Source organism: Pelodiscus sinensis, chromosome 1 (genome assembly GCF_049634645.1).
Source record: "Pelodiscus sinensis isolate JC-2024 chromosome 1, ASM4963464v1, whole genome shotgun sequence".
Lineage (NCBI taxonomy): Eukaryota > Metazoa > Chordata > Testudines > Trionychidae > Pelodiscus > Pelodiscus sinensis.
In genome coordinates, this window is record NC_134711.1 from 101,784,477 (window position 1) to 101,841,714 (window position 57,238).

At 45.4% G+C, this 57,238-nt stretch overlaps 2 protein-coding genes across 7 annotated transcripts; one reads left to right on the forward strand and one right to left on the reverse strand.

Annotated features, from left to right (window-relative positions):
* Positions 1–8,390: 8,390 nt before the first annotated feature.
* On the reverse strand, positions 8,391–50,693 carry SLC37A3 (solute carrier family 37 member 3). 2 transcript variants are annotated; one of them, XM_006133393.3, is made up of 16 exons: positions 50,601–50,693; positions 44,557–44,618; positions 40,211–40,385; positions 38,401–38,515; positions 33,334–33,426; positions 30,291–30,374; positions 27,445–27,590; positions 26,355–26,451; positions 23,845–23,929; positions 22,565–22,746; positions 17,045–17,186; positions 15,715–15,816; positions 14,864–14,911; positions 14,105–14,256; positions 12,264–12,329; positions 8,391–10,927 (listed from the first exon to the last, which is right to left on the reverse strand). In XM_006133393.3, the coding sequence occupies exons 3-16, from the start codon at positions 40,309–40,311 to the stop codon at positions 10,835–10,837; spliced, it is 1,506 nt and encodes a 501-aa protein (XP_006133455.1). In that variant the 5' UTR covers positions 40,312–40,385; positions 44,557–44,618; positions 50,601–50,693; the 3' UTR covers positions 8,391–10,834. The 2 variants fall into 2 exon arrangements, with proteins under 2 accessions (XP_006133455.1, XP_006133454.1); XM_006133392.3 differs by having other exon boundaries at positions 50,541–50,652.
* Positions 50,010–56,897, forward strand: RAB19 (RAB19, member RAS oncogene family). Of its 5 annotated transcripts, none has more exons than XM_025189800.2 (4): positions 50,010–50,146; positions 52,752–52,974; positions 54,659–54,842; positions 56,232–56,897. In XM_025189800.2, the coding sequence occupies exons 2-4, from the start codon at positions 52,777–52,779 to the stop codon at positions 56,495–56,497; spliced, it is 648 nt and encodes a 215-aa protein (XP_025045585.1). In that variant the 5' UTR covers positions 50,010–50,146; positions 52,752–52,776; the 3' UTR covers positions 56,498–56,897. The 5 variants fall into 5 exon arrangements, with proteins under 5 accessions (XP_025045585.1, XP_075795849.1, XP_006133451.1 ...); XM_075939734.1 differs by lacking the exon at positions 50,010–50,146 and adding an exon at positions 51,881–52,139 and having other exon boundaries at positions 52,752–52,968; XM_006133389.4 differs by lacking the exon at positions 50,010–50,146 and adding an exon at positions 51,884–52,139.
* Positions 56,898–57,238: the final 341 nt, after the last annotated feature.

Consider the following 57,238-nt stretch of genomic DNA (forward strand, 5'->3'; position numbering starts at 1 on the left):
TTTGGCAATATCTATCTTTTATGGCCCCCAACGAATCCATATGTATTGAGATGAATACATTGTAAAATCTCAGTTAATGTCAGTTGGTCTAAATCAGTTATAAATATATTTGGACACAACATATATACTTGGTGTTATGTTCCTGTTCGTATTTTTTGAACTTAAAAGTTGACAGACAACCTTTATTACCAATAATATGTAACGTACTTTACAATGTTCCTGACATATATTTCAGCTTCCTGGATTTTTTTTTCATCTGGCCTTCAGATATGAAAGGCAGAGTGATTTAACACCTGTTTAGATTTGTCATCCATGTGACGAAATGAAAAGTATGCCGTTTGCAATAAACTTTGCATAAAATAGTTAATTTGCATTTAATTTTAAGAATGTCAGGCAAAATGGTCGGCCCTCACGCATGTTTACTTCATCAAATCTGGCCCTCTTTGAAAAAAGTTTGGACACCCCTGATCTAGACTGTGACCACTTCATTGGTTACTGAAAAGCAGCCACCAAATCCATCACCACTGCTATGAACTGTGGCAGCAGAACACCACAATACTTTATCCCACCTGCTTCAAACTTCAGAGGGGATGTGAGCAGGCAGGGTGTAATTATCACAGTTGGAACTTGGTCTGGGCACCTAACCTACAGAGCAGCCAATAAACTAAAGGCAGAGCCAATGTGGGGAGAAGGGGGGGGAGGGGAAGACAAGTCACCGTGCGTTTGGCTAATCAGTGAAGAACTGGGAAATGAACACATCACCACAACTCAGGGTTGGATAATGTTCAGCATTTCAAGAACATCCCACAACTAAGGATCACAATGTGCTTTACAAATGTTAAAAGCTCACAACCTTCAGGAACAGATGGGTATTTTATTTAACTAATTAATTAAGCCACCATTCCTGAAAAGGCACCTGGGCGCTGTACAGCAATTTAGTTAAGTACCACAAATCAGCCCCAGTGTCCCATCTTATTGAAACATAACATCTAGACCTTCATTTATCTCCCCCTGCTCCCACACACACACAACAGAGTAATCCCGAGGAATAAGGGACGTTAGATGCCCATGGAAAACCTGAACAGATGGCTCCTGATGGAAGTCCGCAGAGGTAGCAGTGCTGCACAGAATACTCTGTCACCGAACTACCTAATCCAGAATGAATCACAGGTGATAAACAAGGACAATCCAACTGGCAGAGGTGCTAGGATTGCTACTGCATTCCTTGGCTTGAAGTAGTAATAACAACCCCAAAGATACGGGCTCTGCATTCAGCTCCCCTACTATAAAAATTGTTCCCGCAACAATGGCAACTGCCCTTACATGACAGAACATCACAGTTGTGTAAATCTCTCCCATCCTATGTTTTTCCAAGTGATACATTCAGAGAATGTTACCAACATTTCATGACCATGGACTAAGGCCCTGATGCTGCCAACAAATGTGTGACTAGCTTTACACATGAGCAATTCAATTAAAATTACTCCTGTGGATGTATTGGGAGGGTCAGGGCCTTGGATAACAAAATGAATAAGAAGGTAGTGAAACTTATGAAAGTAGCACTGAAAAAGAGAGACAGAAGGAGAAGAAACGGCTCCAAGAAGAATGGAACAAGAGTTGACGATAAGGCTAGAAAAATAAAACAAAAGCCACACTGGAATGTGGTCGACGCTCTCCAGCCTGGAAGGGAAAACTTGCACATTTCACACAGCATACACAGAGCACCAAACACCACACCTGAAAAGACATTTTCATTAAGTTCCTTAAAAAAAAAAAAAACATGAACACAATTACCCAGCCCTGCATGATGTCCTGTCCCCATGCCCATATAAACCCCTCTGGTGCTTCTCGCATGGCCCACTGGCTGCTGGAAGCCAAATTCATAATAGCCACAGCTTGGTAACAAAAATAAAAACAAACTCTTTTATCAGTTCAGACTGACTGGAGTTAGTTCTCAGCTTTGCCTCTAAATCCTCAAACAAAAGACCTCCTGTCACTGTATCTTCTATGTAAATCCTAAAAATAAACAAACCCAGAACTACAGACAACACGTATCACCGATTTTACAGCATGGCTGCTACGTCCCTTGACAGGCCCGTCTTTCAGCAGTCTCAGGTTTTTAAGTGAGCAATTGAACTAATATTGGAATCTAGAGGCAACTTTTCATACCTACGCATTTCCTTAAAGTTGACCTTCAAAATGGAAAGAAATCTTTCATGTAGTTTTTCATGATTCCTGAAAAGCTAGTGTCCCCGCTCCAACCCCTGTCCCTTGAATAGACATTTAAGTCTTATTTTTACACATAGATGGCCCTGCAAAGTACCTGGAGCACAGCAATTTTCTACAATTGTACAGGTTGGACCTCGCTGGTCCAGCACTCTCGGGACCTGACTGGTCCCGGATGAGGGGATTTGCCAGACCAGGGAAGGTCCCTCCACTTGTGGCTAAGCTACTTCTAGGCTACAGCTCCAACCTGCTGCCCCTGCTGCTGCCTTAGCCCCCTGGGGCTTTCTCCAGACCCGCTGCTGCTGGGGTCTGAGCGTCACAGCCAAAGTTGTACAGGGCAGAGCTCTGTACATGGCTGGCGTTGGAGCTCTGTGGCCCAGGCCAGAGTTTCCTAGCTGCCACTGGGGTCGGAGCTCCATGGCCGGGGCCAGAGGTCCATGACCTCGGCCAGGCTAGAGCTTCCAGGTCACTGAGCCCCACTGGGACCAGAACTCCCCACCATGCAATCCGTCTCTCCCCCCCCCCCCACACACACGCACTCCTGGTTAAGTCGCTGGTGCCCCTCACAGTGCTCCTGCCCCCCGATTCCAGACCTCCCTTTTCCTGGACTCTGCAATCCAGGAACATCCATGGTCCATGCCGGACCACAGATGTTGCTGGACCAGGCAGTCCTGGTTAAGGGAGGTACAACCTGTAATGTATTTGTGCACATATGACAAACCGTTTGCTCCTTTGATGAGTCCTCTTCGGTCTCACTGGCCCTGTCACTGAGCACCCCAGAGGTTCTAAAACAAAAACTGCAGAGGAGCCTTCTAAATTTAGCCATCTGAGTACAGGGCAAGAAACCCAGAACTCCTGACTTCTAATCCCAGTTTTAATTCCCTGCCTTTGAGCAAGTCACTTAGCTTGTCGTCTTCTTCAGGTTTTCCACCTGTAAAAGGGGTATAACATTTCCCTCCCTCACAAGGGTGTTGAGAGGGTTAGTTAATGTTTGTGCAATGCTTTAAAAGCTTGAAGTGCTAGGTATTAATCATTAGTCCTTGAAAAGGCTGAGCTGCACACACAACTCCAATTAGCTGCAATGGAAGCTTCCTGTGTGCATTGACCCCTGGCTCCAGACATATTCCCTTTGAAATTTAGAAACAAAATGACCGAGTATTAACATTTTAAATGTCATCAGCCGTGCATGCTCAAGCAATACTTACCGTTTGATTGGACTGAGAGTTCAGCTCCATTGCTTTCCTTGCAAAGGCACCTGTTAACACACCAAAGCAGCCAAAAATCAAAATGGATCCTTAGTCCTTTACTAGCAGCTGTGGGTCACATGAGCCAAGAGGGGGCTTCCCATGCCCAAATCAGTACGGACTCTAGTAGACTTGCCTCACCTGTAAGATGCTCTTTGCTTGATTTAAAGCAGCCTACCCAATCAGAATTGCCAATATTGTGCTCAGACTGAAGAGTAAATACTTAAAAGATCTCATCCAAACCCCCTGAAATCAATGAAGAGACTCATTATTTGACATCAGTGAGCTTTGGATCAGGCCAGTAGCACTCCCCCTCACCCCCCATAGATTGATAACATCAACATTGGTAAAGACAGGGAGAAAAGGGCATCATTAATATTCCTTTCCACTAAGCCCACAGCCTTGTGTTATACATTTCTGTCTGAAGTTGGGACCTATACTGTACTTTCCATGTCCCAAGGGACCTGAGGGAAGTAATCTATAATAATAATAAATACGACTACTATATTTTTAGCACCCTTACATTAGCAGAGAACTTATCTTAATGTACTTTGCAAGCAAAGCCCGTCTCCCAGAAACATAAGGGAAAGATTGATTGATCTACATTGTGTGTCTTCTAAACTCATCTGGAAAAAAAAAAGCAACTTTGACAGGGTCCTTCTAAATGCAGCGTATGAACTCAGTACTGTAGGTGTGTCACTTTCTCTCGCAGTATTATACATATTGTTTTCTAGCGTGAGAAGAATTATGCGTCACCCGTGCCACACTGTTACTCAGTCTCATTTCCCTAAACTACTTCCTCCTCTGCCCCAGGATTGTCATCTAAACTTGCTCCACCAGCTCTCCCCCACTTCAACAGAAGTTCACACCCACATATGCACGCACGGCTTCATTTCCTGGTTTTCTTGAAAGTCAGCAAAGGAAAATCAAAACACTGTCAAACAGAAGCCCTGATTGATTCTTCAGTACAGAATTAAAGTAATGGAAGAAACTTTCTTATTTATGTCAGCATTAAACGCAGTGTATCAGTTTAATTGGGGAAATATATCTGTGCTAATAATGGACATACATAAAGTAGTTGCTGACCTTTTAATACTAGGGAAATGCAGACTCAGCAGAAAGCCTTTGAATGTTTGTCTCCATCCACAGGAAGGAAAGTGATATTACACTTATATGCTTTCAGAACACCAAACATTCTTGGTGTATGGAAGTGGTTCATTCACATCTTGACTTGATTAGTGCCATTAACACAAGTAACATCTTCCTTATATATCACCCTGCTTCTACTCCAATTCATCTGATGAAGTGGGTTTTACTCATGAAAGCTTATGCGCTAATACTGTAAATCTGTTAGTCTTGAAGGTGCCAAAGGACTCGTTGCTTTTTATAATAAAAAAAAGAATGACCATTTACAGAATATAGGAAACCAGCCACCGTACTGAGAATAGAGCAGAAAGGTCCTCTTCTGTATTTAATGTAAAGACCAAAGATGATAAGGTGAAAAAAACTGACAAATATAGAAGGTTTCTTTATGTTAGTTTCCCTTTCAGGAGAAAATAGGGTTAATAAGGTACTTCTTATATGCATTGATTTCCAAATTGTTCAGGAGAGACACTTCCTAATCTTCATTAGTCTGTCGAAGATGCATGTGGATTTCAACATTAAGCAGTAGTTTACTTTGCAAGTCCTTAAAGAACAAAATTATATGATGAACATTTCTGTTTAGTATTGTTAGGTTGGGAGCAACCTTTCTAACTTCAGACTCAGCCCCATACATTCATTGATGATAAATTCCCATTATTCAATGTCCAGTATCCATAATTTCTGGATTTGTAGGCAGCCTCCCCAAGCAAGGTGGAGACAATCTCAAGAGCCAGCTCTTCTCCTGGAGGTTTCCTTATCTGCTCTTCCCATCCTACACAACTTCCTTGAGGGCAAGATACAGAGTAATCGGATACTGAGTGATAAGGTCAGAAGTACAGATTGCCGTTTTTGACTAATCTCTAAGATTAGTCATTGTTTGTGAACATGAATCCACCTCTGCCACAGTTTCATAGGTATTTTTCAAGGATAAGTACATGGTGTACATGTATGTACATACAAAAGCCTATGACTATTTTATTATTCACGTAGTACTGAAGCCTAGTAAGTGAATGTTGAAGCTCTAAATTTCATTGTGCTCAAATTATTGCATCTTTGGTGTGTAGTAAGGTAATTCTAAGCATTCAGCATTGATAGGCAAGTATGGTAATCAGAATTAGTCCTTAATTTCTTCCATTGACAAGATTTCATTCTTCTTTACTAATTGCCCAGAGTCAGTTGTACCCAATCCTTAACCAACCATTATATTTTGACTTGTCAGTTCGAACTAGGGTTGTTCATAGACTGTTAGAGTCTAAATTAAGATTTTAATTTTAAGATTAAATGTTGTTGGGGTTTTGTGGTTTTCCAAATTAGAAGTATCCAAGTTTAGGTGGATTTTAAATGAAAATACAGAATATCACATTGCAGAGGAAATAAAATTACTTTGGGTTAGATAAATGGATAAATGCACAAAAATTGTTCATGCTCAAGCTAGCATTATGGAGACAGCAAGTACTAGTCAAAGGCAAATTGGCAGGTTTTGACTAAGATGAGAGAAGTGAAGGAGCATGACATTTTTTATTTTATAGTCACCAAAATGCTAGGAATTATTTTAAAAGGGAAAAAGAATAAGACAGAGAATATCTTATTGCCTCTATATAAATCCATGGTATGCCCACATCATCAATACTGCAAACAGATGCAGTCGCCTCCTCTCAAAAGCTAGCTTGGCAGTGGAAAAGGTTCAGAAAAGGGCAACAAAAATTATTAGAGTTTTGGAATGGCTGTTATATGAAGAGAGATTAAAAAGACTCGGACTTTTTTGCTTAGAAAAGAGAGTAAGGGGGGATATGATAGAAGTCTATAAAATCATGACAGGTGTGGAAATTGTGACTAAGGAAATTTTATTTACTTGCTCCCATAAGAAACGAGGGGTCACCAAATTAAATTAATAGGTAGCAGGTTTAAAAAAATCAAAAGAAAGTTTTTCGTCACAGTACACCTGTGGAACTCCTTGCCAGAGGAGGTTGTGGAGACCAGGACTTTAACAAGGTTAAAAAAAGAACTAGATAAATTCATGGAGGTTAGATTCAATCAATACTTTAGCCAGGATGGGTAGGAATAGTGTCCCTAGCCTCTGTTTGTCAGAGACTGGAAATGGGTGGCAGGGTTAAGGAACAGGAACAGAATAGATCATCATCACTTGAACCCATTCGTTTCATTCCCTCTAGTGCACCTGGCATGGCCACTGTCGGAAGACAGGATACTGGGCTAGAGGGACCTTTGGGCTGATTCACTTTGGCTGTTCTTTTGATCATAATGGTGGGATGGTTTTTTGGTGGTGGGAGGGATAGGGGATGAAGTTTGTTTTCTTGTTCATATAGTTCATATAGTTATTAAAGTAAAAGGAAGTTTTCTTAAAGCAGAGGTCTCAAACTTCCAAGGAGGGGGGGAGAGGTGGGCATCTGCAGCCCAGGCACTTCCCCAATCCAGCCCCTGAAATGTTTTGAAAAAGTTATCAGGCCTACATGGTCACAGAATGACAACAACTGATAGCAATGCATGAGGAATCAGGTAGGAAGTTCCCAGATCTGAATTAATTATAATAAAATGGCTGGGGGGGGGGGGGGGAAGGGAGAGAGAGAGAAAGGGGTCCAGAAAAAAAAAGCCCAAATTATCTGGTGGCTTGTGATCAAATCAGTAAAGTTGGCATCACTGATATCTAGTCAATTTCACAACATGAGTTAATAGATTCAAAGCTTGCACCAATGGATGGGATGGTTCTACACACACCTCCCCCAGGACACAGGGAGGTGCCACAGAAGCGGCACGGAGCTAGCAGCCAGAAGCTGCTCTAGCCCTACTGAGCTGCTGCTGGTGGCAGTAGGGGCCCCAGATATTGTTAATTGCCTGGGAGCAGCTGTTGGGGAAGGAGAGGTGCAGGTGGAGAACACATGGAAACTTCCCCAGGTCCCTACAGAGCCCTGCCAGAAGGGGGTGCTTACTGGCTCGCTAGGAGGATTTGAGGACTGGCACAGGCCCTAAGGTAAATTGAATTTGAGACCTCTGTCTTAAAGTATCTACAAGCTAAGATATTTTGAGCCTGCCTATTCACAGAAACATGGAAGCAAGGCGAGAAATGAGATAATCACTACTTCTCAGAAAAATGACCCCTAAATAGCTGTCTTGAGTGTTGCGAGGGGGCAGGCATACAACCCTGACCTCTGGGTGTCTCAAGAAAGCCAGTGTCTCAACCAAGTATGCATTTACAATACGCGATGAAACAAGAACACAATTAAAAATCGCCACGCTGCGTTCATCGAAAGGCAAGAGAAAGGACAAGTTCGGGTTTGTGAGAAGAGAAATAAGCAAAGAGGGAGCCTAGCATGTTGTTTCATATGGAATGAGTAGCATATAACTTCTAAATTCAAAGGGAGGAAAAAAATCAGGTATGTTTGGCTTCTTTGTCAGAGGCCATTCATCACACTGTTCTCAGTGCCTCTGGCAGGGAGTCTCAAAGCTTCTTATGAAATTGACCAGGAAGTATGCCAAACTAACAAGCAGCAACATGCAGCCTCCTTCTGATGGGGAGAGAAGTGTGGTTTAAAGTATTAGCAAGAGTTAAGGAATGAGAGCACCAATGAGAAACAGGTATACACAGCAGGCAAGGACTGCCTAGGCCAGGCTCCTCAGAAGTCCTGACTAGGTAAACAACTGCAACCCCTCCATTACACCTGGAACTAGGACCTACATGTAAAAGAAGGAAGAATTCTATCAGGCAAATTGTGTAAGAGTGGAAGTGGAATGAAGCACACAAAACAATTCCACATTAGATGCCCAAAAATAATAATTTATTCACATTGATTTGACATGATCAGAATCAAAACATCTCTCAGCGCCACTGCTTGAGGACATACACCAGCCAAAGGGTCTAGTGTAAATAAATATTAAGACTTGGGGTAGGGAAAAGAATGGGCAGCCAATCAAGTATTAACAACAATAAATTTGCCATGCTCCAAAATGCCTTGTAAGCAGCTGCACATGCTCTGCAGCTCAGCGTGTAGACGGAGTTTACAGTCTTCAGTGCAAATCACTTCACACCCACCTGGCTGCAATCTTCATTTCTGTCAAAACTTACTTGGCATCTCAACAATCAACCAAAGGCTGGAATTGAAAACCTTCACTCTCAGACACATGGACATCAGATTGGGCAAACAGCACCATTAACAATTTCATACCTGAACTTCAAGGGCTTTGCTTCCATTTGGAAATGGACTAAAGATTGGATTGGGATCTGAGCACGAAGCTAAATCAGGCCCATATGCGGGGAGTGGGGATGGAAGGGTGCAAGGGGTGCAAATACACCCACCCCCCAACGGTCCTTCAAAGTCTGATTCCGGCTGGTCTGGGAAAGGCAGAGTATCTGCTCAGGATCATCCTGAATTAAAATGGCAAAAACTGTAGTAAGGGTGGGTGGGAAGAGACAAGAACACAGGTCCCTTGTATGATTATTGTGCTTTCTCCCCACCTCTGAACTGTCTGAAGGTTAACCAAAAGCAGAGAGGAAGAGATCTAAAAGCAGAAAACAAAAAAGTACTTTCAGGAACAATTGTAAAAAATGGAGCAACCATGTTTTCCCACTAAGCAAAGCTGTAAAAACAGCTGGCACTACAGGGTCAGCAAACAATCTTTGAGCAACAATTCAATACAATAAGGCACTAACGACTTTCCACATTAATCACATGATTTCAACATTCACATTCAGACATTTAAAAAAAATCGCCATACACTAAGTTTAAAAAAAAGGCCATTTTTCTATTTGTAGAAGTTCCCTTTTTTCAAATTCTCAACTACCTAAGATTTTTTTCCATCCAGGCAGCAATTAATTGGATTGAATATCTGATCAGAAATCTTGTTGGTTAAAAAGCAATTATGAATACAAGAAAAGTGATCCAAGGCAGTAGACAGGGAAAAAAAAAAATACAAAAAGCAGCTGAGAGGCACTAAAATAATTCAAACCTTCATTAGCAAACCTGTGGCAGATGTTGGTCACATTGCTTAATGCATAAGGGGAAGGTGCACAGCTGCAACCACGTTGGGCATAAAATAGAATTACGGGCTTTTTGTAGCTGGCTTACATCTATTTTTCTTACAAGTTATCAGACTAACAGCACTGGGGCTTGGAGTCTTCTGTACCCCCATCACATCAGTGAAGCGTGGGCAATGGCAGTGTCAGTTTTGTCACACTGCCCCACTGACGTGCTTCAACTTAACCTAGAGGCATCACATGTAAGGGTGGTGGAATAGTTCGGACTCGCTTCATTCAATGCTAATCTGCTCTGCCGAGGAAGGAGAAATGGACACCTGTCCAAAGAGAACAGCATCAATGACACCAGCTTCTTCTGGAAGTGTCACCCAACCAGCCATCAAATGCAGAGAGCAACTACTTTGGGTCGCAACTGCTCTGACAGTCAACTAGTGAGAGACTCTGTATCCCAGTCCCAATCCTCAAAGCCAGCTAAGCTGCCACTGTTAAATCTATAAAGTTTATTGCACTCCTTGAAAATTAGTGTTAAAAAACAGGACTATCCCCCTATTCTACAATATTCAGAAATTGCAGGGTTTCCCAAGAATAGTAGTAAATAGATCAAGCATAGTGTTAGCTTGCAATGGAGAAATTATCTGTTTGTGGGAGGGTTGTTAACCAAGGATAAACTGTGTCTAGATTTAGCAAAGGTATTTTCAGGACATCTGGACAGCATAAATGCATCCAATTCCAAAGAAACTTTTTGCCCATTCTTCTAAAACAAAGCTACAAAGAACTTCAGAATATTCATGAAGTGGGCTGTACTGTTTCCCCGGCATAACAACATCTCCCAATTCACTGTGTAATCAACTCATCTTCAGTTGAAAACATCTGACACTTCCCAGGACATCCAGAAATACTCAGTAAAGGTTAAAGCAATGGAACCACAAACCAGAAGGGAAGAGAGCACTTGAATTGAAAGGTCCTAGTCGGACGACAGCCAAGCTGATTAATTCCTCTCTTGGAACAGTAGCTCCATGTTGCAGAAGGCCTCAATCCATTTGGGTATTTGGTATTCCAACAGCAAGTTCTCAAAGGCTGTTCAGCAAAACTTTGTGAGCCATTCTGAATTAGCCCAAAGTTGAAGGAGGGCGAAAGGGGTAGGAAAAAATGGAAATGTAAACCTCCCAGAATTTTGATTTCTCTCCTACTTGTTGATTTTGCTTGTACAGTCCCTGGTGAAAGGAAGCAGCAGTCACCCAGTCCGCACATGCAAGCGTCTCTCCTGCAGGAGCAATCTCATTTCCTTCACTAGTAAGGGTGAGATGAACAGGATTGTTGAACTTGTCTGTGGAAAGAAACAACATGAAGGACAATTAGCACATGTACATGCCACTGCTCTTTCTGGAGCCTATCAAAATAGCTCTTTCAGTTATTTAGAAAGGAATCAAAAAGCAAAGCAAGGCATCACCCCAGCCATAGGCCTAAGGGATAAGCAGATGGACTAGGGAACACCCATAGCTACTAACAAGCTGAGCAGCTCAGGGTGTGAATTCTGATCTCGTAGACAGAAGCACTAGGGATATTAAATTTAGATGAATTAACTAATCGAATAGTTGATGGGATTTCCATCAGCTATTCGATTAGTCGATAAGGGCGCTTCTGCCTTTGAACTCTAGCAAGAGCCCTGCCTGGATCTTGCTACAGTTCAAAAGCGGAAGCCCAGCAGGGAATTTCCCAGCTGACCCCATGCTCCCTGCCGTGCCTGAGCCTTTGAAATGTACAAGAGCCCCAAAGGGAGCACGGTGCTTCTGCTTTTGAAAAGCATTTCAAAAGCAGAAATCGCAGCAGAAGCGGCGTGAGCGGAGACTACTTCAGTCCCCGCTCACACTGTTTCCATTGTGCCTCTACCTCCCCTGGCCCCCGCGGTGACAGTGCTGGGGGGAACCAGCTTTTAAGCCGGCTCCCCACCGCACCAACTCCTGCTCCCTCCCTTGCTGTCTCTCTCTGATAGAGGCAGCAAGGGAGGGAGGGGAACGACTAGTCGCATCACTAGTTGACTAGTCTCTTACAACCCTAAGAAGCACTGTGAGCCCATCCTATGGAGCATTTTCATTTTGGCTCCTCAGCATCTGATAAACCCAAAAGAAAAGGCTGCACAAATTCATAGCTCAACACTAGCTTCTTGGAAATTCTGGAAGCCATGTGACAACACACTTGTGCACAGTAGAGTTGGAGAGGACAGAACCTTAGTTCACAAGTTAGATGAAATTCAACCAAAATGAATGTTGCATGCCAGGATCAAGAAATTTTTAAAGGGGACAATATCAGGTGCTTCATTTTATCACTTATGAAACCCGCTTTAAAAAATAGCTGTCTACCAATCTACCTGTGTTCATTTGGCAATAATAATTCAACATCCATTTTTTGGTTGGTGGAAGAAATATGTCCATGGGTGATTTAGATCATTTCCTGATGTGCCCCAGCCTTACCCCAGCTCTGGGAACAGCATTATCATGGATGGTTGCTGCAGAAGCATTTTGAAGTGCAAAAGTTTTTCCTTTAAGCTCTCTCAAAAACTTCCCTATTATTATTATTATTATTATTATTAATTCTAGGGTTCAGGAATACTTTTCAGCTGCACAATCAACACAGGTGAAAAAGCTAAAGAAAAGGCTTCTTACCATTAGAATGAAGAAATAGAAAACCCACATCCATCCTAGATTGTCCTGGATCAAAGAAACTAGATACTGTAAAGAAACAAAATAGGATATTTAGATCAACACTTGCACAACTGTAGAGCTAGGTTTCTGGTGTCACTCTCATTTGCCTCACTCCGAGTTTGTGGACATTTATTGAAGGGGAAAAAATTACAAATCCCCTCTCTCGGTATCTAGCTGCTCTTTGTCTGGCATAATAGAAGACATGTTGCCTTAATCCTTCTATGTAAACCCCATACAAAATAGGTGAAACAGAGTTGCCAGCCTGAAGCTTTATAGGTAATGATGTGCAGTGAGGAGTAAAACTAATTACAGCTTCAAGGGGTGACAACAATTGGACTAGACTGAACAAAGGATTTATTGCACAGAACATACAGTTACGTAAGTGACTGCAAATATCCTCCAAAAGCTGAGCACTCTGGGAAGATACACAACTTGAGGACATGCATTTTCAGCAGCTACACAAGCATTAGTTAGTTAACCCTTTCAACACCCTGTTATGTAGGTAAGAGCCTCAAGCTTCCCCATCAATTTACCTCCAGAGCTCAATAGGCCCATACAATCACCAAGTAAAGGCAGAATTTATCCCTTCTGTGCACTGAATACAACTGTGTTTAAGGAGCTTCTGTTCTCTCTATTACTGAGCACATTGGTACATAAACAGCTCAGAGGTGCTCATAGTGCTTATCCCACAGCCAGGTATAGAAGCAAATCCAGGTATAGAAGCCATGACTGACAGAACTTTTCAGAAAGAGACCCACTTGATAATTCTCTCTTTAAGAAGTGGGCAAATGTGTGGAAAGGAGAAGATGCAGGAAGCATGGCACACTAGGAAACTGGCTTCCAAATGAGATTTGAAAGGTGGCCCTGAGGTGTTAGCAGCCTGTAAAATGTGGAAAACTAAACCAGCATTCTCTCAGAGAAAGAATGAATGTTTCATTTACCTGGGAGAACCACCTCAGTCAGTACATACCGACTTCTTTTCTGCCTACTATCAGCACTGTTGATAGTGACAGGAATATTGCCACAAGTGCAGATTAGGAACCCTAATTCCTTGGGGCAATGGGGATGTACACTCCACTCCAACATACTCCTTAGTATTCATGAAGTTACACTCTCTTGCTACGGAGCCTTTACATCACAGGAACGCTAATGGCATTGCCCGACCCAAAAAAAATCACCACTCTGTACTTTCACGTGCATGAATTTTGCAAATGCAAAACAAGCATGTTCCCATTGCCAATGCTTGCAATTTCTGCTTCATTAACAATCCATGGTCAATCCCTATCATGGCACACTATGTGGAAGATGAAAGCAAGTGATACCAATTTTACAGGGTGTAAAGTCTGTCCTAGATAAAGAGAAACAAACTAATCTAACATGAGAATGTGTTACAAATGTTCTATGCAAAAGCGGCACCCATTTGGAAAACGAGATTCTGTAATACATCTCTCCCCTGAGTTGCTACCACACCACCTCCTTAGGTTATTTAAAAATTCAGAATAATATTACTTTTCTCATTATTTCATTCTCAAAGTTCAGTGCCACAATATTTGCATTAAACACTCTGCAGAGAAGGTTTGTTTGTTAAAAACAGTTTCCTCTGGGAATTAAAGATGAATGGAAACATTTTGGTTGGTATTGGCGGATTTAAAAAAAAAAAACCCTAAAAAAATTAGATATGAAGTCAAACGTGAACTATCACTGACCCTTTAAATCTCAGCCCCTCTTGGTCCCCAAATCACTCTCTCACTGAATTTTAAAGGCACATCCCTAATTGCTCAGTTTCTCTTTGGCAATCTCACCTGGCCCACTGCTGCTCCAATGCTTCCAGTTCCATCCACAATTCCTGTGACCGTTGCCAGAGCCTCACTGTTCCCTCTCACTAATTCTTGACGTCCCAGGTCAGCAGAAATCGCAGAGCTGATCATGTTAGATGGGCCCCCAATGAAAAATCCTGAAAGCACCAAAACACCATCTTCCAACCAGAGCACAGCAAGGAGATTGTCAAGGACTGGGGATGTTCTGGAGTCTCAGTCAAGGAAACAGTTTGCAGCTGGGTGTTGAATGCTTTGCTCAGAGAAGTTAAAATTACCCCTTTTACTGATAGGTATTGTGACATGCTTTTCTGTCTCTCTGTGGGAGGAACTTGGGGGAAATACACAGAAGCCCCTACCTAAAATATGGGTGTTTGAAACCAAGGACCCTCGCTCATGCTGGTGAATACAAATTCCTCATCCTGGGGGGCTGCAAGAGAAGCTCCCAGGTATGCACCTTTGGTGTCAGAGGAAGCTTATAGCTTCTTGTAGTATAAAAAAATGCAAGCGACACCTGCCATCTGAGCTATTCTAGCCCATAGCAAAATTCCTTGTTCTACACCTCCGTTTGTGAAAACTTAAAAGAATCTGCAAACACAGTAAGGCCTCCGTTGTCACTTCTCTTGCAGCCATGGCATTTAGCTGAGAAGGCAGCACACTCGAATACATTAACAAGGTTTTACAGCAACACTGTTTCTTTTCTGTCAACACCAATATAGGTGTGAAAGTGGTGATTATAGGACATACCTGTAATGGCCATGATGAATGCATTGATGGGTTTGCTGTTTGGAGAACCTGCCCGGGGACAGACAGAAAACAGGAGCGTGATACTGAGCTCTTCTAAAGAGCTTTTCAGGCCTCAATCTCAAAGCACTTTATAAAGGAGATTAGCTTCATTGCCCTTCTCTCCTACCCAGCCCTCCTCCCACAATTTTCCAGGTGGGGAGACAGACTAAGAGTGAAGTAACTTGCCCAAGATCACCCCGTTAAAAGATTCCCTTGGTGAAGCCAGAGCACATACATGGAGATGTGAGATCTTCAACCTTATGATGTCTCACAAGTCCACTCTTTTGCTGAGTCTAGATTAATCCTAATAGTTGTCCTAAGAGACAGTTTCCAAAGCTCATTGGTTGCCAGATGCTAAAGTACTTCTGTTAATGGTGAAGTCCAAGAGCGTCTGACTTTCATTCTTTCCTGGATCTTCTCTCACTCTGAGACACCTTTCCCTACCCTCGCACCCCGACTTTTCCAAGATGTTTGCACCTTTGCATTATTGCTGTGTGGGTTGTAACTCTCACATCTTGGTAATGCTAGAAAATGCAGCCAGGGAGCATATCCAAGGTCAGCTTCCTTGCTGGTACAAAGAAACCCAAGCACTCAACCCACACCTTTCCCCATTGTGAACCAGAATCCAGACTTCTTCCCAGGTGTTACGATCTCTTGGTGCAATACAACCTTGCAGAGTGCAACTGGTTCAGAAATATACTCTGAAGGGCACTATCCTGAGCCAGAAAACGATTCAAGACAAAGAGGCTGGCAAATGAACATCTAGCCTTAAAAGGTCCCCCGATGCCCACTGTCAAGCCAAATCTACTCACGACTGTAGCCAAAGAGAGACCCAACAGCGAAAAGCAAGCTGACTGCTAGCACAGGAGCTCGCTTCTGTAGCATATCGGAAATCAAGCCTTGGACTGTCCCACCTGCAAAAAATAAAATGAAAGTTCATCATGCCCTTCCAATTAAAATATGCAACACTGAGTGCTGCGCATACTGAATTTTGTTATCTTGTTTTCTTGCTACCTCTGGTACCTCGGTAAATGAGGACAAAGCTCTCACTGTCTCAGACAGTGAAGGCAATATGAAGTCAGGATACCCAGGACACACAAGTGAGGAATGTAGCTTTCCCACCAATTACTACCTCTTGCTCCCTCTGCACGTAGCCAGTCAGTGCTTCTGTTTGCTCCTTTCCCTATGCACCCTTCCCACAGTCTCATTCAGATCTGCGCAGTGTAACACATGGTGGCGGTCTCCTATAGTTGCCTACTGTTCCTATTAATGGCTCTGCTCCACTGGTGGGTGCACTAGCAGAGATCTGACACTAGGCACCTGACTGACACTTAACATTCTGTTGTCTAACCCTGCTCCAAGTAGATACAGACAACACAGCCGTTACAATGCTGGCACGTTGTCTACACTAGCGTGTCCATCACCGCAATCACCAGTGGAACTGCACTACTGGTAATGAATCAGGAAATAATCCTAGCATAAACAAGGCCACTGAGGCAGCAAAGCAGCCCCAGAACAGGAGTGACTAGCAGGAAAGCACAGTGGACTACTTACCCAGCCAAGAAACAGCGAACATGGGACAGCAGAGCTCTAGCCATAAAGAGAGACTTGCTTTGTTCTGGCTAGGAGACGCCAGTTCCGATTTTACCACCGGCATAAACAAGCACAACTACACTTGGACAATGGAGTTGTGCCTGCTCGCCCCATTGCTCAACTGAGCCCTTTGTTTTCTGTGGGAATGGTTGCTAGGGCACAGTGTACCCTTCACCCAGGACTGCCCTCTCGCTCAGAGATTCTGGTGGGAAGTAGGACAGGTAACCTGGGAGATAGCTGTGTGAGTGGGGTACTGAAGCGTTTATAGCAAATGAAGAAACACTCTTATTGCTGATAGTGTACAGAAATAAGGCAGTGTCCCTTTAAACAGCTGGCTCTCTAGTGGTTCACACCGAGTCATACATTTTATTAGGCAGCCAGCGTAGCAGTGTGTGTAACCAGGCCATGAAGGCAGGACACATGCAGTAAACTGTTATTTAGACCCCACTGGCCTCAGGGAGTTCCTTCACACTACCCATGGTGCGTAACGAGCAAAAGACCCAAGAGCTGGGCAACCAAAGAAAGAAGTTGTTTGCCTTCTGCACCCACCTATGATTCCTCCCACATCATACCAAATCGAAAGCTGGTCAGCTTCAGCCTCCTTCCATCCAAAGTTGTTGCTGAGGTAGAACGGCAGCCAGAAGAAGAAGGAGTAATTCACTAGTTTCAAGCAGGCATAGGCCAAGGAATACTAAGACAAAAATAGCAAACCAGCAAGCAGTTAGAAGAAACACAAGCAGCAATTCTTCCTCCTTCCAACAAGCCCTCAGCTGAAGCTCCCATGGTAAGTGTGTCTGTCATGAGCATGCAACACCAGGAAAGCCCAACGCTAAACAAAAGGACAAATAGGGAGGGAGTTGGGGGGGGGGGGGGGAGAGAGAAGAGGAATCAACCAGGCATGTCTATTTTTAGTCTTCTTTTCATTGGCCACAATGGGTTGAATTCTTCCAGCAGCTTCACGTGAAGCATAAGCTTCTGAAGAGGAAAACAAATCAGTGCATCTCCTAGATCGGAGGAAGTTAACCATGTGATACTAAGCAAGCCAGGGGCTCTTAACGGTTTGTGCATTACATCGAGAAAAGTTCTAATGCTTACATAGTCTATCAGCATCACTGTGGCCTATGTACACAAAGCACCTCCAAAAAACTCCTCATAATACCCAAACATTTGTATCCCAGAGCTCAAGACACAAGCTTTGGACATGCTTGAAAGAGCACCACTTTTCCCCGTAACTGTGACAGCCTGTGGAAGGATCTTGCTATTCTTCTGGGGTGTAAACCTGCCTTCGCCTGTAGAAGACGGCTCTCTCAATGGAAACGACTCCCCTGTGGCAGCTCAGAGCCCAGGTTCAGGAGCTTTCAGGGCAAGTGAAGGATTGGCTTCTTTTGTCAGGACTTGGCTGACCATCACTGTCGCAGTAGAAGGAAGCTATGTTGGCAGAGTTACAAAGCAGTGGCAAGTGCTGTAGCTTTTTAAGGTACCCAAGAGGATAGAGTGCACATGTGCAATTTTCTGTTTGTTTTAATATGGTAAGAGACGTAGGTGATACAGTGATTAGTGCCAAAGACATTTCGATATAAAATAAATGCCTCCGAACACACGGATTTCTTCAGCAGGCATCTGATTTGCAAGCTGAACAGTGGAGGCTTGCCTTCTGGCTCATAGGGCCCAACCCTAGCTGCCTCACATGCAGGATTCCCTCTGAAGTCACCAAGAGTCTTGCAGGTAGAACAGGAGAAGGCCTTACTGAGCCTGTTGCTTATAACAAAGCACTTCAGAATGGTCAACCAGATGGTCTGAGAGATTAGCAATTTTAACCCTCAGGGTATGTCTACATTGCATTCCTCTTTGGAAAGAGGAATGCAAATGCAGCCAAGTGAAATTGCAAATGAAGCGCGGATTTGAATTTCCCTTGCTTCAGTTGCATAATGACATCCAGGTGCTTTTTCGAAATACCCTATTTCGAAAAACCCCCCGCTGTTTAGGCAGGGTTATTTCAAGAAAAAACCCTTGTTTTGAAATAACCTTTACTCCTTAAAAAAATGAGGTTTAAGGGTTATTTCAAAAGAAGGGATTTTTCCTCAAAATACCCTCTTTTAAAAGAAAAAAAATGCAGTCTAGATGAGGTTATTTCGAAAAAGCGCCCAGATGCCATTATGCAAATGAAGAGCGGGAAATTCAAATCCACGCTTCATTTGCAATTTTGCTCGGCTGCATTTGCATTCCTCTCTCGAAAGAGGAATGCAGCGTAGACATACCCTTAGAAGACCTGAGAAGACTGTCAATATAAAGCCAGTTCCACTGCACTTGTTCAGCTGGAGAACAGGAAAAACTGAGAAAAAGCAGAATGGGAATATAATTGTTTTGTTCTACGTTTTATGCATCTCTTGGAAGTTATCCTTGGGGATTCAGCGATAGAAATTCACTTTCCAGCCTCACATCCAAGGTGCTCACAAGGCCCCAGTAGTAGAATACAGGATAAAGAAATCGATTTGATCTTCCAGTTCTTTGCCCTGCCTGCACAGAATTGTTCCTCCAGTGTGTCTGTTAGCTCTCTGATCAACCTACTTTTCCAGGGCTCCCATTAATTCTTTGGGGAGTTATTCCACTTTCAGGACATTTTTCTCTAATATTTAGCTTCCATTTCCTTCACCATTTTATCCCATTTCTCCTCTCCCCTCTGCCCAAATTAGTCCTCTCTCTGCACGGCCTTTACACAGCTCAAGGTGGTTATATTCCTCTTACATGTATACAGCTTGGTGAAGTGATGAGTAATTCCTCGGTGACAGGGGTGTCCGACGGTCCACCACCCAGCTTCATGGCAGCCTTGCTCTCACTCTTGCCTTTAGGTGCTACCATACAGGCAGTGTTAGCAACCCCACTTTTTATAAAAGTCACCAAACAGGCCTCAGTAGAAAACTTGTCTTCAGTTGTTTATAATTGTGCCAAAACTTTAACACAGGGAGGGCAGCTTTCCATGCCAGGTGTGCCCTTCAGGTAAGTCGAGCTTTGTCTTCAAGTTTAAGCCAAAATTGTTCAGCCATTTCTGAGAACAAGGCTGTTTTGCCCATTGTCACATGAGGAGGTTCCTTCACCCTAGATTCCTGTTTGCAAACAGTCCGCACACAGAGCTCGTGGCAAGTCCAACAGAAAGAGCTGTAAATAGAACAAGTCCCCATAGCTCAGGTCCATACATTCTCTCTAGGCACAGGAAGAGATCCTGGGCTTCTCTGGCCCTTTCATCTTACCCCTCCCCTCTTTCTGTCTGGCTTTTAGCTGTCCCCAGCTGGAGTGCTGAGCCACCTGGTTAATCATTCAGTCCTTAACCAATTATCTCCCTAATTTGCCCCATGTGGGGATGCTTACCAAATGCCCGAATAGCAAGTCAGCCTAAGGCTACTCACACTCTATCCTTCCCATGTTAAAAACAATTTCTGGCAACAATTCCTATGCCAAGCTCCAATGGGGGAGGGGGGTTACTAGAAAAGGAAGTTGATGTTTCACAGGGGGTGACATTTGTGTCAGCGATGGGCCTCTTGCTATTCCTGTGAATATCTGCCAAGTTATAAGCCTCTGGGGGGAAGTCCGTATTTGTACATGCCTTTCAATGATAGCAGCTAATAAGCATGCTCCAGCGCCCCCAGCAGGTCCAAGCTTTAATCAGACTACTCATGTGCCATGGGAACATGCTGCATCTCCTCACAACTCCTATGTGTGAGTGGATTGTGCACACTGCATCCCAGAATCAGAGACAAAAAGCCAGGCTTTCCTGACAGTTTTAGCTGGTTTGGGTTAGGGCTGGGCACCAGGACAGGGCAGGAAGCCGGTCTCTTTTGTGCTCTCAATAATCACACTGCCGGCACCAACGCAGCATGGAGGAGCAAGCTGCCCAACTCAAGTGCACAGGGGACAAGAACTGGACCTGTAAAAGGAAAGCAGCAGAATGAGACAAGGAGGGGGAAGAGAGAAAAACTAATGAGGACCTGTGGGACAGGAGTACTGGCTGGACATGGAGCCAGGTAGCTAGAGGGCATGGGATGGAAGATAAGCTGGGACTGCTTGAGGAAAGAGACTGGGAGACATTTGGGTGGGGTTGGGGGTGGTATATTAAGGCCAAATCGACACTAGAATTTTATATCTGTACAGCTACATTGCTCAGGATGTGAAAAATCCACCGCCCCTCCTCCCGACAGATATCTCCACAGTGATTTCATCCCTGGCACAGACAGCACTAGGTAGAGAAGAATTTTTCAGTAGACCTAGCTATGGCCTCTTGGCGAGATGGATTATCTCCTGTTAGTGTAGGTAATGTCTACATGGAAGCACTGAAGTTGTGCTATTGTAGTTTTAAGTGTAGACAAACCCAGAGACTGGATGAGGCACTAAGAGGAGGGATGCAGACTGGGCCTGGCTGGACAAAGATAGGGAACTGTGGTGTAAGGTAGGGGAGAAACAGCAAGATGGATTTGACAAGCAGACAGGGTCCAGGGCAGAAATTGAGCTAGAGACTAGCACAGCAAGAAGGGCAAGGAATGGTGGAATTGCTGGAAGCCAGGGGGAGGGGGGCAGGGAGGGAGAGAGACTGGACAAGGATACCAAGCTATAGACGAGAGAGTGGGTCTAGCTGGGCAAGGAGACTGGGTTGGTGGCAGCGGGGGAAAAGAGAAATGAGACCCCAGACAAGGAGTCCAGCTCTGGCTGGGTATGAGTGGATGGGAAAGCAAATAGGGACTGGGACAAGGAGCAAGGACTAGATAAGAGAAACAACTAGGACAGATTGAGGTGGAAGGAGCAGAAGGGTACGTGACCACTAGAACACTCCCTTCCAGAACCTGGAAAGGAACCCAGGACAGACCACACCATTCCTCTGCTGAAATGTAAATATTTGTGAAATCCCCCAGCAAAGTGTGTGTCAGGCTGTTGGTCCACACAGAGGAAGACAAAACCTACTCTTGTTACCAGTTACTCAGCTCAAGTGGCTAAGATCTGGGCAGTGCATCTAACAGTTCCACTCCTGCTCCTTAGCTATGTGCATGTCAACATGCTGCCACCTGATAGATTTGTTTTTTGAATTTGCTTTTATTAAAAGCCTAGGAAATTACTGTCTTAAAAGAACACTAAGGATGCAAGATGAAGGGTCAGATTGGCAGACACGAAGAGCACTCTCCACTACACCTGGAGCCTGTGGTTTGAATTTAAACGCTAAGCATTCTGAAATAAAAAACAACCCCCCTTTGGAATCTGAAATTGGGTATCCAGAATTCGTGAGCACTTTTGACCTCAATCTCTGTGCTGCAGTTCCGTGATGGTAAGATGAGGATAATACCACCACTCATCGCATACAGTTGTTCTGAACATAAAATTACTATTTGTGAAGTGCTCAGGTACCGTAGTGATGAGCGCCACAGGGAAGCCCTTGAGGAAATTAATAATTTTGTATTCACAGCAGAGTTTGATTAGTGTGAAGTAAATAAGGCCTGGGGCCAAACTCTGAACAACAAGAATAAAACAAAATATCAAATAGCTGCTCATAAACTGAGCACCATCCATCCTGTGCACTGAATGACTCAAGTGTCTCATGAGGAAAAAAGTACAATCATGTAAGTAAAGACTACCATAATGAATACACTCACGGACAATATTGACAACTCCAGAACTTCGACATGTATGACTCAGAGCCCTCAAAAATCATGACCAAGATAGATTAGCATGGTTTTTGATTGGTCTTGATTTTTGTACTCCTCCCACCATGTGTGTTCATTCATGTGTGTTATGGAGAAAGGTAATTTTGGCTCCCACTACAGGACCTCTCGTTGGTTGCCTGATGGTGAGGCAGTCCCATTTTTTCTTCAAGCCCAAAATTCTAATTAATCCTGTGTCCTCCTCACTTCCATTTCTGCCCACCCGGCCATCTGCGATTGCAGTCAATTCTAGCTGCATAGATAATCTTAATCCTGGCATTTCCTAACTGTTAAGTGCTTGATTTTGCAACCTTAACAATGTTCTTAACACAGTTTGGGTGTGTGGTAATATAAATCATTGTCACAAACAACAGTGTCAAGACCTTACCAGTAGAACTCCTGGTAGACAACAAGCTTGGAAAAAGCCAATGGCCTTGGGCTGGTTGCTAGTATCAGCTGCCTGAATAGTGTAATTTTGATCATCCTCATCCTCCTCATTGCTGCTGATTAAGGGTTTGTTTGCATCTTCTTCAGCACTGCCAGTCTGGTCTTCTCCAAGCTCAGGGAGGCCTACAACACATGAGAGCATACAATAGTAACAAAGGTCATCACCCTCCTCTCCCCTCACAACCCACGCTCACTTCTTTTAAGTACTTCTCCCTTCTGGCACCCCACTTGCTCTCCCATACCTCCATCCTCCTGTGGCTTAGAAACTCTTCTAGATGGTGTTCTGCAGAGTCGCCCGTTTCTACCCCTTGTCTTCTAGCGCTCTTGAAAGTATTCTGTCTGATCCTGGCGTCGGCTTTGTCTGTTCTGAGTGTCTGGCCATTAGTTGGAAGACACAACAAATTAGTGCATTTCCCCCTATTTGATAGCTAGGCTCCCTGTGCGTGGGTCTTGCCCACATCACCTTGGCCAGTATTTGAACATGGATGTTCTCACTGTACCAATAGTAGTTTGGATAGATGAACTAACAAGAAGACTCTGTATGATGCATTTGCTAGAAGCTATTCTAAGCTGTCTGACCTGGAGGATATCCTTATACACATTCCAGCACTTCAACAGTAACCTCCTCTGTAACCTCCCCAAAACACTTGGGAGACACCATCATGTCCCTGACAATGCCCTAAAGATCTCTTTTCTACTCACACTAGAGATTCTGCCTTGCCCTCTTCTCAGATACAGACTTTGCTCCCTTCAGAGCCCATACGCTACTCCTGAATCAGCTCCCAGTTTTGTAAACCCAAGGCATTCTTTCCCTTCATGGGATGGAGCAGATTCTGAACCTACTGCTCAACATAATTTACTTCCATGGTAGCCACTTTCAGATTCATCTAGTAACTCTTGGAAAAAACATCTTGTTTCCACAGAAGGGACACTTGGCAACTGAGTGCATTCTAAGGAATATGGTTTGCACACTAGCTGGATCCCTCTTCGACACTCTGTCCAAGTGAATAATGTTGTCTGCATCTAGTGTGTTGCAAGCCAGGAAAATGTTCACTCACACGGCCATTATTAGGCTATGAGGCAAGTTTAAAACTATATCAGTGAGGTGAACTTATAGCAGCAGAAGCTATGGTTTTGATGTGGTGTGGCAATGTTAACCACATGGAGAAGCTAAAACCTGCTTGCCTATTAGCATTCAAGTGACATGGACCTCTTACTTACCCACTTCCTTTGGGGAAATCAGAAGTCCAAAGAAGACAATGACCCCTCCAGCAAACTGCACTGATGCTGTCACCAGGAAGGCATACTGGAGAGGAGAGAGAATAAAAGCAATGTTTTCACATTGCTCTGGGACATCTCATTCTAAATTAAACATTTGTCCCTATTTTTCCAACCGCTTTTCAGTCACACAGGCGATGCAATGAGACACGCAATTTCTCTGTACCTCAACATTGTGTGAAAATAAGCCATACCAACACAACTACCTCCATAAGCCTAGAAACATGCCCCTACCTCTGGAATAGCCTCCGCTGGAGGGGGAGCACTGGAATGGAGTACATGGTGGCGAGGAAGGAGATTAACCACTTCACACCAGATTATATTCACTTTCCTTTTAAGCAGGCAGAAAAAGAACATTGTGTCTTACAGAAATGGCCACAGCTGGCACTTCCCTGCTCTTTGTGGTTAGAAGGCAGAATACATACAGGCATCTACCATTCAGAAGGTTGAACCCTAATGAAAGTTCCTGGAGATTAGCTCTCTGTGGGCAGACAGGAATAAATTAAAATATTAAGCTATGGTACCTGTACAATACTTTTCAAGTTTGTGCAATAAAGACCTTCAGGCACCTAAGAAGAGCTCATGAACATTTTTCCGTTCACAATCTGCTGCTTTTAGGTTTTCCATCAGAGTAAATATTGGAGATGTGTGCATTTAATCCCTGAATATTGCCTCATTCTCAGGTCATTAACTATATAATATTGCTCTGCAAATAGGGATGTGAATGACTAGTCACTCCCCTGCCTTGATGCCTCTATCAGAAAGAGGCAGCAAGTGGGAGAGGGAGGGAAGAGAAGGGGGTGCTTCAAAGTGGAAGCGCCGCGTACAGCCTGGGGCCAGCTGGGAGTCCCCCACTGGTCCTGCAGCACTTTTGCCTTTGAAGTGTAGCAATAGCCCTGGGGCTGTTGCTACACTTCAAAGGTGGAGGCGCTCTTATTGGCTAATTGAATTGTCAATGCAAATTTTACATCCATATCTACAAGGGACAGGAATGGGGTTAGGGCAGGAGAGCAAGGAGAGTCTGTCCTAAAATTCAGGTTGTATTGTCCAAAAGATGAAGACTGGAATAGCAGTCAGTGCACCTGGCCAAGCTGGAGAAGCCCCGCTGGTAGGAGGAGAGAGAGAAGACTGCCTACAGGGGGGTCTTTGTGAAAGGTCCTTGACTTTGGAGCTTTTCTCCCCAAACTTGGTCCAGCTCAGCTCATTTATGACCTTTAAATCATGACACAAAGTCCTCTGGCTTTTGGTGATAAGATGGGTTTAACGTCTTCTCTTTGTTGCTTGGCCATTGCTGGGCATAGACGTATGGTAGATCAAGTCATAACTTATAATACTTGTATATTTTGGTACTGTCGAGAGCACTTCAAGCCAGGGATAGAAACTCTTTCAACCTGTATAATTCAAAAATCAATACATACATCTACCCAAAGGAACTATTTTTACCCAAGTGATGGTTTGCAGTCAGGGAAGGACTTTTGTTTTTAATTGCAATACTACTGTTCTGAAGTACCAAATTGCACCTGCTCGAGCCAGGCAGGCATAGCTCACAGGGATGTCATAAAGGAGGCCCTCTTTCTTAAACTCTGCTAAAAATCTTACCAGATGCTCACTGAACACAGTCAGATTGATCTTCTCACTGATTATTTTCATATCCCATCCCCCCAAAGAGAAGGAACGCACAAACTCCACTGTGAGAACGACATTTCAAATTTTAGCCTATTTTGACCTAGCTTCTTTTTAAAAGATATCTTAATGCTAGTAAGGTGCACATTTCTATCTAACATGGCTACACTTCTATCACTATTCTTAATGTTAGTAGGAAGGGAATTTTTCACTCATCCATAACACAGACACAGCTGAAGGTATTTTACTTGACCTTCCAGAAAGTATTTCCCTTCAGGAGGAAGCCCAGAACGGACAATTTCAGCCCAAAAGATGGCTGTTTTGAGAAGTTGAAAATAGCTGAAAGTAGGTAGTTATAATGAAAACAGTTTTGCTGACATAATCAGATCATAATTTGGGTATTTTTCCATAAGAATCCATAGTAATTGCTAATCTTTGTTAAATGCTCCCCAAAGCAGTGGCATGCCCATATCCATAAGCTAACAGACGTCCAGGCCGGATGTTGCTGTTAAGCAGTGGTGCATCAGCCAACTGATGTGCAGCATTCAATCTCTCCAAAATGGGTAAGTTTTAAAGGAACACAGCCCTTCCAAGCTCATGCAATATCCCATACTTTCTAGGGTTAAGAAGGAAAGGAGAGGTTCACTATGCTCTGTCTTCCACATATCACTACAGAGATAGAGGGAGCAGCCTTTCCCCCATAGACCAGGAAAAGAAAAACACAGATAATTTATCTGCTCTTCTGGTCTCAGTGGACTAGAGTCAGGGAAAGAGTCCCTAGGATAAGCCAGCCCTTATGCATAACTCCAAGTTCAATAGCAAATACTCACCTCATAACCATACTGCAGAACACAGGAGGCGAGGAATGCTCCCAAAATGTTCCCCACGGACGCACAGGCACTCCAGAGTCCAAACACAAAACCCCTCCTGAGAGAATAGAGCAAAATGGAAGGGGAAAAGGGGTAAGAGAAGAGACAGAACTGGCTTTAATTGACCTGCAATAATACTAAATTCTCCACTCCCTCCCCACGCAGAAGCAGCTTCGTTTAAAATAAAATATGCTGTAAAATAATCAGCTCATGGTTGTCAAGTCTATCTATCATGTCTCATTCTGTTACACTTAAGTCAAACTAAGGTATAAGTCACAACACCAGCCCAGATCCAGTCCACAGGACACCAGGTGCATTTATCCATGTAAATCTGAGAAATTCTGATTCTACAGCAGGTCACACCCTTATGAACGTGACCTGCTGTTGCCTTGCTTTAGGTGATCTGAAACAACCTTCAGAGATGTCTGAAACCTTTAAAATCTAACGACAACACTTTATGGGGACAGATTTTCCAATAACCTAGCTCTGCGGTTGTCAGGTATGCTCACAGTTACTACAATTGTGTGTTCAAACCAAGTTTTATATACGTCAATAGCTAAATCAACAAAGAGCCAAAAACATACTCTGACTCAAAATGAAAAACAAGTGTTCCTGTAGCACCTTAGAGACTAACAAATACATATATACAATCAGATGAGCAGAATGAGGAAGTGGGTTTTACCCACTGAAGCTCATGATACTATTTATATATGTTTGGTAGTCTCTAAAGTGCTACAGGACCACTACTTGTTTTTAAAGTTGCCGACTAACACAGCTACCCACTCTGATACACCAAAACGAAAACTATTTTATTAGTGTTAAATCTGTTATATAGTGAATAAATTACTGTATTTCATATATGACAAGAGGAGTTAATTATTTATGTCATTTGCTGCTTGTCAATGCTCAGGTTACAATAGGTAAGTACACAGTTATCAGTTGGCAAGCATAACAGGATTTGCCAGAGAATTGTTTTGATGTGGCAATTTCAGCTGAGACCACCATTCTGCATCACAGATAAGGTACCAAACCAAGGAGAAATATAAAGTACCCGGCTTTTCCAAACCAGTTGCCCATGATGGCAACAACACAGGGCCAGCCAGTGGACTGCAACAAGCCATTCACAACCCATAGGCAGGAGTAGAACCATTTGTTGTAGAAATGTAGCCATTCTGTGAGAGTGCCAAAGACAAACTCCTGTGGGAAAAGAGAGGAAAACTGAGGCTGCTACAAATCTTTCAGGCTGAACAGGCATGTCAATGGAACACTGAAAAGGGGAGGAGGGAGAAGGAAGTGGCTGAATGCTATGTTTTACATTTTATTCAAATGACAGCATCTCCAACAACTCAGTGTTCCTAACACTGTGCTCAGGCAACTTATCCAAAATAACTATCCCACACCTTAACAGCAAGCCCGTTATTTCAAAATATAAATGGGCTCGCTACTCTGACATCCCTGTAAACCTCATTCCACAAGAAGTAAAGGATGTTTCGGAATAGTGGGTTATTTCAAAATTATGAAATTAGCTATTTTGAAATTGACTCGAAATAAGCTACATAATGTGTATAGCTCAAATTGCATAGCTTAGTTCGAGCTATACATACAGTGTAGATACATCCTTATAGTCAGAAAGCTTTTCCTAATATCTAACCTAAATCCTATACAGTAAGCCGATTACTTCTTGTCCTGCCATCAGTGAATATGAAGGGAAAAAATACCAATCACTGTCCTCTTTATAATTATTTTTTAACATATCTGAAGATTTAACAGCCCCTCCCAGACCTCATAGTCGTCTCTTCTCTAGATTAAGGTGAGGTCTGGACCTAAATCTTAGGTCCATCTAACAATGCTGCTCATGGATGTGAAAAATTCAGATCTGAGACACTCAGGGTACGTCTAGACTACATGCCTCTGGCGCCAGAGGCATGTAGATTAGGCTACCCGACAGAGTAAAATGAAGCGGCGATTTAAATAATCGCCGCTTCATTTAAATTTACATGGCTGCCGCGTTGAGCCGACAAACAGCTGATCAGCTGTTTGTCGGCTCAGCGCGATAGTCTGGATGCTCCCCTGCCGACATCAAAGGGAGTTGTCGACAACCCAGGTATGCCTCATCCCAGGAGGCATACCTGGTTTGTCGACAACTCCCTTTGATGTCGGCAGGGGAGTGTCCAGACTATCGTGCTGAGCCGACAAACAGCTGATCAGCTGTTTGTCGGCTCAACGCGGCAGCCATGTAAATTTAAATGAAGCGGCGATTATTTAAATCGCCGCTTCATTTTACTCTGTCGGGTAGCCTAATCTACATGCCTCTGTCGCCAGAGGCATGTAGTCTAGACGTACCCTCAGTTAAGATGACATACAGTGTTGAAATCACAAGGTCAGTGTTTCTTAAACTCTGTTCCATGGCACACTGGTATGCCGCAGAGAACAACAGAGTTCAAAATTGGCCACCCTTAATGGGACAGGCGATTCACCCCCCCCCCTTTTTTTTTGCTCATTAACTTTTCCCCGGGCCTCTTTTTTTGGGGGGGGGGGGGGGGGAGGGGAGGGGAAGGGGCTCAACAAAAAGTCCTTGGTGTTTCTCATAAAAAAATATTGTTTGGTGTTCTTCCATCTTCAGAAGTTTAAGAAACACCACATTAGGTCAATGGAAAAATTCTTCTGCCAACCTCGCGGGAGCAGATTAAGTACAGCGATGGAAAAAACTGTAACAAGTGTCTACATTACAACAGTATAGCTGCTGTTGTAGAGCTTGTAGTGTAGACATACCCTAAACATAAAGAAAGGTTGAAACAACTGGGCATAAGTCATGTTTTCTACACCTCTTCTGTTGCTCCCTCTGGACAGTGAGCCACAGTCTGACAATGAACCATTGATAACTATTCTTTGAATATGATTTTTTTTCAACCAGTTGTGCATCCATCTTACGATAATTTAATCAAGTCCATATTTCCCTAATTTGCTTATAAGAAGGTCATGTGGGACCGTGACAGAAATGTTAGCGCTAATCTACATTATCCAGGATAAACAAAGCATGCTTTGTGATGCATAAATCAAGTATACAGTATGCGTTTTACCCATATTTGCAAAATGCAATAATTCACCAATAAGTCTCCCAGTCATTGGGATGAATGAAGGTAATGGGCATATGCATATCCATGCAATGTTAATGAATAAGAACCAAACCAGATAAAATGCAGTCAATGTTTATCCATGGAAGCTTGAAACTGAAGTCTTTCCTTATAGACATTTCCTTGAGATTTTTTTCACCCACCACCAGATGCAAAATCAAGTAACTTAACACTAGTATATTAGTGTTTTCTTTTAAGATGAAAAATGATTTGTTTGGAAGGAAAGTAATTGTAAAATGTCATATGGGTTTGGAAAACAGTGCTGACACACAGAAAAGAGACTGAAGAAGAGAATGTGTAGGCCCAGATTTGAGCCCCTCATACTCTCTTCAAGTCTTAGTAGGTCACACTCACGTTTGAAGAAAGACTCCGCTTTCCTTTCACAAATGCATACTGTCACAAAGGCTTTACAGGGGTTAGGGGTACTTTTGTGTAGACCTCAAACTCTGGCTATTTTATGTAATGATCAATCTGGCTCTATGCCAAATACCAGAAACAACTATTTGTCAGGAAGCTCCAAAAACAAAAACGATCTAAATAAAGGCATTCTGAACATCTTAGCATGATACTCTCCAGATAACACCACTTAGGAAGAACTGGGGTTAAGGCAAATATTATCACTATGCCAACCATTGCACCCACAGACGAAGGTCAGATAAATTCTGCCACTCTAAACAAAAACAAGAGCCAAGTGTTCCAGAGGGGAGGAACGTTTCTAAATCACAGTAATCACTGCTCACCAAAGACAAATTTTTCAACTTACCACTAAAGCAGATGAGCACATGCCAAAAGACAAGACCCATCGTAAATTCAGACGATCCCCAACTATGCCACTGACAAAGAGACCCTAAGAACACAGATGAGTATGTTAAGCATAGCCACATAGTTTACATTTGTTTTCAAAACAATTTGTAAGAAGAGTTAAAGGAATGCTGGGACAAATGGACAAAAACACTTGTAGCAGTCAAAACTGACTCCAAAATCAAGTGTGTAGAAGTTTGGTGGTAGTATTTGTTTTTACAAAATCTAATACAAACAGAAGTGTCTCCATGAACTTGTGCACCTGAAATTTCAATGACAATAACTTTGTTTTGACAGAGGCTCTCCTCCAACACTTGCAATCCAAACATGGCAGCATTGTGGTAATGCACAACATCACCCCTTGTATCTTTTTTCAGGAGTCTGATTTGTCTTGTGTAATCCCAAGTGTCACATCGCTTAAAAACTACTTGCTTACAAAATCAGATCTAAAAATATAGAAGTGTCACAGCACACTATTAATGAAAAATTGCTTGTGGCTCATTTTTACTGTACAATTATAAAAATAAACCAGTTAGAATCTAACTTGTGCTTAAGTTTCAGTGCAGAGCAGTGTGAACGTGTCATTGAAATTTTAGTATAAAATTGTATTGGTACAGACTTCACTAGTGCTCTTTGTGTCATCTGTTGTAAAACTAGGCAAATATCTAGATGAGTTAATGGGTCCCTTAGAAAACATGAATCTCTGGTTGAGAGAAACCGCACTAGATCCAGAAAGTGGCACTGATTAGACCAGTGGTTCCCAACTCTTTTTACACCGGGGACCAGCAAACCCACTCTCAAACTTTTGGCAGACCAGCAACATTTTATTTGCATATTCATTATGCAAACAATGAATATGCAATAGAATGTTATTGGTCCACTAAAAGCCCCAGCCTCCAGAGCCCCCCCTCCCTCCCCCGGGCCAGTCCTAACTCCTAGAGCCCCCCCACCCCTCCACAACCCCCCAGCGCCAGCCACTGACCTAAGAGTCTCCTTCACCCAACCCCCCCAGTGCCAGACTCCCGCCCTCAGAGCCCACCAGTGCCACCCCCCAACCCAAGTACCACAGTGCCAGCCCCCCCCTTAGAGCTTCCCACCACCAGATCCCCCAGTGCCAGCATCCTGTTTCCAAAGCACCCCCCCCCCCCCGTACGAGCCCCCTGTGCCCAATATTAGACATGTCCCTAGAGGACCCCCGTAGCCCACCCACTGTTAGTCCCACCCCCAGTGCCAGCTCCCCACCCTGGATGTCCGTGCCTCCCAGTGCCAGCCCCCCACCTCTTAGTGACCCCCCACCCCTAGAGCTCCCCAGCACTAACCCGATGCCCAGAGCCCCCAGTGCCTTCTCCGCCCCCCTCACCTAGCCCTGAGATCCCTCCCAGTCACCAGCTAAGCACTGCTGCCTGGGTCGCAGCTACTCAAAGGTTGCCATGCCGAGCACCACGCAGCCCTGCCGCCATGCAGCAAACCACTCTTCCACGGCTGGGAGGAGACCCCGCCGCGACCAGTGCTGGTTGGCTGCGAGGCAGGGCAGGACATCTCTCTCCCAATAGCCAGGCGGGAGGGGCAGGCGCTGGGCAGTGTATCCCAGCCCCAACTCCCAGAGTGCCAGGCTATGGACTGGTGGTTGGGAACGGATGTATTAGACTATGAAAAAAAGTGAAATATATAGTCTATTTTTGGTGTTTAACCATGGATAAATCCAAAGCAAACAGAACAATGAAAACTTAATTAACCTTTAATTAATTGTGTTATCAGTAGCACTATGGATTAAGAAATTTGCATAAGTTTAGAAACAGGACATAAAAGGATGCTGTCAGGTTAAGAAAAACCCATCCACTTCAGAGTGATACGAGTGTCCCAAACAGCAAGGGAAATTGTATCAGTAAATATTTTACTTTAATACAGGTTCCCTTTCCCCCAAATTCCTTTCAAGCCTCCTGTGGTACAAACTGCCACGCACTAGGAGACACTCCACCATGTACCATATGCTGATGTCACACCTACTGCTACAGCAGACTTCGGTAAGGAGCCCAAGTATAGGTAGACGGCCAGTGTGTGCCTTTTGCAGAGTGTTACCCTGCAAGGTGCAAAACCACTTGAAAAAGCTTCCCTAAGTTTGGGCAACATATACCTGGGCCCAGTAACATCTCACCTCAAATATTTTAGCCCAGGGATAGGGAACCTTTTTTGGGTCAGGGGTCACTGAACCACAGAAAGTGCAAAAGGCATTTTTCTGATCCCATGACCCTTCTCCCCAAATTCCTCTACTATCTGGCTCCTTGCTGTCAAACTTCTGTGGTGCGTGTAGGGATGTCAGCACCTAGTCAACTATCCGATAAGCATAAGCATCCTATCAGAGGCAGAGGAGAAGGGAGGAGCAGGAGATGGTGCTGCCGGGTGGGCAGGGGGAAGAGCCATCTTAAAAGCTGGTTCCCCACAGCACCATATCTGCAGGGGGGCAGAAGCATAGTGGGGGACCAGGCACAAGCCAGGAATCAGCTGATTCCTGGTTCGCGCCGGGTCCCAGACACCACGCTTCTGCTTTTTAAATGCATCTAAAAAGCGGAACTACAGTGGGGTTCGCTCCTGGGAGCAACTCCACTGCCACTCTGCAGTTGCCCCCTTATTGACTAATTGATTAGTTGGTAAAACACAATTTAACATCCCTAAGTGGATGTGACAAACTGTTAGAGCATAGCCCTGGAGACAATACTGGATTCTAGGTGACCTGAAAGAGGTTGTTGGCGGGACAGGGAAGGTACATTTAAAGCAGATTATATGCTGCCTTTTAGCACCGCTACTTGGGGCATGCAAATCTTAAACCTGTTTGAAGACCCCTTAAAAGATGCAACTTACCTGGTGTGGAGTGATGGAAGCCCAAGAGACTCTGTTCACTTCCCAAATCCCAATTTTTAGCTAGGCCCAGAGAGCAGATCCCATCCCCTTCATGCTCACCATCCTACCTACCCCAACTTTGGCAGCTCTGATTAAATTTTACTCACCACAGCATAGGAAAAGAGAAAGATAGTGTCCAATGTCCCCAGGAAAAGAGTGGCATCTTCTGCATTGGGAAATAAATGGCTGCTGTTCCAGAGCTACAAAGGGAAACAATTGCATTGTGAGTCTTCTAGAGAGGCAGATCTCATCCTACCATACACAAGAAACCCCTGGGCCCAGTAACATCGCACCTCCGAAATATTTTAGCCTAGTGATAGGGAACCTTTTTGGGGTCAAGGAGCACTGAACCACAGAAAGATTAGTGGGGGGCCACACACAAGAGATGTGGCCCCCAACTTAGAAGGAGAAAGACACTCTCCACATTCTCCCCCCACACCAGAGCCTAGGGAGACTCAGCCTAGTAGATTTTGTATGGTCCAGCCCCAAGATGGAGCAGTGGCAGGGCTAGAGCGCCAGCGTGGGCACTCCAATGCTGGGAGGGATCTGAATCTTGGGGGCTAGATCCAGGCAAGCCAGAGGACCCCTCTAATCCTCGGGCCAGAGGTTCCCCATCCCTGTTTTAGCTCACTGATTGAGTAAGGACCAACTGTGACTTTAAATTCTATGAAAAGCACTTTTATCCTGCTAGATACCTCAACTAATTTCTAGCACAGCAGGAGTGAGAAACACTGCAATTAATATTTAAGGTAACAGTGCTCCTGACCTACATGCTGCTTTATATAGAATGCCTGTGATATCAAGATCTTGCAATTTACATTAAATGGGTTACAAAAGAAGACTATGGGGGGGGGGGGGGAGAATCAAGGGGAAGAGATACATTGTTCTTGGGAGAGTGATATTTACAAATAATTTAGATCACTTATTTTGTTCCAATTGTGTGTTAAACTTGTAGTTCAATTTTATTTTCAATACGATATAAACAAAGGAAGGATTCAGTAGCCCCAGAGCTGAAAATAATAACAGAGCACAGGTTGAAAGTAGCAAGCTTTGAGGAGTAGGAGGAGATAAGAGGGGTGAGGGAAATCAACTTTTAAGAAGAAATGTCCTAAGCTCAACTTTTATGAATTCCATTTAGATTAAGGTCTTTCCAGCAGGGATCACCTGTTAATTTGCAAAATGATGTCCTAATCCAGTGGCACCCATCAACACTATCTTATTCTCTCCTCTTAAGATATATTTTACACATGTGCTCCTGTTTGTCCATCCGTGAGTCCATTTGTTCAAGAACTCCTCCTAAATGGTAAGAACTAGGACCACCAAATTTGGGATGCTGCTTCATTTTACCCTAACTTAAAGCAAATTTAGGGTTTGGTTATACCAGGATAATGACATGTGCCTGGAATTCAATTCATTTTATGAGAAACAACGGGAGAGGTCTGGGAGGAGGGGTAGTTACACCATAGAACCGCGATGGGGGGGGGCACGGGGCATCTGTAAGGGAGCCAGAGATGGAGACAAGGACAGCTCTAACTCCACTGAACCAGCAGGGGGAATGGGGGAGAAAGGGACAGCTATCTACTCTATATATTTCAGGGAGTGTCTGTTTACATCCCAGCAGGGGACATGCACCTTTCCCACCAGCTGTGCCCACTATAGCAGCAATGGAAAGGCACTTCTCACTTTGCCCCAAGCTGTGGTGAGAAGAGAGGACTGGGGTTGTCCTCTCTCCCCGGCTTAGCCTACATACTGAAGTCCTCACCCCCACCACCACCCCAGAATAATGATTTAAATTAAGACAAACAAAACTTATTTTAGATAAGAACCCAAGCAACACCAGGTAAATCTTCCAGTTGTAATAATATAGGATAGCTGTGCTTCCACCCATCTCATTGCCTAAATTCAGATCAGGCCCGGCTGTATTTGGAGTGTCTCTACCTAATACTGGTCACATCTAACCTTACTCAGCTTAGGTTATCTGACCAGGCAGCAGCCTATAGATGGGGCTGCTATTTAATTATGTTTTTTTTAAAAAAAGCAGATCGTTAAAAAAAGAGATGCAATAAAGAAGTGAAAGCCACTGAAGAAAACTATTGCTGCCACTAGAGGTCAGTAGTATCCATCGGACCATCTACTAACTAGCCTGCTAATGATGGGCATGTAAGGAGGAGTGATTAAATACGGATTAATAGAGTACACTTTGTACATTTTACAACACTCACAGTCTTGACAAATTGGAGAAACAGTCTGAAATCAACAGGATGAAATTCCATAAGGAGAAATGCAAAATACTACACTTGGGAATAAACAATCAAGTGCATAAACAAAGTGGGAAATGACTGCTTAGGAAGGAGTACAGGCAGTCCCCGAGTTACGCGGATCCAACTTATGTTGGATCCGCAGTTACGAACGGGGCTTTTCTTGCCCCGGGAGGACTGGAGCGGCGGGACGCCCAGATGCGCTGCAGTCCCACCGCCCCCGTCCTCCGGGGCGAGAAAAGCTGCTCCACGTCTCCCTGGTCTGCTCGGAGGGGGGGGGGGTAGGGAGCCCCCCCCAGCAGACCAGGGAGACAAGGAGCAAAGCCTTGGAGCACGCCCGCAGCGGGACAGCCCAGGCGCACCCAGGCTGTCCCGCTGCGGGCGTGCTCTGCGGCTTTGCTCCCGGTCTCCCTGGTTTGCAGACCAGGGAGGAGACGCAGAGCAAAGCCGCGGAGCACGCCCTCAGCGGGACAGCCCGGGCTGTCCCGCTGTGGGCGTACTCCAAGGCTTTGCTCCCTGTCTCCCTGCAGACCAGGGAGACGCAGAGCAAAGCCGTGGAGGACGCGGGCGGTCCTGCCACCCACGTCTCCCTGGTCTGCTGGGGAGGGGGGGAGGTGCAGCTAGTGCCCCCCCTCCACCTCCCAGAAGACCAGGCTTTTCTTGCCTACGCCTGGGGTAGAGCAGCTGGGGCGCTGCCGGGTTGGTCCCGCAGCGCCGCTCCTCGGCGCTACTGTACCAAGCCGGCAGCACCCCAGCTGCTCTGCCCCAGGCATCCTGATTCAGCGCTGCTCGTCAGTTTCAGCAGTGGCTGAATCAGGACGCCTGGGGCAGAGCAGCTGGGGTGCTGCTGGGTTGCTCCAGTAGCACCGAGGAGCGGCGCTACTGGAGCAACCCAGCAGCACCCCAGCTCTGCCCCAGGCGTCCCCAAGTCAGCCGCTGCTGAAACTGACCAGGGGCTGACTACAGGAAGCCCGAGGCAGAGTTGCTCTGCCCTGGGCTTCCTGGAATCAGCCGCTGATCAGTTTCAGCAGCAGCTGACTTGGGGACGCCTGGGTTTCTTAAGTTGAATCCGTATGGAAGTCAGAACTGGCGTCCAGATTCAGCCGCTGTTGAATCTGATCAGTTTCAGCAGCGGCTGATGCCAGTTCCAACTTACATACAGATTCAACTTAAGAACAAACCTACAGTCCCTATCTTGTACGTAACCCGGGGACTGCCTGTATTGCAGAAAAGGATCTGGGGCTATGGTGCATCAAACTAAATGCAAGTCACAGTTATAATACTGTTGCAATAAAGTGTGTGGGGGGGGAAATGTGTCTGGGACGTTGTGACTGAATGAACCCCTACATTCATACACTGTAATAATCTTTGGATTCTAATTTTCTCTCTCGTTCTTTCACCTATGATGACAAAGAAACCAGCCCTCTGGAGGATGAGGACAGATCCTTCCTTGAGAAGTTGATCACCCATGTTGCTTGGAACAAGTGGTAAGGATTTTACCTGGGAGCCAAGTCTAGTTTAAGTCTTAGCTATTAGGAAGCATTTTATCTTTATCCCTTTTGTAATCACTTCTGACTTAAATACTCTGTACTCAAACTCTCTGTAGTTAAACTTCAATTTTTTTTTAAATCAAAACTAGTCCGGTGCTGTGTTCAAACTAAGGTTACCAAACAGTTCAAAGTAGCAAACTATTGGATATTGATCCCTTAGAAGTGCAACAGATCTTTAATTTCTAAACTGTTCAGGAGAGGGTGCATAGTGCACAACACAAACTTTTGGGAAATTTTGGGCCTGCGTGTATGTTGGGGTCACCTTGCAAGTGTTAAAACCAAGGCTGGTAGAAGCCAGAGTGTAACTGGCATGTTGCTGAAAGGCTTCTGGGGTCAGAGTTGCTGGATAAGATCTGTGGCTCCATCCACCCACCTCCCTCCCTATCTCCCTACCTACCTCTGAATGCTGTTTAAGTGGCTCAGGTTGGGAGTTACAACAGCTTCTGAGTGTTTTGCATTTCTGAAAATCCAGTTACTTAATCAAATGTTTAAATGTGGTTATATCAGCCTACTTTTAGGCAGCCTGTTAGGATCATCTTGGTCTTTACACATAACTAGTTTGGATTGTAGCATAATTTTCTATCCTCCTATGTCTTACAGAAGGAACTCAAAAGTACTACCACTAAAAAAAACCTATAACCATGATGTTACTAACACCTCTACTTCTTAGATGAAACTCGCTCCATTACTCATTTCATACAGCTGCATCAGAAGCAGAAACCAGTGGGGTTTCCATCTTTTTCATTCTGCTGACTATCACACAAATTCCTGAGGATCCAGTTCCCATCCCAACACCATAAATCCCCACTTCTCAGAAAGTTTCTCTCTGTGGCCCACTACAAAAGGTTCTGCTGATCATTAGTGGTTCGGTGAATATAGTATGGGAGCTACTCTTAGATCACCTGAAACTCCTATCTTTACAATAGTGATAGAAATGTAGCCGTGTTAGTCTGGTGTAGCTGAAACAAAATGCAGGACTATGTAGCACTTTAAAGACTAACAAGATGGTTTATTAGATGATGAGCTTTCGTGGGCCAGACCCACTTCCTCAGATCAAATAGTGGAAGAAAACTAGTGGAATAGTTTTCTTCCACTATTTGATCTGAGGAAGTGGGTCTGGCCCACGAAAGCTCATCATCTAATAAACCATCTTGTTAGTCTTTAAAGTGCTACATAGTCCTGTATTTTGTTTCAGCTATCTTTACAAGTACTCAAGCAGCAAGGGGTATTTCTGCCCCCCCTCCCCCAATCTCTTTCACACCAGGGTCTGAGCTAATCCATTCACATACTAGGTCCATTCACATGGTAGCATTCACGTGTCTGTATCAAAACTTGCCAGACCAGCTGATAGCCTTACTGTTCTTACCTCATATGGATGGAGCTCAATGGCTGTGTCATTTAGACAGGAAGGCGTCCATTGGCTGGAAATGCTGACCTTGACATTACTAAATGTCTTTCTGGAAGCATGGAGCAGTGAGTAACTGCAAGACAGAGAGTGAACACACACAGGTTTGCCAGATCTTCACTGCATAAGAATGTGAAAAGGACCCCAAATTCCACACACAATCTGCTTCAGGGGCCAACTAAGAGCCTATTCTTTACTTTTGGTGGGAGTGGAAATATTCTAATTTGCAGTTGAATAGTCTGATTGTTGTTAGCATGGGGAGGAAAGCCAGGCCTAGGAATGTGATCAGCATCTCAATTTGGAGGGACAGATTTAAAAAAAAAGGGGGGCGGAGAGAGTTGGGGGTGAGTGAAACGTTATATACTCATCAACACACACACAAAAACACTTTGTCAGCTGATCAGTACCACAGGGTCTCATCTACAGACTGGCCAGATATTCTCTCCCCTCAAGAACGCTGTATGAAGAATTCGCTGTACATAGTATGCAGAGAAAGAGAAGAAAGTTTACCAGCATTAATGGCATAGCACTTCCCACTGGTTAGAGCTCTTATTCAATGCGCTCATTGTTGGGATTGAGGGTTTATTTTCCCCTGCTTTTGGAAGGCTCCACTTGCTGCAATGCAGAATTACACTACAGAAGAGTCGAAGCAAGAGGGATAGGTCAATGAAGTCCTTCATCACGAGTACTATTTATATCAGTGGTGTTCAATTTCTTCTCATTTGTGGACCCCTAAAAATGTTGAATGGAGGTATGGTCTCTTTTTGGAAGTCCTTGGCAGTCTGTGGAACCCATGAGGGCCCACAGACCACAGGGACATTCCTCCCCACACTAACAACAATCAAGAGTATCTAGCTGCACATTGGAGTGCTTCAACTCCCACCATAAATAAAAAATAGGTTCTTAGCTGGCCCTCAAGACCACTAGTCTATGGTAACAAGTACTTTTTGTGGACTTCTTAGATGTAGTCTGCAGGCCCCCCCAGAGGGTATGTGGACCACAGGATGAAAAATCACTGATATGTCAATATTCACACTGGGGTGCATACATTTTGTGATCTGAACAGACAGGAAACCCCGGCACAACATTACTGACACCATGCTTCCCTCCACACATCATTATTACTATTTAGCTATTTATAGAACCAAGAGCCAGATATTCTCTTTATACACCCTTCCCTTTCCTCCACATGTTCACTAGGGATATGAATGGGCAACCAGCTATCCAATAGCATCACACTAACCAGGTGATGCCTACTAGGTACCAGTTAACTGGTATCCAGGAGCAAGCTCCCACCTCCCGCCAATGTGTGTTGGGGGGTGGTAGTAGCAACTCTGCGCACAGAGGGCTGGGAGCAAGGCGTGGCCATGACCCTTCTCTCCTCACACAGGGGGCCACCAGCAGCAGCCCAGCAGGGTGAAGGGAGAATCTTGCTTAACTGGTTAACCAATTTAACATAAGGTGAGGAACCTTTTTTTGGTAGGGGGTCACTGACCCACAGAAAAATCAGTCAGGGACCCAGGGCTGCAGGGAGGCGGAGGAATGGGATGGGACTGGAGTGCCAGCGCGGGCTTTCCAATGCTAGAGGAGGCCCTAAGCCTGAGGTGCCAGATCCAGGGGCAACCCAGGGGCTGCATCTGGCCCTCAGCCCTTAGGTTCCCTACCCCGATTTAACAGCTTAATGGGGATTTTACATCCCTAATGCTCACTCCACCCCCCAACCTCAAGTGAATGCCTTGGGTTATGCAAACCCAAGAGTGGCCCAACATACCTGAAGAAGGTAAGCAGAAACACAGCAACATGATGGTGAGTGCATTGGGGCACAAGAGCCCTGTTTGCAGGCTGCCTCCTCAAAATTCCAGGCACAGCCATCCTTCGGGCCTCACCCTACTTCTGGCCCTTGGCCTCACAGGCTGGAAGGTTAGTTTAGGTCATTTCTCTTCTCACTTAAAAGAAGGGGGAAAAAGTTGAAGAAAAGCTCTGGTATAAGACAAGGTCCAGCAAAGGAGCTGGAATACAGTAAGAGATACAATGCTATGCCACTTTTCTCCAGTTAAGTTTAAGTCTTCTAAACTGCCCTTCAATATTCTATAGACCTCTGCTTCCAGTTCATCAGTTTCTCTTTTCCTGGCACCAGGAATGCCTGGAACAGTCGCTCTCATGCACCAAGCACCTTCATAGTCCTCCTCTAAACCCATTTCTTTCACATATACTTCTGATGTCCAATCTGTCTGGGTTTTAAAGGGTGTTCACTAGCTGACCAACTCCCCAAAAGGGAGGGGGGGTCTCTTCCCAATTGTTATCTATCCCCTATTCAGATTTGCACAGCTCCGAGTGAAAGACACACAGTGAATGAACACTCTTAGCACCATACAAACGGATCACGAGTGTCTTATTTGCTACTGTTATCTGACTGCCAAGCAGCAGTGTTCTGAAAGCAATAGTTCAGCATTCAAGTGTCTGTCTCTTGTCAGCAACTGCTGGAGTCAAGCGTGTGATTTAGGATTTAAATGTCTTCTTTGCAAATATGACAACAATGAGATATAGACAAAAGAGCAGAATTACATAACTGGAAAAGGGACAGCCTTGCTTATGCAGTGGTGGGGTCTAGTAGATGGGCCTCCTGTCTTACCAATTCTGTGCCCTAAGTTTTAGTCCTATTTTGGTATCTGCCATGATGTACAACATGATGAGCAAGCCACTTAACCTCTCTGCACCGCACCATTTCCATCTACAGATTGATGTTCATACTGCCCCAGCGTTCTGCAGTTGCAAGGTACTGTCAGTGAAAGGATTTTGACACTAAGAATATATCCAAGAGTATCACATCTTATTTAGAGATTTAAGGCTAGATCAGAGAGACAACAGGAAGGTAGGTGTGCACAGTGCTTGCTAAAAAAACAGGGGGATGAACTAGACCCAAGAGCTTCAGAGGGGTAGCTGAGTTTGTTGTTTAAGTTTTTCCAATTACAGACTAAGAGCCTTTAGCAGCGCCTTAAAAGGCTAACAAAACACACACATTTCTTCAGTCATCTAAAGAAGTAGGTTGTGCCCACAAAAGCTCATGATACCATCTACATATTTTGTTAGTCTTTAAGATGCTGCTAGACTATCCGTTGTTTTTTTTAATAGTGATACAAATGTAGCCATGTTAGTCTGGTGTAGCTGAAACAAAAAACAGGACTATGTAGCACTTTAAAGACTAACAAGATGGTTTATTAGATGATGAGCTTTCGTGGGCCAGACCCACTTCCTCAGATCAAACAGTGGAAGAAAATTGGCACAACAATATACAGGCAGTCCCCGGGTTACATACAAGATAGGGACTGTAGGTTTGTTCTTAAGTTGAATTTGTATGTAAGTCAGAATTAGTACATACTGTAGGGGAAACTCTAGCCAAATATTTCTCCAGAGCTCAGTTTTATTCTCCTACACCTCCCTTCCCTCAGTCCTTTATTCTCAAGCTGAGGTGTCTGCTGAGAAAAGCCGCTCGGCGTCTCCCTGGTCTCCCTGGTCTGCTGGGGGGAAGCAGCTAGTGCGGGGTTGCCTCACCCCGTTTGTAAGTAGGGATCCGATGTAAGTCGGATCCATGTAACCCGGGGACTGCCTGTATACCAAAGGACACAATCAAAAATGAATATGTGGACAAAGCTGGCAACGGGGTTTGTTGCCAGGGAAGGTTCCAGGGTTGGTATTAGTGAAATTTGATTTGTCCTTTTCTTATGTGTTCATTTTTTTTATTGTATCCTTTGGTATATATGGTTGTGCCAATTTTCTTCCACTATTTGATCTGAGGAAGTGGGTCTGGCCCACGAAAGCTCATCACCTAATAAACCATCTTGTTAGTCTTTAAAGTGCTGCATAGTCCTGTTTTTGTTGTTTAAGTTTTTCTAGACTCAAGAGGTTCCTTCCAACCTGTGACTGGCCAAGCTGGTGAAGACCTTATGCTCAGCTCAATGGCAGTTCTGCGTTTGCCTGTCTGCATATAACACAATCACTTCTGAACTTCACATTTGATCAATTCCAAAATTTCTGGGAAAAGTCTAGGCATTATTTTGGGAAAAATCAGAAAGCCATTAGGGGGACAGAGTGCCTGCCACAGTTTCAAGCATCTCTACAACTGACTTTAGATTAAAAACAAAAACTAATTAATGGCATTTTCTAAGGCCTCTCTTGCCCCACCCCTCTTCTCTCATAGTTCAACATTTTGATAATTGTTTTTTGTGAGATAAATACAGGTAAGGAAGAGGAGAATGTACACTACTCTGGTCATGGTGGCAGAGATGTGAATATAGAATAGGGACAGACAGATCCCCTGGAATGAAGAGGATGGAAGTGTGTGAAAGGGAATGATGAGGGTTTACACAGGACCCCTGCCATGGGGGAGAATAGGGGACCTGATATGGAAGGCATGGCGAATGGAAGGGAAAAGATGGCTCACAATGAGCTCCTATCTTGGGGAAGAATAAGGAACACTGTTGTACAGATAAAAGGAATTCAGAGGGAGGGGGAAAACACACTGAGCACATGCCATGGGAAGAACCGGGAACTCTAGGGGCTACACAGAAGAAGGTGGGAATGGGGGAGAGGTGAAATACGGCACAGAGCACCCTTGGCAAGGAGGGAGACTTGGTGTGAGTAGGAAAAAGAGAGGAATGTAAGGCACACACAGGGTCTCTGCCCTGGATGAGTGTGGGGTGGAATCTGAACCCTTAAGGACATTTAAAACACTCACCCATCGTGTAGTGAGGCCCTTTAAGGCTTAGTACACAAGGGTCTAGGAAAGTGACAGAGGCAGTTTTGGGGAGAGAAGGCAGTCAAGGAACAGGGACAGGGAAATAGTCTGTATTTGGAGAAAACCTCTGCTGTTATTCTTTTAAGGGAGCAAGAAAACTCCCCTCTCTCCCACACAACCACAGCCAGCTCTGCAGAAAAGGCCTGCAATACCTACATCCTGACTCTGCCCTCGGCACAGACTCAACAGTAAGAGGAGCCACTCTACCCACTAAACCTCAGGCTGCTTAGAGACAAGGACCTGCAGAAAGAGAAGCTGCTGCAAAGTCATAGCTGGCCTGAGGTAATTAACAGAGGGCAGTGCCTGGTAGAAAGCACTGGGAGAAGCCTCCTAACACAAAAAAATGCTTTTGGGAAAAGCTGTATAAACTGAACCCAGGAAAAGGGGTATATTGTGTGTAGCCTCTAAAAGAGAGTGATTTCTGAAAACCCTAGCAGAAGAAACCAAGGAAAATGGGGGCACTGCAGAGTAGAGACATTCCTATGAGAGGGAGCATGTGGAAACCTTGCAGTGAGATACACAACTCCTTATAGGGGCAATGGGGAAACCTAGTATGAACCAAGAAGGTCCCACAAAGCACCTGGCACAGTGACAGCTGCACACACAGAGCTGCTAGAAGTGGGGAAATTGCAGGGAGACAATAAAACAGGGAGTTTGTGACTGAAAATGAAAGAATACAAGTAACCCCTGATGGGAGAAAAGTGCTTGTTCTACAGAAACTATGAAGGATGATATTTCCTAGTGTAAGAATATACTCCCAGCTGCAAAGTCAAACAGAAAAATCCCCCTGATTTTAACTGACATCTATTAGGCTCTACATCCCCTCCTTTCCATCAGGGCTGAATTGTTCCCCAAAGCGCATATCCTTAAGCCTACTACAAAGGGGCTCTGGGACTATTATCAGTAGCTATTGGTATGACCAGTCAATTTTCAGATAGTTAATGCTCCCTTTCCCATCTGTTTTATGCAGGCTAAAAAAATGTCAGTACACTATGCTATACAAACATTTAAAACACCACCAGGATGGAGAGACTTACTCTGTCAACAGTGGCTAGCCAAATCAAATTAGAAACCATTCAATGGGAGTGTTGCAAGCCAGCACGCATTCTGAATTCCAGGGAGACTTAGGTTACAGAAAATTGGGCCGAAAGCCAGTTTACCAAAGAGAATATGGCTGGAGAGGAGAAACATAGCATTCCTCTGTCTTCCTTCACATGTGTAGATGCCTTTGTGATGCTTTGCATGTTTGACAGGACTATAATAAAATGGATGCACCTCAAATTTTCAAACACACAATCCAACTGGGAGCACTTAACACTCACCATCCAGTTTCCCTCTGCCTTTTCTGAGGGTACTGGCAGCTGCACCACTTCTCAACTGAGCCCTAGGGAAGAAAAGCAAAGTGTTTATGGAAACCCCTCTGCCTCATGGTTACTCCACAGGTTCCTTTTCCTTCTAGCATTTTTTAAAAGATTCTATTAAAAGAGAAAAATCTTACTTCTAAGGTCTCGTAAGGCACATACACCTGGCAATAAATACATTGAGGCCATTAACTGCTAATGATCTTTGAGTGGCCTAGTGTTCTATAAGCAAAGCACCTATCCAGCTTTCAGCTCAGCCCCAAGTATTTGAAAGATAAATATACAGGGACAACCATTTTTTATTGCAAATCCTAGCAGAAGGTTACAGATAGGGCTGGTTGGGGAGAGGGAAGGAAACAGAGTTTGTACCTGTGCCTCAGAACAGCCATTAGCCTGGCAGAAAGAGCACTCACCTAGGACATAAGAGACTGGTTCAGACCAGATTATTGGGCAAGTCTTAGTCTTGTGTTATTTTCACAAAATAATTCAGTAGGTTGTTAATCTATATTGGAACAAAGCCAAACATTGAAACCTCAAGTTTTCCATGAAACAAATCTTGTTTTCTGGCCAGCCTTAGTTATGACAGCACTTACACTATAACTGCCCTTTTTTTTCCCCTTCACTTAAGCTAATCTGAAAAAGTGGGTTTTGCCCACGAAAGCTCAGTATACATAGTTTTGCTAGTCTCTAAGGTGCCACAGGACTACTAATTGTTTTTGGAGTTACAACTTAACAGGGCTCCCCCTTGGAGGACTTTCTTTGTTAAGGTCCCCACCCTCAAAGATCTCAAAGTGTTCTTCAAACACTGATGAGTTAGGACTCAATGCTTCTATGACAGTCAAGTAGTATTATCCTCATTTTATTCATGGGCAAAGAAATAGGATGTAAAGGTTTAACTGATTAACCAATAAGCATTGCCTTACTGGCATGCTTACTGGGATAATGGGTTAACCAGCATCTGGAGGGCTGCTCTAGCCCAGCCAGGCCCACTGTACCACAAGTAGGAGGGCTGCTCCAGTGTGCTCTGCCTGTGATGTGGTGGGCAGTTAACCCTGGAGTTTAATTGGTTAACAATTTACACAGGATTTTACATCCCTATAAAGAACACAGATCTCCTGTTTCCCAGTACAGTGGGAATATATCACATAGTAGTCGATCTCAAAGCACAAAGGGAGGTCAGTATCATTTCCATTGTACAGATAGGGAAATACAGGCTCAGAGAGGAACTGATTGGCCCACAGTCTCCTACACGGGCATGTGTGGAGTGAGGGGAAGATCAGTGGTAGAGCCAAGAATACAACTCAGGTCTCCAGAGTCCCAATCCAGCACTCTATCCACTAGGGATATTAAATATCGGTTAACTCAGGCATGTCCAAAGTCCGGCCCGCGGGCCAATTGCGGCCCGTGTTCCGGTTTAATACGGCCCCACAGGTAATTTGGCAATATCTATCTTTTATGGCCCCCAACGAATCCATATGTATTGAGATGAATACATTGTAAAATCTCAGTTAATGTCAGTTGGTCTAAATCAGTTATAAATATATTTGGACACAACATGTATACTTGGTGTAATGTTCCTGTTCATATTTTTTGAACTTAAAAGTTGACAGACAACCTTTATTACCAATAATATGTAATGTACTTTACAATGTTCCTGACATATATTTCAGCTTCCTGGATTTTGAAAGGCAGAGTGATTTAACACCTGTTTAGATTTGTCATCCATGTAACGAAATGAAAAGTATGCCGTTTGCAATAAACTTTGCATAAAATAGTTAATTTGCATTTAATTTTAATGGTTCAAAGAATGTCAGGCAAAATGGTCGGCCCTCACGCGTGTTCACTTCATCAAATCTGGCCCTCTTTGAAAAAAGTTTGGACACCCCTGGGTTAACTGAATAGTCGATTAACCTTGTGAATTCTTGTTGGTTACTCGACTATTCTATAGGCCCCAGGGGTGGGGCTGGCAGCCAACGTGCTCTGGCTCCACTCCTGAGGAGCTCCCTGCCACTCTGTATCAGAGGCAGCAGCATGGGGTACCAGGTGGGAGATGGTCCACGAAGGGTTTAAAAAGCAGCTCCCCTCACGGACTGGATACTCGTTGCCCAACGCTGCTGCCTCAGATACAGGGGCAGCAGCGTGAGGTGGCAGCAGCTGCTGACTGGGAAGTGGGGTGGAGGGCTGAGGTCCCAGCCCTCCAACACAAGCTGAAACTAAGACAGGCTGCTCACCTGCCCAGCTCCTAATGCACTTGAACTGCAGAGCCACAGCAGGGATAGGTCCTGGACCCAGCGCAAGAAGGGACTGAGCCAGGCTGCTGACCAGCCTGCTAAAAAAATGTACTGGCGGAGGGCGGGGGGGGGGGGGGGGGAAGAATGCATGTAGTCTGTAGCATAAACTGATAAGCTTTTGCTTATCGGTTAATCAGTTAATCAACTGCACAATTACATCTCTACTATCCACTGGACCCTGCTACCTCCCATATTTATAGGGGCATATGATTTGCTATCCAGAATCAAATGATTACTGCATCAAATTAGATATTCTGCCATCTTTCTTCTTCAATTAAGGCTGTGAATGTTTATCTGGTTAAGGTGAACAGGTGGGGACTGGTGCAGCTCCCCACCTGCCATGGGAAGTGGGCTGCTCCAGCCCTGAGGAGGGCTAGGACTAGGGATTGAGTAGTCGATAAGGGGGGGCACTCGCTATCCTGCTGCACCTCTCCCTTTGAAATGTACAAGAGCGGCCCATGGTTGCAGTCCCCACTCGTGCCATTTCACCACTGCACCTCTGTCTCCCCTGCCCCTCTGCGGAGACAGTGCTATGGGGAACTGGCTTTTAAGCTGGCTCCCCCAGCACCAGGCCCTGCTCCCCCTCCTTGCTGCCTCTCTCTGATAGAAGCAGTGGGTAGGGGGAGCAACTAGCTGAGTCACTACTTGATTACCTGATAAGCATATGATTATTGGATAGTCAAATATTTGCTTACATCCATACCTTGGACAGGGGCTGCTCTGGCATTGGGCCTGGGCACCCCACAGGTAGGGGCTGCTCCAACCTGGACACTGGAGCAGCCCTTGCCTACAGCAGGGGGTCATTCCAACCACCTTCCCTCCCCTTTAATCAGTTAACCAATTAACCAGGATTTTACATCTCTACCATCGACACACGTCCCTGCTACTACCTAGGAATGGAAAATACTCAGTTCTTTAGAACCGTGTTTCTCAAAGTGCTCCGCTGCCTTGCTTTGGGAAAGCCGCTAGCAGGTGTCCCTCCCCCGAACCAGAGCTAAAGTGAGTCGCGAGGTTCCATAGCTATAGACCCATTAGGTCAGGGGTGTCAACTGACCCACAGAAAAAAATCACTCAGGGCCACACACGCGTGAGAAAAGAAAAAAATCCCCCTCACTGAGACCAGAGCCCTGGGGGCCCAGCCTAGTAGATTTTGTATCCTCCATCCCTGCAGTGGGACTGGAGCACCAGTGCAGGCTTCCCAAAGGTGGGGGAGGGAGGGTTAAGCCTCAGGGGTCAGCTCCAGGTAAGCCAAGAGCCACATCCAGCCCCTGGGCCTGAGATTCCCCACACCTGCTTTAGGTAAACAAAGCGGCACAGGCCTGCTAGCGGCTCTCTCAAAGCAGGCCCACAGAACACTTTGAGAAACACTGCTGTAGAGGAAAGCTAATCTCCTCACAATGCACGTGCCAATGGTACTGAACAGGATAAACATCCTTCTTGAGGTGAGTAGCTTACAGACGTCATTAATTTTTTTTCTCCAGGTCCAAATTTCTTGGTCAACATATAGTCAATGCCCAGACTCCAGAGAAAATAAAAACCAACAGGTAAATAAGATTTCACAGTCTACAGGCAGTCCCCGGGTTATGTACAAGATAGGGACTGTAGGTTTGTTCTTAAGTTGAATTTGTATGTAAGTCAGAACTGGTACATATTGTAGGGGAAACTCTAGCCAAACATTTCTCCAGAGCTCAGTTTTATTCTCCCACACCTCACTTCCCTCAGTCCTTTATTCTCAAGCTGAGGTGTCTGCTGAGAAAAGCCGCTCCGCATCTCTCTGGTCTGCTGGGGGAGGGGGAGCGCTAGCTTCGCGTCTCCCTGGTCTGCTGGCGGGAAGCAGCTAGTGCGGGGTTGCCTCACCCCGTTTGTAAGTAGGGAGCCGATGCAAGTCGGATCCATGTAACCCGGGGACTGCCTGTATTCAAAAACATCTGGCTGTCAAGATTTAGCTCTCAGTCCCTCTACTGACTACCCTGGCTATGCTCTGAAATGTGACCATTACTTGACACCGCTTTAGTGTACGTCAATGCAAATTTTACTGGTGAGAGTTGCCCAGCCCTTTTCAATGACTAGCTACAGTTTTGACCCTATGGCCTCTAAGGTATTTATAGTTCACATATCTCTATTGTATCTAAGGTGCTCTTTCCTGGAGCTTTTCAACTCCAGCTATCTTTCTTGAAGGTGACCTGCAGAAAGATGGTGAGGGAAACATAATAAATTATGTATAACAGAAGACCTGCACTTTTAAAATATTTTTTTCTTGACTTTTACACATTAGGAATTAATTTCCTGTCTAGGCTGTAAGATGGCAACTAGAGAACTAGTGAGGTGGCAGGAACTCACTGAATGAAAGTTAAGCCTTTAAGAGGGGAAGGTATTTTAGTTAAGATTGTTGAAGTTAAATAGTGTAAATAAACTGATAAGATGGGTGTAAACAAACAACCTTCTGACCTAGCCTTTTTTAAGGACTCAATACAATACCCTCTTCAATTAAGGTATTAAAAGCTCACAAACATCCCTGATACCAGCCAGTGATCATCCAAAGCCGCTAGCATACACCCAAATTAATATTCTTGACATCAGACTCTCACTCTCTCCATCATATACAAAACAGAGGTCCGAGAGCAGATTTCTCTAAAGCCATTTGCAGGTCAGCTCTAAAGCCAAAATATTTTCTATTTTTAAAACACCCACATTTTTAATTGCTTCAACTGCTATTGCAAGAGATTTCTTCACATATCTACAGTGATTCCTAAGTAGAGATGAAAAATGCCAAAGATTAAGCGAATTTTCACTTAAATTTTTGAACACTTTCTTTGAATAATCAATGTTTTTTACTATTCTTACAACAGAGTTTACTAAAATAAAATTTTCATTGAAAGGGCCAGTGCTAAGGAACTAGTGCAGATTATTAGTAAAAAGTGATTTGATATGGAGTACCAGTATTGACATCTCATTGTTACTTGCTATTTCATTAACTTTTCCAATACATGGTAACCATTTAGCGTACTGCTATTAAAACAGTCTGCTTCCAGAACACTCAGAGGTCATCAGCTCCTTTGTTCCAAAGGAGACCGCATTGTCCCTGGTTTCACACCTGCAGCAGAGGGCCCGCATGTCTAGTACAAAGGATCTGCCCATATGCATTAGGAAGTGGATTATTGGCTTTTAAAAGAGAGTCAGGAACGCCTCATGAAAGGTTACCGACCAGAGCGCGTTCTGAGGATCTCACAGGGAAGGCACTCCTGAAGCACCGAGCCTGGGCAAGTTTTGTTGCTGATAAAGGACCCCGCTCCAAACTCGGAGAAGTGAACACAGGGACAGCTCCTGAGCCATACGGATACTGCCTCCCCCCCCCCCCAATAAGTGGGAGCCCAAATGACAGTAACAAAAAACAGCGGGGCCAGGGGCCGTCTGTCTGCAGAGGCTCTGGAGGGCAGAAGGGGGACGCCGCCCAGCCGGCACAGACATAGCAGGAGAGGGGGCAGCTCCGCGCCTGGGCCAAGCAGCCCGCGCTCAGAGCGAGGCGCAGCCCGGGGGGGGGGGGGCAGCAGGAGACCCCCCCCCCCCCACAGCATCTGCAGGCAGATCGCCCCCTCTACTGGGGGAGGGGGGGCCTCGTCCCACCCCGCCCCAGGCGCGCGGCCCGGCGCTCACCTCCCGCTTCCAGGCGCTCAGCAGTCACCCCCCGACTCCCTCCACGTCAACACCGCTCACCTGCCAGCAGCGCCCGGCCAGCCAGCGGAAGGCACGTGACCCCGTCTCTTCCGGTGGGGAGGGGGGGAGAAGCCCGCCCGCTCCCGGTGCCTGCTGGGAGTTGCAGTCCTGCCCCGCCTCGCCCCGCTCCAATCGCTTCTCCGCCCGCCTGAGCGCCCCCTTCCCTTCCCTTCGCAGCGCCGGCGGGACCGTGCTGCTGCCCAGCCTTGGCCAGACCCGCGCACCCAGGGGAAGGGGGAGGGCAGGTGTTGGGGCCCCCCGGGGACAGGGAAGAGACAGGAAACCCCAGAACGTAAGAAGGGCCGCAGTGGGTCCGAGCAAAGGTCCCTGGAGCCCAGTCTCCTCTCTGCAGACAGCGGCCGGTGTATAGGCAAAAAGTGAAACTTCTCAGTTTTTGTGACGGTCACAGTTTCTGTCATGCATACATGACATTCGGTACAACTGCTCAGGACTTGCTACCTTTGCTGGCTGGTTGCAAATTCAGAGGGACTGTGTTTGTTGGTCGAAAAAATCTCTCAATTTGCTACCTCCTGGCTAAGGACTCAGGGGATGCTGGTGTTTTGCCTTGGGCGGGGGCCTTTTGCTCCCGGTCCATTCTGAGAAGTTAGTGTTTCGGTCGCTGCACCGGGAGTGAACAGGCCACCACTGAGGGGCCCATCCATCCCTCGTCACCTATTCCCAGCCTCTGGCAAACAGGGACTAGCGACACCCCCCCTCCCATTCCGGCCCTAGAGCCCCTTTAGCCTGGGAGGGCTGAGCGATGACGGGCAAAACAGCCGGGGGCACTTTCAAGGGGAGCCCCGCAGTACCTCCCCCTAGTCACACTGTTGCCACTGCAGCGCCGCCCACACACCAGCGGTGCGGAGCCCCAAGCCCGGTCCCACGTGGTGGGCGGTCGCGGGGAAGCGGGGGGGGGGGGGCAGAGCACAAGCCACAGCAGAAGCAACCAGCAAACTCCCAACGTGTGAGCCGGGAGAGCCTCGCTTAGCCCGACCCCCATTGAGCAGGGAGAGTCCCGTTCTACGCTCAGCTCCCTTTCCCCGCCCCTCTCGCAATAAGTAGCCCATCCTGGCGTGGAGACCCCACCCCCAAGTTAATCATTTCATTGATCCCTACCACATGCCACGCACAGACACTCCGGCTATTTAAGGAGACTCTGCTACTACACCTTGCAGGGAGGTAGCACATCAATAGGGGGGAGGGACTGACAGCCATCCACCCAGAAGCTGCATTGTGGGTGGTTGTTGAGCTCCAGTCACATTAGTCTTCCTGTAATCCAGAAAATAATATTGCGGGCGGGCGGGCGGGCGGGAGACTTGGCAAGGACCTGTTCGCACAGTGGCTTGCTAGGTGGTACTGTTCTGTGGTTCTCAGCACGTTTCTCAGGGGCGGCTAGAAGAAGCTGCATTGAGCCGCTCTACCTGTGAACTACATTTCCCAGCAGCCGGGGGGAGGAGGAGAAGAGGCTAGAAGGGGCGGGCTAGGGTACAAAGAGTGCTATACCTGTTCACACAGGTAGAAGAAAGGGGTGAGTAACAGGTGAGTAAACTTAGGCGGGGGAAGGGGCGTAGAACTTGGCTTGGTTGCTTGTGGCTGCCAGAGGCTCAGTGTCTCAGTAATGCTCGCTCGCCCGCCCGCCTTGAAGTAGGCGGAGCGGAGAGCGACCCCCCTGCAGGAGAAGTTGTGAAAGAAGAAAGCAGAAAACCCGCTAAAATGGACTCCTTTCAGTGCGGGGAAAGAGTGCAGGGGAGACACGTGGCTTCAATACGCTCGGATGTGGAGCTGAAGCTGCGCTTTCCGGAAATAGTGTGGGTATTTTTCTTTGATTAAGCCACTGCAAAACACCAGGAGGAAAGTGGGAAGGGAAGCTAGTCGAGTGTTTGTTTGGTTTTTTTTTTAAACTGACCCCAAAGGCTTTTAACTTTCCCCAAAAGTGACTCTCCAAAAATAAGGCAGACTCCTTGGGCTGGAAGGAAAGGCTGTTCATCTGCCAGGATGCTCCTTGCTCTGGGAGAGAGCCGTGTCCTTCCCTGCCATTTGGGTATGGATGTGCCCGCTGCCCAAGAGCTGTGCGGGTTCTGTTCTGGCGCCACCTGGCCATTGCTCTGGGGCGCTCAGGGCTTTGAATGTTGTCTCTGCGCTCTCTGCCAGGGGGAGAGGCTGAGCCCGGGGAAGGATGATGCCCTTCTCCAGCTCCAGCTCCGAAGAAGCCTTCGACTACTTGTTCAAGATCATTTTGATCGGGGATTCCAACGTCGGGAAGACCTGCGTGGTGCATCGCTTCAAGTCGGGGCAGTACCACGAGAAGCAGCAGAACACCATCGGGGTGGACTTCACCGTGCGCTCGCTGGAGCTCGATGGCAAGAAGGTGAAGGTTAGTGGCTGTCGCAGAGGTCGTGGGGGGAGGGGTGACCCAGGGCAGGGGACAGTTCGGGACTAAACCTCATTCCTGATCAGCCCTGACGGAGGAGCCGAGTTCCCCTCTCCCGTGCAGGGCATATGTGCACAACGTAGCTGCTTGCACCGGGGTGAGGGAGGCGGAAGAAATGAGTAGCAACGAGCCGCTGAGCGAGGTTGCAGCCAGCAGTCGCAGTAGGGACAGGCGCTCCGGTGCACTGCAAGCGGCCTTGCAACAAACCCACCTGCTGTTCCGCCGGCCCCAGGCGGAGCTGAACCCACGTTGCTCCTTAACCCGCCTTGTGATGAGAGACGCCCTCTAGAGGGCTACAGCGCGGATACCGCTCGTGTCCTCTGAACCAGGCTCTCGTCCTCTCCTTCGAACACTGGCTAGACATCTGGCCTCTTCCCAAACTGTCCCTTGGCTTCTGCCCAGTTGCTCAGTAAAATGGGCTGGATCATTCCTAGTAATGCTGCTGAAGAGCAGAGAGGAACTTGTTCCGATGGGTATAAGTGTAACATTGTGAGGTGCCAAAGGAACAGCAGGGGAAAAGCCTCGACGCTCTCTGCCTGCGTGATTTGGGGAGGGGTGGGGTGTTTTGACTTGTTTTAATATATTCTGAGGATGAACCTGTGAGGGAAATGGATGAGCTGTTTGCAGACTGGTTTGGGTGTAGGGCCTCTTCCTTAATTTGTGTGGTGAGGAGGATAGCACTCCATAAGCGAAATCCAGTGATCTATCTAACGAGCCATGAACTCTGGCCCTTCCTCTCTCCAAAAGCTGCAGTTGCTCAAATGGCAGTGCAGGCAACCCACTGAGTGGTGCATGTTGCACAGACCTGAGTGCTGGTGTGCAGTGCTATGTGGGTGGAGGAGCATCTCCTGCCAACCAAGCTACTGCTGATTTGTTGGTGAATTAAGTCCATGGGAAAGCTCTCTGCCTGGAACAGTCTCACAAACTTGATTGCAATGTGACCCTCTTCTGATGACAAATTAGTTCATGACTGTTATGGGGGGACTGAGGCTTAAGCTTTTCTAAGCACACTTCCCTGGCTGGGGGGGGTGGGCACAAGGTGAAGCCCAAAGACTTAAACTGTAGGCAGGGGCTTATAACCTGATCCCTGCCACCCAGGCCTGAAGCCCTTGGGCTTTGACTTAAGCCTTGGGCAGTGGGGCTCATGCTTCAGCCCCAGATCCCAGCAAGTCTAAACCAACCCTGGCAACTTCTTCAAAGTGGGTCACAATCCACAGTTTGAGAACTGCTAGCCTAGAACATCCGCACTAGAGCACTTACAACAGTGCAGCTGTATTGGTGGAGCTGCACCCCTGTAAGTTCTAAATGTAGCCATAGCCTGATTGTAAATTTTACCTAGTAGCAGTTGTTTCCCTCTGTAAGCTGAGTGCTTGGGCATCCACCCAGGAGAGATTCAAATGCTGCCCAGCTGATGAACAGAGCACTCGCAGCCAGCAGCATCTCTCTACTGGTGGTGCACATCCACACAATGCCTCAGTGCACATAACAAAACTTATCCTGCACATGCATTGGAAAAGAGGGAACGTTGCCTAGTAGTACTGAATATCATAAATTTCCACTTGTCAGAGTTTATTCTGCATTCATTAGACTTCACTGGCTTAATTTCTCTCTCTTTCTGCTCTTACAGATCCAGGTGTGGGACACAGCAGGCCAGGAGCGCTTCCGGACGATAACCCAGAGTTACTATCGCAGTGCCCATGGTGCCATTCTTGCCTATGACCTTACCAGAAGGTCCACATTTGAATCTATTCCTCATTGGATTCATGAAATTGAAAAATACGGAGCTGCTAACTTGGTCCTAATGTTAATTGGTAGGAATAAATATTTTTATTTGAATTTTTTGAAACACAGCCTTAAACCCCCATTTGCATACTCCCCCTTCTTCTCCACACTCACAGGCACTAGTTACCTGAATTCTTCAAAATACAGACACACAGTGAATGTAGTAACTTGAGCTAATTTTAAGAAAATGTCCTATCCCTATCTCTACAGCAGAACCAATGAGGATATGGGAATTAGGTGATTGTCCTCACAGTGCTAAGTGTCCTATTCTATTTCTGGTTTTAGCCTCATTGTAATAGAACAAGCTTACTGCTTGTCTATCTGGGGCAACTCTCTTGAGGCTAATGGATGTGGGTTCACTTTGAGATGTGATCAATTGAAACCAGTGGGCCAAATATGTATGAGCATAAGCTGTCAGGTGCATTTTTGCCCATTATCTCAAACCCCTCTCTTATATTCTGTATGTTCTTTCCCATGTTTGTTCCCTATATGCCTTGCTGATGTGCACTTGCATCTACTGCCCAGGAGGGACTGATCGTAAGTGAAAACAGGCCAGCAAAAGGGGACCCTCTTCCACTGCAGGAAGGCTGCTGCTTATGTTTTTCCCTTTTCTTCCCTGTAGACAAGGAAAGATGAGTCAATTTAGTGTAGGAGAGTGGTCGGTGGGAAGCAGAGTTATTCTTCTCTTCTCCCAGAATGAATTGGTATATAACTAAATAAATGGGAATGGTTTGAAAAGTTGGGTAGCCAGTAAAAGCTAAGCTTTTAAACTACAGAGGCACTGTTTTATCCCAAGACAATGAATCTGTACTGGATGTTTTTCTAAGAGGTTTATTTTGCCCTCTTTAGGGCTTTCTTCACTCGTTTTTTGAGCATGATACAATTGTTTCCATTTTTGGAAAGAAATGGACAGACTAGGGGCTATGGAGTTCAAGTGTTGCCTATTCCCTTGTTCACAGCATGATGTACAGCACCATACACATCAGAATCTTGTTTACATGTCACTTCAGAAGAGTACTAAGACTGACTTAACTAATTCTCCATAAACACGAGTACAGTATTTTGAAGTGTGTGTTAGCAGGGGCTCAGAACTCACAGCTATTGAGGTTGGCAAGGCTGGGCTCCCAATCTATAGGGCCAAGTTGGGTTGGTGTTCTGCAGTGCTGTGCTCAGCACAGTGCTGATAACAGGCAAGTGTGATCAGCTTCTTCACTATACCAACTCAACCCCTTTGCTGTGGATGAGGACCAATAACTATGATTTCTGACAGCAGAAAGTTGCTGTCGTTTCCATGTATGAAACTTTCTTGGTGTTACTGTTCAGCTCACTAGAAATCTTGTTTGGCATTACTTTACTCCCTGGCATACAAAGGGAAACTAAGATTTCATTGCACGATTTGTTTGTTTTTTAATTTAAAGGGAACAAATCAGATGTAGCAGAGAACCGCCAAGTCCTTTTTGAAGATGCCTGTACACTGGCAGAGAAGCATGGGCTACTGGCTGTGTTGGAGACTTCTGCAAAAGAGGCCCAGAATGTAGAAGAGGTGTTTACATTGATGGCAAAGGAGTTGATAGCCCGCAACACTTTGCAGTTTCATGGAGAGTATCCTCCAAACAGCATCTATCTGGACTCCAGGCCGGTGATTGTTAGTCCAAGTGCAGAGAAGTCCCAGTGCTCTTGCTGATGACATGTCTCACTCCTAAGAGCTATGAAGGTGTGGCTGATTTCACGTTTCCTGTTTGGACATCATTCTAATGTATTACTGCCTTGCAGTTTTGGCCTGTAATTCTGAGATGGGTGTTGCAATGGTCAAAAACACTGGATTGCCTTGAACGTGGCAGCTGTTGGTACATAAGCAAAGTCTTTGAGCTGAGAGAAGACTAGATGTTGCCAGCCTGAAGAGAACTATGAAGACTCAAATGGAAGCAATTGCCTTTTGAATAGACTCTTGACTACTTGAAGATTGATTCTTCTGGATCTGTTAGAGGCTGACTGTAATCAGGTTTTGTGCTGACTGTTTCCTTAGGATTCACAGTCTGCTGTAGGTCAGATTCTTTGGTCTTCATAAATAACTTTACAATGTGTGACGTGCTTATGCTTTTTTTTTTTTCTCCATAGTCATTCTGTCTTGCATTACTCAGAGGTGTTGAGATTTCCATTCAGGGAGATGTTGATGGCAGATCTGTGGCAGACAGTGCCATAACTTATTGCTGGTATTGTGATCTGGTAGACGATACTAGCACCTTTATTTTCCTCCCTATGCAAGTAACATGGATGGAGGCTAATTGCCAAAACTGTCATACTAATTTAAGTGGTATGCCACTGGGCCTGTGGGTACATCCAAGACTTTGTTTCCCAACTTCGGGAGGTGAGAAGAGCTGCCTTCAATCATCTTCTTTGAGATGTATCAGGACCACTTCTTGGT

Excerpts from the sequence above, each read along its gene's own strand:
- SLC37A3 (XM_006133393.3), bottom strand. The coding sequence starts at position 40,311 with ATGGCTGTGCCTGGAATTTTGAGGAGGCAGCCTGCAAACAGGGCTCTT. Across the intron at positions 27,591-30,290 it reads TGTGCTCATCTGCTTTAGTG|GAGTTTGTCTTTGGCACTCT; the intron begins GTAAGTTGAAAA and ends CTTTTCCCACAG. Across the intron at positions 22,747-23,844 it reads GATTTCCCCAAAGGAAGTGG|GCCTCCCTGAGCTTGGAGAA; the intron begins GTAAGTAAGAGG and ends CATGTGTTGTAG.
- RAB19 (XM_025189800.2), top strand. The coding sequence starts at position 52,777 with ATGATGCCCTTCTCCAGCTCCAGCTCCGAAGAAGCCTTCGACTACTTG. Across the intron at positions 52,975-54,658 it reads TCGATGGCAAGAAGGTGAAG|ATCCAGGTGTGGGACACAGC; the intron begins GTTAGTGGCTGT and ends CTGCTCTTACAG. Across the intron at positions 54,843-56,231 it reads CTTGGTCCTAATGTTAATTG|GGAACAAATCAGATGTAGCA; the intron begins GTAGGAATAAAT and ends TTTAATTTAAAG.